This window comes from Polyodon spathula, chromosome 2 (assembly GCF_017654505.1).
Source record: "Polyodon spathula isolate WHYD16114869_AA chromosome 2, ASM1765450v1, whole genome shotgun sequence".
NCBI classification, from domain to species: domain Eukaryota; kingdom Metazoa; phylum Chordata; class Actinopteri; order Acipenseriformes; family Polyodontidae; genus Polyodon; species Polyodon spathula.
In genome coordinates this window covers 84,270,540-84,329,914 of record NC_054535.1, presented here as the reverse complement: position 1 = coordinate 84,329,914, position 59,375 = coordinate 84,270,540, and the positions used below count along the sequence as shown (strand labels likewise).

Here is a 59,375-nt window from a genome sequence, read left to right as displayed (position 1 = left end):
CTGACAACCTGAAAGCATCATGATGTAGGAATTTTTTGCATGTACCTACTGTACATATGTACAGTATGTGACGATTGCAATGATATATTTTTTCTATGAATATATTTATGAATTCAGCTATGAATGTAGTTATATTGTGAATATTGTATTCAGTTATTAACTTCAACCTCCATCTCGATCTGCTGCCTGTCACGGAGCAATGAATGCACGCTACTGAATGCAGTAGGCTGGGGAATCTGCTATCCAATCAGGGCCAGGCAACAACCCTTTAAGAGACAGTCAATGCAAGGCTCCATTTTCAGTGTAGAAGTGGCGATCATGTCGAGCGGCAGTAGCACAGAGCAAGAAAAAAAAAAAAAAAAAAAAAAACAGCGCCAGTCAGAACAGCAAGTGGTCGGTCACTAGCCGAGAGAATACTAAACCATGCTTCACGACACAGGAGATTGCTATATTAATAGAAGAGGTAGCCGCACGTAGGGCAGTCATTTATGATTTATAATAATAATTATACAAGGTATAGTTTTTCATTGCACTGACATCACTTCATGTAAAGTGTAAATATTACTCTACCTGATCTGTCTACCAGTAGCAGCAGCTGATTCATTTTCTAGCGAGACCTGAGGTGCCGCATCACGTGGCCTCTGAGCTTGTAATTTTTAAAAATATAATCAGGGCTTTAATTCTCATGGAATATTTCCCGGAGCTTTTAAAAATGACACAAAAAAAGGTCCCGCATTCACACAACTTGAACATGTGGCCTAACTTTAAGCTATGCCTTATTTTTGGTTGGTTTGTTTGCTTTTATGATGAATAACGTTTTGTTCACTAAATTGTTCCGTGGCACAACATCAGTGACAAGAAGAATGTCTGTACCTATGCATAAAGAGACCAAACAAGCAATAATATTATCGAGGTCCTACGGTGTAAAACAAAGTCAGCAACACGTTTGTATTCTATGTGACACACCCCAACATTACCAAGCTCATAGTTTGATTATGAGCCATATCTGTTCACCGGACTGTATTAAAAGGAAAAACTAAATACAAGTCTTGCGTCTTGCCAAGGCACACAACCTTGTTCCGTGTATGATTATTCATAAGTAATTTAGTCAGAGTCGGCTCAAACACTCACCCATGATCTGATGCATCACAATCTTCAGTAGCGTTAAATGATAAAGTAGAAAAACAGATTTGCAGAATGGCATCGCTAGTAATACAAGGTAAGTGGTGACTTGCTAATAATAATAATAATAATAATAATAATAATAATAATATAATAATAATAATAATGTTGCAATTTAAAATACTTAAAGAAGTTAGTAAAAATGATCAATGAAGGAATTTTAAAGAAATACAATTGAGATTGCAATAAGTTGTGTATAAATATATAACAGTAAAAAAATGTTGAAAATATCAATTACTACTAATATATGATAACAATAAAACTGTTGGATATATAGGGATGTGCATAACTCTGATCTATAGATTTTACAAGCCCGATCTTTATTTTACAACAGAGTTGCTGGAGGTCAGGGTGGTAACCTTTTATCAAAACAAGACCTGTTTTGTGATGGGACAGGCCATCTCTAGTATGTCCAATAGGAATGCATGGGCAGGGTCGTGTATTTATTTCCAGTCTTTTGGATTGTTTCTAAGTCTCGTCTGGTGTGGATTGACATTCGGCGACTTCGCTCGCTCGATCGCGTCCAGTGTGTACGCAGCTTTAATCCTGATCGTGCTGTTTGTTCAGTTGTTCACAGTGTGTGTTCATAAAGTCAAAGCCTCCTTCTCCTGGCTTTAGAAGAGATGCCTGTGTTGTTACTGTGATGTGCTTAAATAAAGCTGCTGAAACGAATCAGACTGCATGCAGTTGTTTGATTTTAACTCGTCATTCAAAACAGAGATTAGTTGCTATAGTATTGTTAATGCAAGCAGGCACATCACACGGGCCGAGGCAATCCACATACAGACGAAGGGTGGTGCGCAAACCCGGAACCTCTCGCACTCCAGCATAGCGCTGATACCGCTGTACAAAAGAGCCGGCTCCTTTGTAAGGAGTGTATATCGGGTTTATGTCTTCGTGTGTGATTACATCACCTACCAGCCCCACTGCTGCCTTCCCCCGTCCATGCTACACTGGCCCCTGCCAGCCTCAAGCCCGCCCCGGACTTGTTCACCAGGCTGCAGTCTGGCAAGTGCATGCCGGGGTACCTGCATCCACTTCTGACACCAATGTAGCAATCTCAGTTAACACAGGCAGGCGCATCACACAGGGCGAGGCAGTCCACACGCAGGTAGAGGGCGGGCGCGAACCTGGGACCTCTCGCACTAAAGCATAGCTCCGCTGTGCAAAAGAGCCAGCCCTGCCTGATGCATCTGCCTTTGTTAACTGAGATCGCTACAATACTATTCTAATAATAGTGTATTTGTGTGAAGAAACCATTGCAGAACAAGCACAGCAAACCACAATATTATCTGCAATGGCAAAACAATAGATTTGGTACAGTACTGTTGCACCATTCTACAGTATTAATGTCCACTATCAGTTATATTGTTGTAATATTATTTTCATTTGTAACAGTGCTTGGCAACAATATGCTTTGCTTTGAGACAACAGAATTTACTGTATTGACCAATACAACAGCAGATTACTGGACACTGTGGTGTTTTAAGCTATTATTATTATTATTATTATTATTATTATTATTATTATTATTATTATTATTATAATTACTATTTACACGTTTATCTTCTTGGACACAATTCTTCTACCAGCCTGCCTCCACATTTCATATTAAATGTCTGTCAAAGGGCATTCCAGAATACTCCAGTACATTCTATCCAATATTTTGCCTGGAGCTTGTCCATAGACCCTCATTATAAAATACAAATGTCTCTTACTTGATGATTGCACAATTAGCTAAGTAGATTCCATTTACAAGCCTATTATATAGTGATTGTGTTTTGCTTTGCTGTTATTACCTCTTCTTTGGAGAGGTGCATAATGTCTACCATATTCCGTGCAACCATTAGATGCACAGTTTTCATAGGTGCTTACTCTATTAATTTGATTGAGGAAACCACTGTTTTTGCACAACTTGTCTGCTTTAAGTATCTTTTCCTCAAAACTGTTACAGACTGTACCTTGAACTTTAGAAAATTGTCCTGTCACTTTTTTTTGTTGCCATGAACAAGTGTTCACTATGTAATCATAATCTCATACCAATGAAATTGCCAGCCTTTGAGTGATTTGAATAAATTATTCTCAAGGGAATTAAACATATTTGTAAAACAAATATAGTTAAAATGGTAAGACATCAATCTCATGTTGCTATACCATGGGAACAAGAGACCTGTAAAACATAATTTTACTCTGAGGCCTAACAAATGATCACATTCAAATGTATGTTTTTATCTTTACATGTGAATGTGGCCCAGAGGTTGAAAACTGTATTTTGCTTTTCATGGAATTTCCTGTTCAGGAAAATATTAGACTGAAAAGGACACACTTTCAAAAACAATTAGAGAGAGAGAGAGAAACATTTTTTTCATCTTTGTAAAGGAGTAATTGAAAACATACAATGCAGAAAAAGTCTCAGAGAAATATAAATATTTCTTTAACCTTGCTGAATCAAGCTTCATTAAATCTATCAGTAATGATAAACTTATATCTGCTTTACACGGATAAGGAACTCTGAAAGAAACATGCACCACTACACCCTGAAAAAAAACAGAAACAGGCTAATAAAGTCATTGATAGATACTGTAGATTAACGCAGATCCAGTATTTGTTAATTGCATTCCGAAGACACTAATCTGTATAAATGGGACAACAAATGTGAAATATTGCATGAGTGACAAAAGCAACAAATATAAACACTGCCTGCATAATTGTGCCTCATTAAGTTTCCTATCTATGGATCTAGTTTTTTTTTTTGTTTTTTTGGTTACACAAACTGTTTTAAAATTTCTAAAAATTAATATATAAAAAAGTGAGGTAAGGGGATATATACATGACTAAAAATATATATGATCATGTCATTAGTCTCACTTACTTAATGTTACTGCAGTTACCACATTAAAAATTACACACAGTAAGCGACTTCAACAGAAACAGATTACCTGTACTAATTATCAGGATGAAAATATGCTCTTGCCCTTTTAAAATGCACAAACAAGACCAGCTGGATGCTGCTACTGTGTTTCTGTAGTGCACTACATTTCCCATAAATCACAGAGAAGCAATCGATATTGCCTGCAGGTTTACATAAGACTGGAACACAAGCAGAAACGTTTTCTTCCAAGTGATGGATGTCGGGAGTCATTTGCTTTGGAATGGAGTTGGCATCCATTTGTGTATACAGTAAGATTTTGGAGCATTTGGATCAGTTTCAAAGTGGTTTGTGCATTTGTTTAAGACTAATTTGACACAGGTTTAGTAAAGGTCAATTCTGCAGTAAGAAATTGAAATCATTTATTTTTCTAGTTAATTGAACTTAGCGCAGTGAAATTTTAAACTCCACAATAAATTTGGTCAGGTATTAATCCACAAAATTGTCTGGTATTTACAAAGCATATGTTTGTAATATTGGTAATGCTTTATATTGCATGGCATAAATTAATATTCAATAAATATGCAATTGCATATTAATGTTAAATTAATATTTAATAGATATGCAATTGATATTAAATTTACGTTCAATTATTTCTTGTTACTTTTCGTTAACATTTAAGTCAAATTAACTGTATTTTCAATAAAAAACGTAAACAATGGGAAATTATCACATATTTAAAGGTAACAAAACGTAATACTAATGGACATGATATGCAATTACATTTTTAATCGTGTTTGATTAATATTTGCATATTTATTAAATATTAATTTAACATTAATATGCAATTGCACATATATTTAATATTAGTGTATGCCACACATTGTACAGCATTACCAAAACATTATGCAAATATTTACTCTTATAAAACAAGTATTTCATTAAAATGCATCCTCTGCCACAGTGCTCAGTTCAAAATAAGAGCTATCAGTAGAGTAAAAAATTTGATGAAAAGAAAAAGAATTAGCAATGAAATGTTTCATCACAAAGTGATTCTCTAGGTTCATGCAAAGCAGACAGACATCCTCTATGTATCCAGAATATAATACTCTCAATTACTTACACCATATAACAGTATTACGAAGTTTCGTGACAATTTGATAAGCATTTATCCATATATATGCAAACGTGTTAAAAGCACACAGGTGGATTTGCGGATAGACAACCCCCTACATCCCCAGAACCTAATATTATCAATAACATGCTGTGAGAGCGATTGAATCCTAGTCAACAATCTCCCTCCCGACCTGTGAGGGCGCTGTATAACAGGAACAGTGTGATAGGTAATTGCACTCACTACCAAGGGGGGTGTGACTGAAGGTATATCGGGGTGTGGCCATGCAATCTATAAAAATACAGTGAGTGTTTTGTCAGTCTAGTAATTGTATTGTCTTTCATTGATATATGGTTAAACTGTGCTGGAGCTGTCGTTTGGAGCCAGCAGCAACCCGGACTACACTTCACCACTGTGCATGAGTAACTGTATTTCACCACTAACACTAAGAGCACTCACTGTGGACTTGTGATCATGTTTGTTAAGTGTATTCGTGGTTTTTTTGGGACTGAACCCTGTGGTTTTTAACTGAGCAGTACACATTGGTGTCATTGTGTCGAGCCAGTTACTATTATTTATAGTTGCCACCAGCGATGCAGCTGAATGAATAGCTGTTTGGATCGTGAACTGTGTTGTGTCTTGTTATTACTATGCATTTCATCACCTCTGCCACGCATGCTAAATAATGTTAATATCAAGTTGTAGGACTTGGATAAGCAGTTAAGTACTAATGGACTATTGCCTCCACTATATAGGCTGACATTTCAATAATGCATTAAACATTTCTGTAAAGAAACCAAAAAACAGTCTAGAACAGTTTCACAAATATCAAGTTGCATTTAATTTATCAAAACACTCTTGAAATGGCTTACAGTCAGATTAGTACAGCGCCTGGTTATTGAAACAGATATTTAGATGATTATTATTTTCATTGCAAACTGTTATATCAAAAATGTTAATCATTAATCAGCTATGAATTCCATCTGCCATGACATAAGTGTATTAGGAACAGCCACACAATTGTTAAAATCAAGCTTTTCCTTCACCTATTGCTTTCTGGATTGTGGGAAACAGGTATATGGATTTATTTTCTAGACGAATGTATCCAGGGATTGTTTTAACTGAATTGTTGTAGAAGGGCTAGATGAAATGAATGGTTTGTGCTGCGGATGACTGCTAAAGTCCATTGGGACACCAACTATTTATTTAGACTTATGGGGCCAAATGCAAGAGAACTTCCTGCAACCTCGCTAGTTTTATAGGGTGCATTTATTTTTTCTCACAAAATGTACTTTGCTTCAAAATACCCACAGTGAATTTGCACAATAATGTTTCAGTTTTACCATGATTATGATGTACATTTAGCACAGTTTGCCATAATTTACCCTACTTCTCGCTTGCTTTATCATACTTTCGCTAGGCTTTATAACACTTTGTTATACTTTTGTTATTGTAAACTTTTATAAGGAGAGCCCATAGTCTCTTATTAATTAGTCACATATTTTTAGGGGTCAATTTTTCATCTTATTAACTGTTAACAACTAGCTTACCTTCATGTTAACAAAATAATGTATAGTTAGTAAATATTAACTTGTTTATGTTAACTAATAAAAAGGTATAATAAAAATAAAACTACTGTATCTTTGAAAGTGCCTTTGAACAAAGTTACCCCCATTTTGTGATGTTATCAGTCTGGAGTTAATAATCCCAAACTTGGGATACGGTACTTTCTTACAGGAAATACATCTTTGCTCTTATCTAAATGTGTTAATCTTTACTATTGATCGATTAAAATGGTATACTGAGTGTTTTATTGTAAACAGCAATATCCAATTCTCAGTAATTTTTTAAAACATGTTTTCTTGTTCAAAACTTCTGGTATGACCCACAAGCACAATGTGTTATCTGCCTCGATTACAAAGCATGTTATCCACATAAAGTGTCTCTAGTGCTGGAGGTTGGCTCTACTTATCAAATCACTGAAACTTATAAATCAAACCTTTCGGCCAAAGCATGTGTGGGACTCTAGATGTTAGGATAACGCCTGTATATATCAGCTGCACAAGCTGTCTGTGACGAGCTGTTCTTTTAAGTGCTAAGGATTCAACCGCGTAGCTTTGTACTGTCTAAACAAGCACTGTGTCTCTTTCTTGTTGCTTGTCCAGATTTGAAGGATACCACAGCTCATATAAAACCAGTTCTCATGACTGGATTTTGTTTTGTCTTTGACACACTCATTCATACTGCGTCTTGGTTTTTAAAGCACCTAATAGCCACTAATACAGTATTTTATAAGTAAACCATTTCAGCCAGAAGCTTCATTTTGTCAGCATTGTGGAAACTCATCTTGGACCTAAGATGGCTGCCATTTTTGGAGCAGGGATAGAAATATTCCATGCAAAAGGTATTGATGACGTTTAGCCTAAACCTAATCCTAACCTTAAAGAGTAAGTAGTGGGGTTCCCAAAATTGTGTTTTATGTTTTAATTTAATTGTTCTTTTCATTGTTAACATCCTGACAACTTTTTACACTTATAGCTTTATAAACTCTGGCTTTTCTTTTCCATACCACATCACTGCTGTGTTACCTGTTTGACAACATGGGCAATAATCCTTACACAATTAGTGCGCTAGAGCTGTCAGTTTGAAAACAGCTTTGAAACATGCTTTAAAGGTACAAGTGTAAATAGTTGTCAGGATGTTAACAATGAAAAGAAAAATGACAGGTACATTCATTTTAAACAGTGTAGCAACACGTGGGGCTGTGTAAAGCTATATTTTTCGAAACCCCATCACGTGCAGTACTTCTGTAAAGGATGGAAATGTAAAGCCTCATTCTTCGAGTAAGAGCTGTATCTGAAGAAGAAAGCAGGTACAAAGAATGTATAAAATGGATGTTGACGAAGCCTTTGGATTCTTTTCATCCTGTTCTCATGGTTTTTCCAAATCATTCATTTGTCTCGTTCCATACAGTGTTCTTTCCAGAGCCTTATCTCTCAATTGCTATGAAATATGAACAATATCAGTGCTACATATGTAACTATTTGCTAATGTTTGCTTTAGAGTTTGTGGGAATTAGATGGTAGATTGTGTACCTCTGTTAGTTGCCAGAATGGTACCAAATTACACGATTTCTGGCAATACTGTTTTTTACAGAATAACAAAAAATAAATGTAGTTATGCATTATAACAAATGTTTGATGAGTGCTTAGCCAACAATACTTGTCTACTTGGCTTTGTTTTTATAGTTTTTACCTTACATTATTGGATCGAGTGATTTGAAGTTATGGATGAAATCAATTAGATAAACGTTGTCTGATATCTGTTAATGTGTAGTTAGTTTTTTTTTTTTTTTTTTTAACTAAGCATATAAAATGACTAAAAGCCTCTGCTGGGTTCTTTCCACACCGAGTTTCATGCTTCGGGCTAAAAAGATATATGTCTGCAGTAACACCCCCAGGTGTTTTGACTACGTCCTGTGTTTCATCGTATCTGATACTCCTCATGGATTTGAATCTGAATCCCAGTGGGACTCTACTGTACTGTAAGCAAAATGCGTTATCTCACAGGGGCTATCCTCACTAAACAATCTGATTAGAGAGCACATTACAAAGGCATCTGTTAGAAAGGGTATTGAGTTCAAGTGGTTTGCATATCACTCTAATGTGGAATGCAATTAAGAAACAAAGGCAGTTCCTCTCTCTTAGGGCTCAGTTCAATTAACTAGAAAAGAATATATAATTTAATGCAACAAATGACGAGAATGCCAAGCAACATTGTGTTAGCTGAGTTACAATAAATATTCACACTTGCTTTGTTTATTCCATGAACTTAAAATTTCCTAGCTTGAAAGTTAATTGAAATGGGCTCTTAGTGCAATGTTGTCCTGGTACATGGTGATGTATGATTCTGTAACTTTCTTTTCTCCCTCTGCAATATTTATAGTGATAGTTTAATTCCAAGGCATGCCAGCATGCTCTTGACTGTTTACTGCTTGTTAATCCTTGGTTCTTCGGAATACTTTCCAGTTCTTAGCTGAATGTATATCTTGTTTGTTTTAAAACTTTGTGGGAAAGAAGACAAGCAGCACAAATAGAGCTTGATAGTCGTTGAAAACTGAAAGATTTGAGTTTTCAGTTTAAAGGAGCTAACTCTGGGTAGGTAGGTAGCAGCTCCCAAGGCATACAGGCAGTGGCATTCCTCCTAATATCAGAATGATGGGTTTATGATTGAACGTTTCAAAAGATTTGAGAATAGTATTGTAACTCATTTCTAGACCTTGCTGATACAGTACAAACCTTTTGCACAACATCATACATTATTGTTTGTAAGAGCTGCTCTGATACAGTTTATCTTTGGTGTTAGACACATGGAGGGATCCAAAATAGAAATCAGAAGTAAAGGATGGTCAAAGGACAATTTAATCAAAATTCAAACTAAAACTGTGCTGTAGTATAGTGGACACTGTAGTATGATGACACAGTCCTTTCTCACGATGGTGTCAATATAACTATCTAGATGCTTTCTAGCTAGTAACTTACCTGTTGTCATGCAAAATAATAATAATAAAAAAGACAATAAAAGACTAAATGTAAATAACAATTCTGGTACGTTTTCTGGCTTTTGTAATTTGCAAACAATTCTGTAATAAAATGTTCCCTTCTTTAAAGCTGAGGTTTTTAATTTGTGACTGTCAGACAATGTTATTGACTTGTGCTAACAGATGCACTGCATTAAAGTACCAGTGCCCAAGAACAGTCTGCTTAGCTTTGCTTTCAGTTATTTAAATGCAGTAACTAGTCAACTGCAAGCTTTTTGATGTACAGTACTAGAAAGTGAAGGTATTAAGTTGTGTTTTAATGTGACTGGGTGAATGTCCCTGAAATGACTGTAGTTTCTCCCTGACACATACATATGTGTGAGGGCTGTGTAAATAAATGCTTTTTTATTTTTGTATTGGTACCTTTTGTTTACACAGTCAATCCCTACAGTCTAAATGTGCATAACTGTTCCAACTATATCAAATAACTTTATATATATATATTTTTTCTTATTCAGTGTGTGTGTGTAATATTTATGTATGCATATCCTTGTAAATATTCCTCTTTGTAAGTTTCCTTGAATATTTGTTTTTGTAAAAAGGGATATGGCACGTGTGAACACATGATCAGTGTGAAACAAATGGAAAAGGGCTTAACAGCATTTTTGTTTCTGATTTACTTCTATATGGTAAATAGAAAAAGCATGGTCTCCATAAATGGAAAAAGAAACACTTAAAATGTTTATTTTAAATCCTAAGAGGCTGTGTATAAAAAAAAAAAAAAAACAGCAGTTACAGAAGTAGCAGCAAACTTTGTCACTACTGGTATTGTCATTTTGAATGCTGTTTTTCCTTTAAGTTAAAAGGTGTTTTCTTTTAAGCTCATCTATGTGCAAGAGGGGAAGAAATGGGACCAGTTATCACAAAAACTTAACAAAGCCTATTTAATAATGTTGACTGGGCCTCACTGTGGTCTCTGATTTCTTTCAAGCAAGGCCCTGATGTGGTTCAATTGTTTACCAAGTAGCACTGAAAGACACATAAAGCCTATTTTGTTTGTTACACAGCAGAGCTAAATACAGAGTTTATATAACAAACATTGCTTATGAAAACCTTTGGAGACACATTACTTTGGGATCAATTTATTGCAGCAGTTGCAAAAACAAAGGGTGTATCAGGAAGGGTGTTGAGTTTAATAGATGTTTTAAATGTTGTTGGCAAGTCATTTGTAAGTGTTCTTGTCATTTTTAACTTTTGTTCATTTTCTTGTTTACTTAACACCAGCAATGTGAAAGATGACTTCTAGAGCAAATATCTTTGGAAATCAGTTCCTGAACTGTAAGAAAGCTCACTGGGTTCCTATACGTCCAAGACTTGTTAAGCAAATGAATTTGTAACTCAGGCAATGGCCATTTCTTTCCACTTTTAAAATCAGGGGGCCTTTACTTTATCTTATGTTTTCAATAGGTATGTTTCATTACTAGAACATTTAATCCATCTGCCTTTCAAAAACAATTATATTAAAATGGAAATATACATCTGTTATAATTAGCAGAAAATACACTAGATTACACTAGTAATAATGGAGCACTTACAGTTTTATGTACAAACTCACAAAAAGTGCTTTGAGTAATTCTAGCATTTAATTAAAAAAAAAAAAAAAAAAAAAAGATATTGGCTGTTTATTGCTACCTTAATCTTTAAACACAATTTGTGGTAAAGAAAGAAAAATCAACTAATATAACAACTATTTCCCCAAATACTTAGTGCCTCTATTGACTTTGATCTGATAAATCAATGAGCCATACACTAGGAAGGCAAACCACTGAGCTGATTGAATTCATTTCCTGGAAAGTTGCCCGCGACCAGCACGTATTCTTGTAACACTGTTTGTAGTATAGTGTGAAAGCGATAGCATGATTAAAAACCTGCATTAATGCACTGAAAACATTATTGTTGATGCCATTTGTGTTTATTTACTTCTCAACATTGGGGTCACTGTGCACAGACTATTGTTCAATAATGAAATACTTTTTATTTCTGTAAAATAAATCGAAAGAACAATGAACAGTAACTTTTTTTTTTTGACTTTGTATGCCAAACCCCTCACAGCTTCTGCACTGACCGGGCTTTGTGTCTGCTTAGCAAACATCTGTCTAAATATTTCTAAAGAAAACCTTTTATATATAGCTAACAAAAAGGGAAATAAATGATGTGTTATAATAATTAAAAAAGAAAAGCTACTTAGCATCAAAGAATTTCAATTTAATTTATGTGAAGAGAACACATAGCTTGGTTTACAATAGAAAACGTGTTCAGGCAGAAGTGTTCCAAAATGTATGATAATTTATTTTGTATAAATATAAAACAGACTGAAATAAAACAAACATACTAGAGATATTATACTGTAATATCAAGCTTAATTTCAGGAAAAACTGCCCTTCAGAAATATGTTTATTTCCTAAAGTGCTTTGAGCATGATTGTAAGAAAAAAATAACAAATCTAAGTCTTCTGGCATTAGTTTCTTTAGTTTTATGGTTTTTAATGTTTTTTGGAAGCTCAAACTGAATCATTGTGCCAATTTAAACATCGCACATATATACTCCTTGGAATAAAAGTCAGTATTAAAAGAAATGTGATTAAATTTTGGTTAATTGCAACCCCCCCCCCCCCCCCCCCCCCCCCCCAAAAAAAAAAAAAACAAACAAACAAACAAACAAAAAAACACCTTGAACAGCATTGTACCTTTAGTTCTTGATTAATATAAACGTTTATTAGTCCAACTAGAAAAAAGCAATTAAATACAGTGTAAGGGCAGCTGTTTTGTACACTGTCAAAACATGTTGCTACTTAAAGCATCTAAACTGTCCTAAACAGGTACATTTACAAAATAATATACTTCAAACAACACTCAAATCTTATTTAATACAGTTTCAGAATACAATACAACAACAAATAAATACATTAATCCTGAAAAGTATGGTATTCTGTAAAAGCCTTTTTTTTATTCTTTACATTAGGGCCCCTTCTTCTGTTCACAAACAGAATAAAGACACTAAATCACCACCTGGAGTTCCGGTTTAAAAAAAAAAAAAAAAAAAAAAAAAAGGCTCTTTTGATACACACTGTATATTGTGTAGAGAAAAATGACAAAATCACAGGTCTACAGATAAGCAGCTGTTACAGGGTTTATTTTTAAAGACAACACCATTTCCATTGTAATACTTCTTAGTCTGCCAATTCAATTTGTGGAGTATTTTAAAATATATATTTTTTTCCATTTTGCAAAATATAAATGCTTTTTGAAAATACTTTCAGAATTAAAAATAACATTATTAAATGTGTTAAATAGACACTGTTTAAATGACCACAATTTTTAGGGTGGGAAACCATTGTCCCTCATGTATATACAATGTATAATAGATATATAACATTTACTGCTGCAGGATGTTTGCAGGATAATTAGAGATTCAAATAGTCAAAAAAAAAAAAAAAACAAAAAAAAAAAAAAAACAGCATTTAATTTATTTATTTGGTGCTTCGATTTGCAATAGCTGCACGTATTTGCCTATCCAGCTCACTGATAATACGGTCTTCGTGAGTATACACCCCTGTCCTTAGAAGGGTGTCCCTTTCCTCTATTAGCCTGCTTAGATAGTCATCCAGGCTTTCGTTCAGAAGCTGGATGTGGTGTCCATCTGTTCTCCCTGTTGCAGTATCTCTCTCATCCCGTGACTGTTTTTTGTCTTCCTGCTGCTTTAACCTGACAAACAAAGCAGCAGCAATTTACCACCCAGAAGTTTGGCCAACATGAGCTTGATGCACTCTTTGTCATGAAACTTACAGTTTACAACTAGGAATAAGCTTTTATTATGGCACGGTCATCTGTGTGATGAACAAATACTTAATGTAATGTTTTATTACTGCCTAGTGTTTGTTAAGTATAATATTAATGAATGATATTTGTAGATATTAGTAGATTATTCATTATTAACTGTTCTTTCACCAACTTTGGACACCATGAGTCATAAGATGTGTGCATTGCACTAAAAGAATTGAAGACAATTCTGCTGAAACATATGTACCTACATTTTCTCTCTCAAAAAAAAATAAAAAATTATAATATATGACTGTATGATTGATGTTATGGAATAAAAATTAATTATTCTTGGTATAGTAGATTACATAGTATAGCACGCTTCTGAATGATAAACACATAAATATGATGACTGGTACCAGTCGATTGTATTAAACTAAACTTGTTGCTCTGCATGTTGCAAGTTACAGGCTCAGGACAGGCTCAAGAAGTCATGGTGTCTAAATCACCAGTACATGCTGCCTTAATTTATTTTTAAAAAGCCTTATAACTGTAGGGAAGATTAATACTTTTCACTTTTAAATCATTTATTATATGAACATCACAGCCAGAAAAAATATTTAGCCTTTCTCATTTATAATATATAACACTACACACACAGTAATCCATTGCGTATCCGACTGCGGTGGGACCAGAGCAAGGGCGGATGTGTAAAGGCAGATGAATGAATCCTGTTTTAAATACCATTATACACAGCTGTAACAATTACCACATTCACACAATCACTGTTTTGAGATTCAGCTTTTATTAAGGAGCTCCCCTTAATCCCTTGTTTAGAAAGATACAGGGTATTAATGCTTGTGACAGGGTAGCTGCCTGCCGTGTGGGTGCGTGCATTCATTGCTCAGTGACAGGCAGGAGATCGAGATGGAGGTTGAAGTTGATACGCCCCGCAGGCAAACAGGATTTATTTACATAAACACACTGAACAGCTCCCGTGACACTAGCAGCAATGGTAGCGCACAGAGCACTTACAACACAGTGTACGAAATATTTGGTAGGATCTACAATCTCTGAACTAACCTTCTCTGTTCAATAATAAACTAACATAGCTGAAGAAACTGATCATGGCTTATGTGCAACGGATTACTGTAAATATAAACATTTTTACTGACTGCCATTCATAGATTGTACCTGTTCAGTTCATTTCTGATCTCTTCTAGCTCCTGCCTCTCTGTTTTAACAACGTCCTTCTCTTCAGCTGCCAGGTACCGAAGTCTCATGTGCTCAAGCTCCTGCTGCTGCTTCTTCAGGCGAGCCATGGCATTTTCCTGCTCTCTCTGGGACACAAAAAAAGTCAAAAGACCAACTATGAAAATTACATTAAAAAAAAGTTTAGTGGGAATATAGCACAGATTTGGCTTCATTCTGAAAATGTTAACTGTAGACTATTGTTATATCAGTTACATCTATTACTGCAAATTGCCATTGCTGAAATATAATTACTGTAAGGCGTAAGCAAGAATTACATAGACCATTAAATTGCCAGGCAAAATTTGGCAGACAGTTATTTCAGAAAAAAAAAAATGAAACGGGAGGAATTTAGCATTTGTATTTAGCATTGTCTTCAGAAACTTTCACAGTGCTTAATAATATGTTGTACATTCTAGGGAATGTCTGTTTTTATAAAGTATTTGAAAATATACATTTAGGATTTTTTAAACCCTTCTTCAAAATGCCCATGTACTATACACTGGTGCTGTAGTTACAGTTCTGTTTTGCATTAGGGCTGCTACGATTAAATTGGAAATTGATTTTTCGATCAATTCCATTCCACATTATATACATCAATATAAATACTGGATAATCGATTCAATAATTACATTTTTGTAACACACATTACTAATGACATTGTTTAAGTATACCAACAAAAACACCGAACGTCCTGCCTTGTAATTTACAGTTTTTCTGCCAGCGAAGCAGTGGGAGTGCTCTTCTTTTCCTGCTCGTGTTAAGCATCTGATTTGCTGGTCCCATCCTACCAGCGAATCAGTTTTGAAAATGCTTTGTAAGTACGCCCCTCTGTATATTCGATGTTTTAAGTAAAAAAAAAAAAATACCGTCCTGAATCCAGAGCAGGATGACAGGCTTGTATTCCTGGCAAACAGCCTGTAAATAAACTGTGCACACTGAAGAAAACTGAGATATAGACTGAGATATAAACTGAGATATAGTTTGTGCTTCTTTGGCGTTTCAAAATGAACTGTTATGTAATTAATTTTTTTACAATATTCAGTAACGATCAGCTTGACCTATAGCGGTATAGCATGTTGTTTTGTAGGTAAATCCATTTATTTGTATTATCGTTATTATTAGGCAGGGATTTCCACATTGTGTGTTTCACAGATAGTGACGGTTAGGTGGTACAGTATTAACAAGATGCAATGCGTGATGCTGCAGCTGTCACTGAAGAAAAAAAAAAAAAAAAAACTGTTCACATAAACTCATGTCTAGTCTATATAGATTATATTCCAAAGTACTGTAATCCGTTTAGAATAAATATTTTAGTAACACTGCTGTAGCATGTTAAACTTGCTTTAGGCTTGTTGCGAATGTTGTTGTGTGTGTTTTTTTTTTTCTTCCTCTCCTGACGCTACCAAGGCCTAATTACCCCTCAAATTAAATTGTTGTGTACAAGCTTTTATTTAACTGAAATTATATTAAAATCATCATGTTGGGGGGAGAGGAATTGAGTGAAATGTATGTGGGGGGTAAAATCATCAATACTACTGCTATTTTGAGGCTTAACTGAAAGCCCTATTTTGCATTAAGTAAGAAATAGTCTTCCTTGTATAATGCAATAAAACAGAACATTAACTCCACAGGGGAAACAACCAAGATAGCACTCTGTTAAGTGAATAAGTGTCTGTTAGTGATTGCAGTCTTTAAATTGAAAGGAGAGCTGTAAACACACACATTAGACTAAACATTAACCACAAACACACTCTCCCACTCTCACTGAACTGTGGGAAGAACTAGAGACTGAACTCGGATACAGTTTTCTGAAAAGAACTGAAGACTGACAGGTCAGCAGCAGGGTCTGGAAGATTTCAAGACACACTTTTCACCCAGGAGAAAAAAACAACAAAACAAACCAAAAAAAAAAAAAAAAAAAAAAAAAAAAAAAACACACCACATCCTTATAGGCCAAATTAGCTGCAAATTAATCAGTTTAATTATGTCTAGTGGTTTAAAAGCAGGCCTGACAAGACAGCATGGCTGTTAGCCAAGAACGTCTGCATCATTTAGAATGTAGTGAAGCAATCTCTATAGTCTTCATTGGAATGGTACTGTACAAAGTTATGGTTTATGTACCGATATCTTGTACTGCATCCCCTCCTGCACCTGCCACATGCCATAAAAGTGGTGTATCACTTTAACCAGAAAATGTTTGTTAGTAATACACATACCCACAAAGAATATAAATAAATTAGCAAGCCTGGACTATTTTCTGTAGTATCATCTGCATATATAATCATATGTTATCTGTGAATTTTTTTTATAAAAACTCACAACATAACCTTAAAAGCCAAAAACCATGCAGAAGTAGGTCACCAATTTTTAAAACTTAAATAATTTGCAGTAAAGACTTGGGATATAAAGTACTATCACAAGCCAGAACTTGTGAATAAGTATGCCACCTAGATTTGCAGTAGATTAGAGTACTTGAATGTCCATACTGTAATAAAACTTGCATATTAAAATTACTGGACCTTGCCATCTCTACCAAATATACAGCACAAAAGTGATTTTAAATGTTGCATCTGACATCCTTTACATTTTTTACAGAAACTCAGGAGGGACCAATCCATCCTGGGCGATTCTTGAGATCCCACAGACCAGGATACCCTTCACTTAAGCATGTTGTGCATAATTCATAATTGTGCATAATTCAACAATAAAATAGAAGAGTATTTTGCTACTGTTATACGGTGGGTTTTCTTCCAGGTAATACTGCAACAATAAAAGATAGACAATTAACTATTAAGTGCGTTTCCAGAAAAAAAAACAGACAAACAAACAAACAAAAACAGTTATCCTGTATGAAACCAAGAATGCTTTGCATTAAAACAAACTACTGCATCTGTCCATCACCTCTGACTTTGATACTAATGTGAATTTATTAGTAGAGACTGACTATGTATCTTGGGGTATGGATTGATTCTTGTTAGAATGAAAACATTGATCTATTAGTACAAAAGGTTAATTGTAGGTTACAAGTTCTTTTTAAAACTGGGGCTCGTCTATGTAAGGCAATCAAAATGAGGACAGAGCAACAAGTCTTCCGTCAGGATTATGGAGATACATACTCTACTGCTTATTGAGCATAAAAAAATAAAAAACATAATTAACAAAGCACACTCTGAAGTAAGAGTTAATGTCACCCAAGACCCTCAGATTGTCATACTACATCAATGATATGTGCTACTGTATATCCTTAGTATGCTTCATCACATTTGAATAAGTAGAATATGAGTGTGACATATGTACATACAGTGATCCCCCTTTATACTGTGAAACAGGTCATAGGGTGGTATGGTCATGGCTCCCATTTGCCACATAATGCCATTACACTAGTATCCTCGTTATAAGGCGGAACACACACAGCACGGTCTCTTAACTATGGCTCCCGACAACATCGTTATAAAGGGGGAGTACTGTAAATCCAGACATTGTGTCACTAAAATTACAAATGAGGTCTCATTGTTTTTATCAGACAGCATCCGTAAACATTATAAGTCTCGACCATGCTGGACTATATGGCATCCATTTGAACCAGTACTTGCATCAGCTTGTACTTGCACTGAACTGCTCCATACCTTGCTGCATTCAAATACTGCTCCTACCTATAATGACTTACTATATATTGTATCTTGTATTTGAACTGTACTCACATTTTCTGTAATTGCTCCTATTTGAAATCATTATCACCCATTTATCGTACTTACTACGTGTTCTTACCTGACATTGAATTTATTGTATGTGATTTATTTTCGTAACTAACTACATGAGGTTAATTGCTCCCTGATACACATAATGTCAGTCCCATACGTAGCTTAAAAAGTAACAATATATGTCAACTTCGCGTAGTTGCATGTTGTTGTATTTTACTGAATGCTGTTACCATTGTCTATGCATAAATTCTCCTACTTAATTACTTACTGGTATTGTATTGCTCCATACCTTGCTGCATTCAAATACTGCTCCTACCTATAATGACTTACTATATATTGTATTTGATTTATAAGTAACTGTACTCACATTTTCTGTAATTGCTCCTATTTGAAATCATTATCACCCATTTATCGTACTTACTACGTGTTCTTACTGGACTTTACACATATAATCAGATACTTACTATAAAGTTTAACTGTAGTCAAATTCGCTCTTAAGTTACTGTATGCCTTATTTTGCTTTTACTTGAATTGATGTTATTGTACTTTATTTACTGTTCTTATCTACAGTGGCTCTCAAAAGTATTCACCCCCCTTGGACTTTTCCACATTTTGTTGTGTTACAACATGGAATCAAAATGGATTTAAAATTAGGAGCTTTTGCCACTCCAACACAAAAAGTCCATAATGTCAAAATGAAAAATAAAATCTGCAAAATTAATTAAATTACAAATACAAAACAGAAAATAATTGATTGCATAAGTATTCACCCCCTTGAGTTAATATTTGGTAGAGGCACATTGGCAGCAATTACAGCCATAAGTCTATTTGGATAAGTCTCTACCAGCTTTGCACATCTAGACACTGCAATTTTTGCCCATTCTTCTTTGCAAAATTGCTCAAGCTCCGTCAAGTTGGATGGGGACCTTTGGTGAACAGCAATTTTCAACTCTTTCCACATATTCTCAATTGGATTGAGATCCGGGCTTTGACCGGGCCACTCCAGGACATTGACCTTTTTGTTTTTAAGCCACTCCATTGTGCCTTTGGCTGTATTTGGGGTCATTGTCCTGCTGGAAAATGAATCTTCTCCCAAGTCCCAGGTCTCTTGCAGACTTCAGCAGGTTTTCTTCCAGGATTTCTCTGTATTTTTGCCCTCTATCTTCACGAACTTTCCAGGCCCTGACACAGAGAAGCATCCCCATAGCATGATGCTGCCACCACCATGCTTCACAGTAGGGAGGGTGTTCTCAGGATCATGTGCAGTTAGGCTTGCCAAAATGCTCTATTTTGGTCTCAAACCATAGAATCTTCTTCCACTTGGTCTCAGAGTCTCCCACATGCCTTCTGGCAAACTTTAGCCAAGATTTGATGTGAGTTTTTCAACAATGGCTTTCTTTTTGTCACTCTCCTATAAAAGTCCACTTTTGTGAAGCACCCGGGCTATTGTTACCGTATGCACATTGTCTCCCAGCTCAGCCGTGGAAGACTGTAACTCCTTTAGAGTTGCCATAGGCCTCTTGGTGGCCTCCCTGACTAGTGCCCTTCTTGCCCGGATACTCAGTTTTTGAGGACGGCCTGTTCTAGACAGATTCACAGTTGTGCCATATTCTCTCCATTTCTTAATAATGGACTTCACGGTGCTCCAGGGGATATTCAATGCCTTGGAAATGTTCTTATATCCTACTCCTGATAAGTGCTTTTGAAGAACCTTATTCCGGATTTGCTTTGAATGTTCCTTCGTCTTCATGATGTAGTTTTTGTTAGGAAATGTACTAACCAACTGTGGGACCTCCCAGAAACAGGTGTATTTAACCTGAAATCATGTGAAACACCTTAATTGCACACAGGTGAATACTAAATACTTTTGAGAGCCACTGCATATTACAATATTCTGTAATGTGATGTTTTATAATGTGATAACATGTAATGTGATATTTTATAATGCAACACATTGCACTGTGATAACTTATAACAATTGTAAATTGCCCTGGATAAGGGCACCTGCTAAGAAATAAATAAATTAAATAAATATAAATAAATAAATAAATAAATAAATAATAGATTTGCAAAGTAACTACTACTATTCCTGAAATGCATTAATGTTCCCATTCAATGTATCTGTACCAGACACAAAGAGTGAGAGTGGAATGTACAAAGCAGGCAATAAAAATGCACCAACGGGTCACATGCTTTGGTGCAGAATGTATTTTCCACAAGAAAAAGCTCCTATGCAGTAAAAACCCATTCTGGAGCTGAACTGAAAACACTTATGTTCATGTCTACTCCTGGAGATGTGTTGTATAAAATGTTACAGATTTATAATCCTACTTCACCTTTAGTTATGGACACCACTGTTTAACAAAAAAAAAATGACTTTGGCACATACGCTAAAACAATAGGTTCTTAGGCTTTCCAGCTGGATTTTGTCATTAACAGTTATTAACAATCTTTGATAAAGCTTTCAGCGTTTAATCCTCACTACACAAATGTTGCCAGTCGTCCAGTAGGATTTAAAGTGACAAATTGCTAGAAGAGATTACAGACCTACAGCTATTAAACTAAATCAGCTCATACCCACACCCTGTTAATCAAGGAATATGCATCAAAATGTACTTTAAACAAAATACATTGTTGCTTGTGTGTAACCTAAAACAAATGACTATTTACAAAGAAGCTTATCCTAAGAATGTTCTACAATGTTTTTTTTTTTTTTTTTTTTTTTTAAACAGTTCAGTACTTTAAAATCACCGATCACCTTATAGCTGTGTGTGTATGTGTGTGTGTGTACCAACTCCAAAGTTGGTAGGGAAAACAAAAAAAAAAAAAGAGAATAAATTTATCCAAACTAAACAAAATGTTCCGCCACAATACTTGAACTAGAATCACATTGGTTTTACTCATTTTAATACATGGTTTTAATCAAGTAAAATATGTCAACTCTCCTTATGTTGCACTTCTAGGGGGCCCGAAAATAGTTTGTTTAAAAAAAAAAAAGGTATGTAAACTTTTAATTCCAGTACATATTGTTAAGGCAAACTAAGTAAAGAAGCCAGAAAGAGAAGTACCTTGCAAAATAAAGGATTGAAATTTAGGTACAAAAGCTCAGACATTTTTTCTTCACTAATTGCTACAAAAAAAACTAAATACAATTTGAAAAAACAAATGCATGTTTACCAAATTGTGTGCGTCTTTCATTTTGAAAAATTAGACCTATGACGACAGGACAACAAGTATTATTGTAGGTAAAATTTGCTGTAATTATTTTAAGTCATTTTTTTGCTTTGTGTCAAAACAATATGCACATTATAGTTTACAATACCTGTTTCAGTCGTGCAAGTTCCTTCAACGCTCGTCCCCACTGTTGCTTATAATGCAGTTTAGACTTTGTTGAAGATTCCAACTTTCTTTCCAGTTCCACCTTAAAAAGCAAATACATCAAATAAATGAAAAGTAGTAACAGCATCTCAGTGCTCAGTTATTGAAAGATGATATATACAAAAAGTCTGGCACAGACAACGTTTATCTGTTCTAAAGCACAATATGGTTTCAAGCTGTTATGTCACTCCATGTAAATATTATGGCAGATGAACATTTTCTTTCTTAAAATATGACCTTATTTTTTATTACCTAGAAGTCTACCCACAGGCAAGTCTTAAACTTTGGACATTCAAATTAAATTATTTTCCTCCAAAAATCTTCATTCTTTCAAACTCTAATTTGTCAATGACATTACAGTAAATGCTTTTTAAAGTCTGTTTAAATATAAATTAGTCTTAATAAAAGCCAGCCTCAGCTATTTTAAGAATGAAGGGTGATGGCAACAATGAAACAGTTTTTGTTCTCTGGTTGGGATTCAGCAACTTGCAAATATTAGTAATTATAAACATATAAGGCTTTCAGGTTTTTTGTTTTCGTACACCACCTCCATCAGGGAAGATTGGTACTATACTATACTTATTATGAGATTTGAACCATTAAAAAGTAAATAAGAGACTGGGATAAAAATGAACTGTAGCCTCAAGACCACATGGGTGGCTGGGGGTTGCCCTCTCCAGTCAGTCAGAATGGTGTCCTCCTTGAAGAGTAACTGACAATAAGACTATTGACCATGCAGCCAGCTGTTGGAGCAGCCATCCAACAGCAACACAAACCTGACATAGGAGGAGAGGATGGTGATGGGAAATCTATAAGCCTAAGTGGTTTACAGGGTTAAACAAAATCCTGAAGCCCTATCACTGCACAAAACCATACACCGCGCAAAACCCAATTCTCATTAATAACACGATCTACATATGTTGGTACAGTTGGTATCTTGCTTGGTTTGGGCTGGTTGGAAAAACTTTTTTTTGTGAAAAGATTCATATTTCTCTGTCAATAATACATTTTAATAGAATCGACTATGAAATCAAAGAAAATAGTCTACTTTTTCCAGATTGAGCAGATTAATTTCAGATTGAAGTCGGATTTCTGGTTTGGTACTCTGCTGGTCCTTGAACTGAAGGAAGTCCTTCTCCAACAGCTTGTACTTGTGTTCTGCATCTTGAAGCTAGATGACAAAAAAAATAAATAAAAAAAAAGAATACAAATTATACAATGATGAAAAACAAATAACATGAAAATGCATTTTAAAATGACCATCAAGTTATAAAAATCGAATTCCCAGTGTCTTGTGGTAGGTTACTAGAGTATCCTATGTTCAGCATGTGGTGCATTTAAAATAAATAAATAACTAAATAAATAAAAGGGGGATTAACTAGATCAGTAAAAACACAACAACCACACCACCAGACTTAAATACAGTAAACAGGGCTACCAGTATACCAATAAATATATGTTCTATTCACTACAGAAATAAGTGCTGCAGTCAAATTTATAAGCAGCATTACATATCTTTTTGGCAATCCCTATAGATAAACAATGCTGTAAATCTCCCTTGACAGTGACAGAAAGATAAATACAATAGATAGGTAAGAAACACAACCTTTTTTTTTTTTTTTTTTTTTTTTTTTTAATAGGAAACTGCTTAATGTGGCCACTGCTATACACTGGCATGTCGATAAGAAAGGTTTTTCAGGCTATTATCTGACATTAAGCAGATGCTGCAAAAATCTTGCAAACAAGAAATGGAAATCTAGGGCATGGGGGGAGTGCACAGAGTCCATCATTGAGAGTACAGATAGTTTGAGCTCTGGTTAGCAAATGGAAGAAAAATGTCTTTGTTTACAAGTTCTTGACACAAGGAGTAACAACATAAAGCAGTATAGCATCTTGTCTCTAGTTTTCCTCAGCGCTGTCCATTATTTAACCTTCTCAAGACTTGTCCAAATACGACAAGAACGATTTATATTGTGCACTAATTCAGATTAAAAAAAACAAAAAAAAAAGGTTTAACATGATATCCATTAAGGATCTATTAGTAAGTGTATTGTAAACATGTGGCCTTTCTTCTGTATTGTCTAGTTATTTTATACTGTGGGCTGTGGCAATTCTGAAATTCCCTACGGTCACTATGGTCAGAGAATCATTCACTGATGAACCAGAGAACAAACACCAAAACAACCTTGGCGCTTTGTGGTGGTGTTCCACTATGAAAGGCGCTAAATAAAATAAAGATTGATTGATTGATTGATTGATGTGAACCTTGTGTAAATTTATCATTTATCAGTAACATACTAAAAATGCCTTCTCCACATTTTAATGATCTGAAGGTTTTTACATATCAAGATCTGGAAAAACAAAAACTCTAAAACTTGTTTGACTGTCAAACCCACTTAGTCAAACTTACAGCACACATCCATTTCACTGTTTTACAACAGGGTTACAAGTTCAATGTGTACTGTAAACCAGGTGTTAACATTAGCTTCCATAAAAGCTTAACTCCAAAAAATTCTACTCTGAAGCATGTTTTAGTAGAACTGTCAGCTGATCAATGAAAAGTTAACGCATGCAAATGATGAAAGCAGAAGGACATAATTAAATATTGATGTGAAGAGAATCGTCTGATCCCTGGCATGGGATAAATACAAATGGTGTGTGTGTGTGTGTGTGGGGGGGGGGGGGGGGGGTAAATACAGATAATTTTTACTGATTTATACTAGTGTTAGTATAAATGAAGATGATATTTGAACTGTTTTAAAACAGCAATACAGTAGTATATTTGGTGGAATGGTGTACATATTAATCATAATAGAATTATTATTTTTTGCATAATGACTTTGTCATAAGCTTTTCTTTCCTATTCTGTGTGTTTTTTTAAATGGGCAGTTTAACGTAAATTACTTTAAACTTACATCGAAGATTCCTGACTGAAGGCTACTTTTCAATAAAATGTCCCTTTAAGTTCAAAACTATTAACTTTGTCAAACAAAGCCTTTGATTGATCAATTGCTATATTAAAAAAAAAAAAGAATATGAAGTACTGAAACACTGATAATTAACCCATTGAAAACAACTCAAAGTCACGACTCACCCCCTCAAAATGAATCTGATGCTGTCCTAACCCCAGAGACACTTTCACATATTGACCCAGTGCGGAGGCAATGCAAAACCATCATCACCTACCTGCTGTTGTAGGCGGTGCCTGTCCTCTTCCAGCTGTTTGACCTTTAACCTCTCAAGCTCCACTTGGTGGACACAGTCTTCTCGGACACGGCGGCTGCTGTCCTGCAGCTCTCGCAGGCTACGCTCATGGTCAGCCTGCATCTCCTTTCTCAGTCTCTGTAGCTTCAGTCACAAACAAGGAGTTTTCAATGGTCACTCTACTGCATAAACCACACACCAAGCAGAGTATACCACACCAGTTCCAACACAGATTTACACTACATCTATTTACACTACATCTATTTTTTTCTATTTCTTTCCTCCGCTAAAAACACTAAACAGATAACATTAACTTAAATATAAATTTTAAAAAGAAACATGTTAAACCTATATATTCCGGTAATACATTTCAAATATATTTAGGTAGTATAAGTATTTGACTTTCTTTTGTTTCTAAAAGGCTTTTTAAACATATTTAGATGGATACACACTGCAATGCATGTCAAGTATGGTAAAAGGAAACTGTTAGTTTCTGTCTACTTAAAACACTCCACCTAACCCTTTGCAAAAATATATTTAAAAATAGTAAACAGACCAACAATTTTGTTATATATATAAATCACAACAATCCCAGATTAGTTACTGAATAATTCACTCTTGTTTATTTCAGAATAATCTAAATATTAAGAAACGCATTCAGCCTTTTCAACCCTGTAAACAATGAGGCCCCCATATTCAGGTCAGATCTACAACATATGATGACATATTACTGCAGGCAGAGCCAGTTGCTGGATAGGAAAGGAGTCACTCCCTTTAAAAAAACAGAAATGAAATCAAGCTCACCTCCATCTCAGAAAAGGCCAGTTGCTTTTCTCTCTTTTCCAGATCTGCCAGGGTTTTCTGAAGCTGCTCCTCCAGTATAGAATACTCAGATACCTGCCACAAACAACAGTGGTTAAACTCACCTTTAAGATTAGTAGAGTTAGATAAGCAAAATAAAGAGTCAGTGGTAATACGCAATGTTTAAGATTTAAAAAAAATTCTCACTTAATACAAAAGAATATATTAAAAAAGTTATTCACAACAAATACTTGAACCATGGTGAAAATGACTATATTAGCTTCAGAACACAAAACTGGAGCTTACACTTTACAAACGTTTTTAAGATACTAGTAATTGAAAACATTTTTATAAGATTGACTGGGTGGGTATATATATATTATTTATATATATATATATCTATATATTACCAGTCTTCACAGTTTTGCCAGTACTTACTTTTTTCTTCACAAGGGCTTCCCTTCCTTATCCCTTTTCTTCCACTCAATCTGCCAGGGCTTGCATGTGTGCTAGTTCCTTCTGTTTTAAACTGTTAAAGAATGCAACCACTTATACTTAGCTGTACCATAAAAGTCTTGTGACAGATGTTGTACTGCAATACCGAATTTACAAGTCCACTAACATGAATCAGAATACCTGTATTCTAATAAGCCAATATATATATTATTCGGTTAAATAATATAAATTATATATATATATATATATATATATATATATATATATATATATATATATATATATATATAGAGAGAGAGAGAGAGAGAGAGAGAGAGAGAGAGAGAGAGAGAGAAGAGAGAGAGAGAGAGAGCACAAGATTGATATATATATTATATATATATATATATATATATATATATATATATATATATATATATATATATATATATATATATATATATATATATATATATATAAGCAATATGTATAAAAATCCCTAAATTGTCAGTTTAGGAATTATGCTTTTTATGAAACAACAATGTAACACAAAATAAATAGCCCAAATTACCAGTATAAAAGTATGAAAGTACTTCATATACTCGTCGTTACCAGTATAAAAGTAACTTCATATATACCTCGTAGAACGGGGGCATGTGTGTGAACGTGATTCACATGTAGTAATTGATGGACGGTATAAAACTCCCACACAATAACCTGACATTCAACATGTCTCCCAATCACCAGTACAGTAATCAAAACAAACAAGCATAACAAAGCAGACAAAAATAGATTTTTTAAAAAAAGACATTGAGTGACAAACTTGGTGACATTTTCAAGTTTGGCCCCATTGCCATAGTAACCAAATGTACGGCTCTGATAAAAGTGTGACTTTACAGTGTAAAATATTGTAAGGAAACTAAAATGCATACCTTTCACGGTTAATTGCAAGGAGCTGAAAACAACTTTTCGTTTTTGCTTACGAAATCAGTTCTTGGCTCGCCAGCAGCCGATACACATCCCAAACACACACACTAATTTTTCAGTTCCCAAAATATTTTTAATATGGAAAATTGCCTATAAAACGGAACACTCCCACCCCTGTAAAACCTATGAACGTAATAAAAAGTACAGCAATCCGTCACGTATCCCACTGCGGTGGGGCCAGAGTAAGGGTGGATATGTAAAAAGGTGGATAAATGAATCCTGTTTTAAATACCATTATACACAGCTGTAACAATTACTGTACTATATTATTATTGTTTTGAGATAATAATAATAAGTTATTTTTATATAGCACCTTTCATAGTGGACCACCATCACAAAGCGCTTTACAAGATACGTAGGACGTCTGACCTATGCATCAGCTGCAGAATCACTTACAACAATGCCTCACTTGAAAGATGAAACACAAGGAGGTTAAGTGACTTGCTCAGGGTCAAACAGTGACTGAGTGGCTGAGCTGGGATTTGAACTGGGGACCTCCTGGTTATAAGACCGTTCTTTGTTTTTTTTTTTAACCACTGGACCACACAGCCTCCTCAGATTCAGCCTTGTTTAGGGAGCTCCCCTAAATCCCTTGTTAGAAAGATACAGGGTACTAATGCTTGTGACAGAGTAGCTGTCGCTGCTGATTGAGACGGAGGTTGAAGTTGATACGCCCCGCATGCGAACAGGATTTATTTACATATTGTAGTGCTGGGCTACAGGGTTTCCAGGATATAACGAGACAGTTGCCGTTCAAAGCAGTAGGAGACCGCTGTATTTATTTATTTTTTTTAGCTTTTAGTGAACAATGGCTCTCAATCCTAATTCAACCTCACCAACTCTCTCAATTCTCCCGCTGCGAAATCCCGCTTCTTTTTTAAACTGTCATCTCCTCTCCACACACACAAGTCCCTCCCCCTTCCTCACTCATTGGTTCAACACTCCCCCTCTCTGACTGGCCATGTTAGACCTGCTCCCACCCCCTCAGTGATGCACTCACACACAGGCAGTCTTTCAGCTCTAGTCACACAAGCACCAAAACACACAGAGAATGCTAACAGACCTGGACAAAAATAACACAGTTTACAAACACACATTATGTACAGAGTACTCCAATCCCCTTTCCCAGTCCATAATCAGGTCCATTCCCACATTGTCTTGCAAATCAGCCGTCTACACACTACAATATCAACACACTGAACAGCTCACGTGACACTACCATCTCTGGTGTTGTCAGTTTCAGTTGTATTTTCATCAGCACTTTCATCCTCAGCTACAGAAACCCCAGCTTTTTGAAGCAGCGTTACATTTTTTGCTGACTGACAGTTCCAAGCCAAGGTACAGTACAGGGGTAGTCGCTCAGTAATGGAGGTGCAAACAGCTGTATTGAAACCTATATGAATGGCAAGGCAACGAGGTGAAAACAGCTAATTGGTGGATTAGTGAGAGCCATTACTACAGTAGAAGCAGAGCGTTTGTTAATTAAATCTGTGAATGGCACATAATGAGATCCAAACAGCTGATTTTGCCCGAAATATACTGCGTGCTTAACACGGTATAAACAATGTTACTGAAATCAATGGGAATGGCAAATGGGAAACTAATTTCCTTCAGGAAATAATCATGTATGGTGTGTGCGTGTATCATATATATATATATATATATATATATATATATATATATATATATATATATATATATATATATATTATATATATATATATATATATGAGAGAGAGAGAGGAGAGAGAGAGAGATAGATAGATAGATAGATAGATAGATAGATAGATAGATATAGATAGACACACACACACACAATTTATATATATAAATTGGCCTAAATATGTAGATATGGTCAAACCTGGTTCTCAAACAAGTCTTCTTGCATTTCCTTCCACATCTCCAGCTCCAGGGCTGCCTTATACTCCAGTGTCTCCCTTGGCTCAGGCTCCAGTTGTGGTACATGGTCCTGGGGTAGCTGAGATGGTGGCACTGGTTTTGGATGACCAGCACTGGCACTCTACATTTGGGAAATAATCATGCAAATTATAGGCTTGTATAAATAACTTGGCACACACGTGAAAGTGCTCAGTAAGTCTGAGCTTGCCCAGCAAGTCTGTCCATTTCAAAGTAGTTAAATGGCATATCATTTTATTCTGATTTTATTTATTTTTTTAACAGTGAACTACATTTACCACTTCACTGGTGCCTATAGACATACCAAATACTGTCAATTACTTCAACTCTTTACTTTAAACAATGCACCATCTTATCTTTTACTAAAATGAATGCAACAAAAAAGAAAATATTACCTGAGAAGAGTCAGATATGAAGATCTCCTGGGTTTTCACCAGACCAAAGTTCTCCAGGGTCATGAAGTAGCACAATTCAGAGACTTTGTCACTTGGTCTGCAGAGGGAGACAGATATAACAAGTTGTTAAGGTCCTTAGAAATCTTAGGCAGTACATTTTGTTTGAATAACAAATGGTCACTGCCTGCAGTATATGTATATATTATACAAAATGTGTAGTGAATAAATGTACCGATAAATTGTAGGTACTGTAATATGTTTGCAGTTGATTTAAAAAGAAGTCAAAACACAAATTGCTTCTGACTTGTTGAAATGTGGATTCAACAAGGTATATCAGATTAGCTCCACAACAGATATTAATGTGAAATCTGACAAACTGTTCTCCATTTATATTTTGTTAGAAATAATGCATAGTTTGATGTTTTAGTAACTTTAGTATTTACTACAGTATTAATCAAATCTCAGGCTTCAAATCCCCAGCTTTTTGGAAAATATTAGCACTACACTACTGCCATCTAGTGGACATTCCCAACAAGCTTATTTTGGCATTTGTCTAGAACAGTGGTTCCCAAACCAATCCTGATGTCTCGCTATGTCTGTTGGTTTTCACTCCAACTGAGCTCTCAATTACTTAACTAGACCCTTAACTGAATTGACAATTTGCTGAATTATACTTTAATTGTTTTTAGCTCTTAACAGCTGCATATTTCCAGTTAGCTATACCATTTTATAAGTAACTTGAACTCTGCAACTGTTCAAGAGCTGAAATCAATTAAAAAAGGTCTAATTAGCAAATTATCAGTTAAATTAAGGGTCTAGTTAATTAACTGAGAGTTCAGTTGGAATGAAAACCTGCAGACACAGTGGGTCCCCAGGACCAGAGTTGGGAACCACCGATCTAGAACAAACTGTAATTATCAATGCAGAATACTACTGGTCACAACTCTCTCCACTCCAGCTGGAATCAAGAAGTCTAGTGGTCAGCATGGCGATTGTTCTCATGGCAGGTTTATTCAACATCAGTACAGAACGTACAGGTAACAACACAACCCAAGTGGCTCATTTTAGAGCAGGGCTTCTCAAACTCGGTCCTGGGGACCCCCTGAGGCTGCTGGTTTTCATTTCAACCCAGCTCTCAATTACTTAATTATATCCTTAATTGAACTGATAATTTGCTTAATTAGACCTTTTTACTTGTTTTCAGCTCTTGACCAGTTGAATATTTCAAGTAAGCTATAACATTTGATAAGTAACTTGAACTCTGCAACTGTTTAAGAGCTGAAAACAAGTAAAAAGGTCTAATTAAGCAAATTATCAGTTCAATTAAGGATACAGTTAAGTAATTGAGAGATGGGTTGGAACAAAAACCAGCAGCCACAGGGGGTCCCCAGGACCGAGTTTGAGAAGCCCTGTTTTAAAGCATATCCACCGTTTAGTCGAAAACGCAAAAGCTCCTGAACAGGCAACTAAGTTAACCACACTCAAATATGAGGGCTCATGAATGCTACTCGTTAAGCAATGACTGCTATTTACCCTTTGGCTGCTGTAACTGTGACTCTCTCACTGTACGTCTGCCTCCAGCACTGCTCGCCCGAATGGCCTAAAAACCTTGTTTTCTCAGACGTCAGGACGTTTGATAGCTGCAGTCTCGCTACTCCCAAGAGAATGTCTTTGGCTGTTTTATCTCTGTGCCACACCTCCACTAACAGAGGTAACCTGAAATAAGGTGAATCAAAGACTGTTCAAATCAACAGTTAATTGCAAAATAATACATGTTATGCTACAGATGGAAAGAGGACAGCAAGCAGCTATAATTCCTGCATTTATACTTTTAGAAAAAGCATGTCAGCATATAGCAATCTTCTCTATGATTACTTACATTTTTGGTAATGTAACAAAATCTTCTTAGCAGACAAATACAGATTAGAAACATTTGATATCTAGCCTGCTTTGAAAAGGGTATGGGTTGAGCATTAGACTTATTGGCATGCAATTTTATTACAGTTTATACTATCTTTGACATCTTTCAAACCACAAGGGAAAGGTATCTGCGAGGATCACTCGCCTAGGTTGTTCAACTTGGAAGACGTAGGTAATTAAGCACACTTTTAGACATGACAGTAGTAGAAGATTCAGAACCTAAAGAAAGTGTCCTGTAGCTGATGAGGCACAGCAGCAAAATCAAATGCGCAGTATGACTGAGGCAGGAAAACTTCCATATTCTTTCGAATTTCCACAGGAGGGTTGGTCATGATGGGTGCTGCACTGCCAAAGAATGGGTATGAATACCTAGAAAGTATTAAAAAAAAAAAAAAAAAAAAAAAAATTATATATATAGTGAATACAAGATACCAGATCTTGCACTTTACCACAATAGTATGGGAATCCATCATTTGAAATACACCAATACAGGGATGATGCCATTCAGCAATATATAGGTTTATTACCTTAGCATGCAATTTACAGGAAAGCCTACATCCATGTCTTTAATGCTTCTTAAATCCAGTGCAAAACAGAAATGGTGTGCCGATGCTGGGATTGCAATCTTTGGTGCAGAGGTAGACATTGAGGAACTTGAGACCGCTTCAGACTGGCGCCTTTGCTCGGTAGCATTGGAGGGTCCTGAGCATGCAAAAGAAAGACATTATCTGAACTAAATACCCAGAAGCAACCATAAAACATGCAACTGTTAATGTTTGGCAATATTTCTTATGTTTGTTGGCAACTGGTAAATGTAAATAAATAGGTAATTGCAGATATCCCTGGCAACTGGAAAAGAGTTGGAAAACAAAAACAAACAAAACAAATGTACTGCAAACAGACTTGCAATATTTTTCTGTGTGAACAGGAAAAAAAAACCCCACAATCTTCCTGTGTAGCATATTGCTACAAAAACAGAGGTTAAATTCATTTGAGAGGACCGAGTCACTACTTTTGTTCCTTCTCCCACTACCCCTCTACATTATCGAAAGGCAGTAATATGTGTGATCTAACTTCAGCTTACCTGATCTGCTTAAAAAGAGTCATTGAACGCAGATAATATGAATGCAGATCAGAATTAAAACATATTGATATACATAAGTGTTGATATAGATTTCCTGCGATGTACAAACACAAGCTTTCAAGACCTCAAAAGTCTCTTCTTCAGGTATAAGTGAAAGTTTAAAGAAAAATGGAGACTTGAATTCTTGAAAGCATTTGTAGATCATAAAAGTATCAAGTCTTTTTTTCTAATTTCATTATTACCTGTTGATTAACACAGCACACACTGTAACAATATACAGTAGACTGAATAAAGCCACATAAAATCAGTATAGATTTATATGTAATGTTCTTGCATAATAAAAAAAAAAAAATTGTCATAACAACTATGCTATAGAAAATGGTCACACAATCTATGCATCACCACTACAGCACTACGAAAGAGAGAGAATAAAAATGGGTTACGCTGCTCTGAAGGATTTGAAAGCAGAGGAGACTCTGGACTGCTGTGAGATTTTGAAGCAGTTTGTTCAGGGTGGTTACTAACCCCATCAGATGCTGCCAAACCAGAAAGACAATAACCAATTACACTACATAGCACTGCACCCTGGTGCACCAACTGTTTAAAATGTTAAGAATGGCCTCTTTCAACCAGGAAGACCATGGTATTAAAGGAATTACTGCCAATTTACAGTATGGACTAAAATAAATACACAATATGCTCCAATCAAAAGTAAAAAAAGTTAGGGATGAAACTCTTGCAATCCTCTCAGATCTGTTACTGCTGTAGCCCTTCCAACAATTTCAGACCAAAGTAAATTCAGATGTACTGTATTACTGGCCCAACTTAAATTGTCCACGACCAGTGCATAACTTGTTCCACACAAAGTGGACTACTGCATTTTATGTAGGTGGTGTTATCTCTTGAGTGAACTTCGCTGTCAATGTCATCTTGCGGCATTATTAAATATAATAGCATTCCCTGTAAATTACATTTGCAATTTACTAACGGTTGATAAACGGATACATTGTCACTGTGTTTGTAGTTTGATACAATTGTCAAAATTCAGAGAGTGCCGGTTTAATTGCTATCAGACTACAGACACAAAGTCTTGACTCTCAAAAGTGAAAGTGACTAACAAGTACCTATTGAATGCCTTGTGGATGTTTCTTCATCTCAAACCAGCGTGGCAACACATAAATAAAACTTGTCTCAGAGCCTTTTTTAAAAATGAACTTGTCTGCTCATGACTGTCGACTTCAAGCTGATTCTAAGCTACAGCACAATGGACAATTTAACTTGAGACGATAATATTTGTCTCATTCATTGCAATAGTCCTCTCCCCACTCCACGCATTAAAAACAAACAAAAAACACACACACAAAAAAAAAACCCAAAAACAAAACAAAAAAACATTACGCTGAACAGAAGGGGACTTTGCTCTGCTTTGTGATTTTGATACAGGTGGTTCTTCAGGGGGTTCACTAGCCTTCCCATTAGACTCTGCCAAATCAGAAAACAAGACATTTAACCAATGTAACTCATACTTGTTTTAATAAAAATATAGATTTGAATATGTATTTATACATCACAGATGCAGACAATTCAGGTGACTGGTTACAAAATTAACAAATTCCAATGGAAATTACTTTCTCTGTATGCTGCTGATTAAGTTTGAACCAGACATATTTTTATTGTGTTTGTACGTTGTGATTATTATTTTTTTTATTATTATTATTGTTTTCTAGCCCCCCTTGTAAATTAGGCCTCAGTCTCAATGGGTAAATTTCCTGGTTAAATAAATAAATAAATAAATAAATAAACAAACAAACACATAAATAAAACTTTGTTTGATGTCAAGAGATTAAATTCAAGGGGCATCTGCTGAATAATAACAGACTATAGAATTACACCATGTACTGCATTTTAATTAAAGGAACCCCTGCTCAAAGCCTACATGTTATAACTAAAGATTAAGCAGCATGAAAGTGACATTTTAATCTGGTAACTGTACATCATTTTGTAATAATGTTTGCCGCCTCTGGTTTTGTTTATTCACGTATTTAAGAAGAAAAAGAAAACAGGAGTTTGTTCAATTAAGTTAAGGTGCACAGGGTTAGTTAATGCAAGTCTTGATGGATATTCTCTCAGCCCCCTACCTTCTTCCTGGCTGTCCCTCAATAGGTGCTTTTCCCACTTACCATGCGGGAACTGCCTGGCCTGCTTGTGGTCCTCCTGCAGACTATCCACTTCACTCTCAGTTGCTGGGTCATTGTTGAGAGGGGATGGTGGGCTCTCAGGGGAGGGGCTGTTGGGAGAGGGAGCCCTACTGGGTCTCAGAACTGGAGCTGGGGACTTGGGTAAAGTAGGAGACACAACTCTCTTCTTCACAGGACTCTGAGCTACAGCTTGGCCTTTGTCAGGGCTGGAAGACTAAACAAAAGGAAGTACATAGAAACCTTACATAAAATCCATATCGCAAGTAATAAACAGGACGTCAAGATAAATCCCACCTCACTAATATTTAATACCTAAATATGCAGTCGATATATGTCAATGTTTAAATGTTGTTTTTCTATTTTAAAGTGTTAACAGTACCTGTGAATTAACTCCCTCTTTTCTTAATGTCACCGACACCCCGACAGTTGGCTGCAGCTCAAGAGGAACAGATGGCAGCTTTTGTTTAGCTCTGTTTGGTGGTATCAGGGTGAAGGCCCCTTCTATTGCAACAGGCTGCTTTTCAATATCAACGTTGGCTTTCTTCAACAGACCTGCTATTGAAATATCTGTACTGCCAAGGGATTGGTCTCCACAGCAAAGGTGTATCTGTAAAAATAAAACAAAAGCAAGCATGAAAATCTAAAACTGTTAGATATTTCATGATATGCAGGTAAAATTTGAAATACAATATGCAATGTAAACATGCTATGACTAAATATTATTGGATTTCCGTATTACATGAAACAACAACTAGCTCCTCATTCTTCTCACATCAGGCCTAGGTAGGAGGCTGTGTGGTCCGGTGGTTAAAGACAAGGACTCGTAACCAGGAGGTCCCGGGTTCAAATCCCAGCTCACTCACTGACTCACTGTGTGGCCCTGAGCAAGTCACTTAACCTCCTTTTGCTCAGTCTTTCGGATGAGACGTTGTTGTAAGTGACTCTGCAGCTGATGCATAGTTCACACACCCTAGTATTTGTAAGCCGCCTTGGATAAAGGCGTCTGCTAAACAAACAAATAATAATACAAAATTTGTCTCTGGTCACAAGTGGACAATGGACATTAGTCCACATCACAAAACCACAACACAATTTGTCACAATCGTCAAAGTTTTAAAATTAATTAAATGGCAGACATTGCTCAACTGCTGACTGAAGTGCAATAGCAGATCTAAAATGGGAATATTCACGGCACCAGATAACACTGTTTCTTAAAATATCTGACACGTGCTTAAAACATTATCTGACAGACACATAGACATAGCTTGTAGTTACAATTGTATACCGGCCTGTAAGGCTACCGCAGAAGCTCAAGTACACATTTGAACCTCTGAATGGGAGCTATCATACAATTAAGGTAATGAATTATATATTTTCATACTTGTAAGTTTGGCTGTGCAGCGAGGAACACTCGGAGGACGTCAATACTACTGCGGACTTTCACAGATGCTCTTTCTGGTTCAAAGTTCGGGTTGATCAGGTCAGTGAAAGGCTCATTGGTCACATCATTCCCCAGCAATGTATAGTAGAAGAAAAACTCTGGCCTTTCCTCTGGAAGCTTCGTTGTACAAGGAATCAACTACAAATGATCAAATAACAAACAGTGGTTGTTTATGTGGATCAGTGGATTAAAAACACAAAAAAGCAACCATTTTATTAGCCAGTGCATTTAAACAAGGTGCATTGTTAGGGCAGAAGTAAAGCTGCTGCGTAGTAATTTCACAGCAATACACACCTTGTTTTATCACGATTATAAATACCTGCTCCAGAAGAAAAAACCTGACTACTGTAATAAAACAAAAGCTCTTTCAATATGATTCTTTGTTAAGTGAAAGATTGAAAAATACCCATTTTCTCTGAAGGGCGCAGGAAAAAAAGGGTCCAATTGCAGTGTCTTATTTTAACCTTCATAAAAAATCTTTGGAAAATAAGGTTCAGATCATCTGGGTAGTAAGGACATGACTGACTGGCACTACACTTCTTATACCTGCACTGTGGATTCAAAATAGGATTTTAGTCTCCAGTAATATTACACTTGTTATTTTTTAATTTTTTTTTTGCGGGAAAAAAAAAAAAAAAGTATTTACCCAGTTTAACCCTTCATCATCAGCAAGGGGTGCAAATGCTCCCCAGCATGTTCAAGGATTTATATTGCATAACAGTTCCACCCATTCCAGGTGTTACTACAAGCTTGATTAGCCACAGTGTATAGGTAACTGTGTCTTATTAAACTCATAGTAAAACCAGGAGTGAATGAAACTGCTATGCAATGAGAGCCTGATTTCCATCCGTGGTGTTTAAGATTAACATATCTCATAACTCTTTAAATATCGCGGGATATCTTTATGTGGGATTACATTTTTGGCAAGTGCATTTGCAACCCTTTCCTCCTGCCGAGGGTTACAAAATATATACATTTCACACATGCCACAAATCACAGCTCCTACTTGTTAGCAGAACAGAGTTGTGGGAGAGTGGAGGGAGATGGTATCACTTCTAAAATGACTGATTTATCCCCAACTATTTATTTGTTTAGCCAGTAGTCATTTATATGAACCTATGCATCTATCTATCTATGTGTGTGTGTGTGTGTATATATATATATATATATATATATATATATATACACACACACACACACACACACACACACACACATATATATTATATATATATATATATATATATATATATATATATATATATATATATACACACATACATATATATATATATATATATACACACACACACATATATATATATATATATATATATATATATATATATATATATATATATATATATATATATATATATATATATTCTATATATATATATATACTATATACATATATACTACATATGATGTAGAATTCTGTAGATGTAGTAATTTGAAATATGTGAATTCTTTACAGAAATGTCATGCTTATAATAGACTATATAAAAAAAATATGATTTTTTTTTTTTTTTTTTTTTTTTTTGATTTTCAGGGTGCAAAAAAGGCATGTCTTCCATATATTGTATAGGCTACCATGCTTTCCTCCTGTTTACTTGCAGGATAGCATGCTGAGAGTTGCAAGGGGGCTGCGATAGATGTAGAAAAGATGTACCGCTTCTGCAATTATTGATTTAGCCCTGCATATGATTTTTTCAGTAGTATGTATTCAATTTTCTATATTAGAATGAGCGTCTGTGTGTATAAGTAGAGCTTCTGATTTTCAGTTTTAACCGATAAAAAAAACAATAAATTCTCCCTCCAATACAAACAAAATTAAATTGGTGTTTATCTAATAAACACTGCAAATGGTTACTCCCTTTCCCCATGAAAAAATAGGGCAATGTCCCTTCTTCCTGACTTGTATTTTGCATTGATTTGTTTTGAATACTTTAAACCAACCCCAACTACTGAGTGGCAGCAAATTCTTACATTTCTATTGGAGGATTGTAACACACTTGCAAAATTTGAAATAAGATGTTCTTGCTCGTGAGACTTAAAGCTATATTACAGTATGCTAAGGAGTATTTACACTGTGGAATTGCTATACAGAGGACTTTGAAACTCTGATTGTAGACTGGCATTCTTTTTTATGCATGCAAGTTCTCTTTGTACATGTTTTTATTTTTATAAGAAAAGACTGAAGTTGCTTTTTTATACACAAATGCGACTTCATATTGAAGCACAGGTATGTGTTGACAAATTGTTTATATACTAGATTTTGTTAACTTTGCAATATAATATTTATTTTTGTAGTTATTAAATGTTTGTCAATTTTTAAAAGGCATGTACTGTTAATACAATGGTTTTGTTTTTTGAAATAGATATATCAATTATTTATAAAATGCTTAGAACTGTTAGAATAATAATTTTTAGGTAATTATTTTGCTTTAAATAATAAGTTAACCGTGTCTATGTAAGTGAGGTGCATTTGCACCCCTTTCCGCCTTCCATGTAGAGCTCAATTATTGCTGCTTACAAAGGGTTAAATGTGGATTAAGAACAAAATATACCTGAAAGGGCACCCTTTTGAAGATCATGTCAGATAAGTATTGATTGATCATTACAGAAATGACAGTACAATGTTTCAGATTGGTGCTACCTACACATTTCTAAAACTTAAGGTAGCACAATGTGAAAGAAATACAAAAATGTACCTGCTCCAACTGACTTGCAAAAGCTACTGTAACGGACAAGACAAAAAGCTCATTGCAGTATTCCGGTGGTCCAATTTGGTGATATCCTTCCTCTTCATTCAGGACTGCAGTGATGTTTTTAGGATCCAGACTAGAGAACGCAGGAGTTACTTAAAAAAGATAAACACTTGGTTAGCCAAACATGAGACTCGATACAGCCCTATTCTTGCAGAACATTTGCAGGAAGAAACTATTAACTATGTTACTCTAACCTCAGCTACTCCTCAAACAAAATTACTTAATTTAAAAGGCAATATCTACATCTAGAAAAGGAAATGGACAACAGAAAGGAAAACACAGTAGTACACATTGTCTTAACCTAATCTACAGCTGCTACTGCATTTTTTAATGTGTGTAGGGGTGCTGTGTTAATTTAGCTTGACAGTTATTTAATTAACATTTGTTTGTCTGTTACTTTATTATTATAGTTTATTAACATACAATTGCCTATTGCTTATTTCTTACTTATTCTATTAATTTCATATGTTGATGCACAAGTATTTGTACAAGTAATAAATATTTCTTTATTGATGCATATTGTGTCTGGTGGTCAACATCTTAAAAGAACATCTTGGGTAAAAGAACACTTTGCTTGCTTCCCGAGGGGTGCCCTCATAGCCGGAGACTACTGTAGTATGGATTTTAAGATCTATATGTGGTGTTAGCATAAGCAGATAAGCAGACAACTGAAAAGCAAGATGAGAAATACTCACCTAAATCTGAAAGCCATTTAGGTTGCTTTTTTTTGGTCTTGGTAAAATATTTACTTTTGGCTTTTTGACAGAAAAAGCAGAAGAAAGGAACACGCAAGAAAAGAGTAAAGGTGAAATTAAACAAAAGACCCCATCACCTGCCAAAATGGACCACTTCCATAGTATTACCCCAGCACAAAACAGATGAAACAAACAGAATGTTGAGCTTATTATGACAAATAGTTAAAACGCATCTAGCATGCAAGGAGATAACTGTCTTGAGATTGAGAAGTTCAGGTTTTAATACTGGTGAGTGAGACAGTTGTCTCCAATTACACTTGGCGCATCTTCTAGTTATGTCATGTGCTGCTTCCACCATGTCTGGCTGTCACGTGTCGCTTCAGCCAAACCAATCATTCATCAAGCGACAGGCTGCTTTCAATACAAGACCCTCTGAATTTGTTTTGTAAAAAGTACTGTGTTGTGTTAAATTGTCAGAAAACAAATTCTGGAATCCCATTGTAAGTTCATCGCAGAGAGATTCCACTCTAAACCTAAATTACTACAAAACACTTCCCAAACAGAATTGCACAGTATAGTAGTGGGTATCCAGCTTTCATTTACCCTTACCTTCCCTCGGTGGTGCTTCTTTAGCTTTAAATCCATCAGTTAAAGGTTTGGCATCACTTTCAAGTGCCATACCAATCAGAATCTCAGGCTTCACTTTCGTGTACTTGCTGCTTAACAACGGATACCATTTAGGAGTCTATAAAAAGAAAGAAAGTTTGAATGTGTAATAAAATCCAAATTCAAATTTAAAAGGTATATATTTTTAAAGTCATCTTGTCTTCCTAACTGCATGGTGGCATGTATCCCGTAATCTCCTTACATCCCTTTGTGTCCTGTAGCAATCCAAAAAAACAAATTTAACTTTTTGTTTTTACCCTTAGTTTGTCCTACCGCCCCCCCCGCCCCCCCAAAAAAAACTATAAACAATTTTTTTAAGATTTTGGCAATACAGGTGCACTCCACTTATAATAAACTCCAAGGGACAAAGGAAATCAGTACTTTATAAACGAAGTACGTAGTAAAATTCAAAATGCTGCATGTAACTGCGAACAGAAGTACCTTAAATATAAACAATACAAGAAAGCTTAACTGCTAAAGAACGGGAGTTTGTTATTTGGACAAAACAAGCAATTTTTTTCCTGCCTGACGTCACAAATGCTACCTGTGGAAGAGGAAAACTAAATATTAAATGCTATTGTATGTATTAAACTATACATATTACCAGTAAATGCAAAATACCTGTAAGGATTGATTAAACAGTATGTATGTCATATAACAAGTCAGTAATTCCCCATTAAAGACCAGGTTGTTTGACAGGGACATGCCTCCTCAACACGTTGTAAACGGAACCCTGTTCTAACAGGATCTGTTATAAGTGGAGTGCACCTGTATAAGAACTTATAGCATATATTTCATAAACATACTCTATTATTCTAGAAGGTCAGATTAATAGATGTAGGTAAAAAGAGGCTTACATAAGAATGTTACTTTATTTTCCTTACTGTTTTTTGTTTACTGTTCTTTGAAAATACAAGGTTACAATATCAAAATGCTGAAACAGATTAGACAAGGTAAGACTCACCTGTTTCTTTTCCTGAACAGGTCTTAGGTCAAGAACAATATAGCCCACTGATTCCTTTGCAGATGATAACACATCTACTGCAAAACACTGTAGCTTAATGGGTGTCCTCTGTAATCTGAAAATAAACTTTTTTTATTTTTTTATTTCATAAGCCATATAATCTGCTAACAGGACCACGTGTCATTTTCAGGAAAATACTGTCAAATTGTAAGTTTTACCCAAAAACAAGCAAATCAAGGATGCAATACAGGCATGCACACCAAAATCAATGGCTTGATGCATTAGGTGCTTATTTTTTTGTCAAGCACCACACTGCGAAAAAGGACAGTTTACACTTTTTGCACTTCACTTCTCCCTGGGAGTGAGCATGAGCCATACAAAGAACAAAACTATCTTCAGCACAAAGGTAAGGGTCTGGAGACAGCGATTACATTGCTAATGCTAAAGAGGTCAAAATATAATGTTATGGCCTTGACTATCGTCTATTGATCTGATCAAGGTACTGGCAAACACACACATTGCTCCATTAAGTTGCACAAGTAAGTATAGGGTTGTATTCTTTAAAGATAAAACCCATAAGCTTACAGCCCCTTTGAGTTGCAAGTTAAAGAATTTCAATTCTTTACAAGACTGGTTTGAGGTGCACAGTAAATACTCGTCTTTCTGCTTACCTGTGCTGATGGAGAGCCTTCCGGTCCAGCTCCCATGCCAGCTCTGTAGAGAACTGTGGTTGATCCTTGTGGTCTACAGGGTCTGTAGCTAACTGTTCTCCATCAAACTTGGTTTCCACCACAAGTAGGTGTCGAGGGCGTCTGGGGAAGTGCCGGCCTGAAAGGGGATAAGTATGTGTATGTGTGTGTGTGTGTGTGTATATATATATATATTAGTAAACTGCTAAGGCAAATGTCTAATTGTCTGAGATCTGATGTCAACTAATGTTAAGCATGACATAATACTGTTTGAATGTGTAAAACATATTTTCTACATAACGAAAACTTTTTATAAGAAAACATTTTCATCCGAGTCAAACTGTCGTTCATATTGCTAAATAAGAAAAATACAAACTTTATGCTGTTGATTAATGATTAATTACCATTGCTATGATAAATTAGTTTTGACACTGCGTTCTTCCTGAGTTTCAGGTAACTATATTTAACTGTGTGTCTTGTACACGGTTAAACTTCACTGTGATTATTAGTGTATTGCTAATATTGAATGATATCTCATTCAAACAACTCAACTGTGCTCAGAAAATTGTATTGTATTACTGCAATAAGAATAAAATAAAACATTGTTGCATTATATTCTGGACGCCCCCCCATTCCCATTTCTGTTGTAAAATGTGAAAAGAAAAAAGATAATATTACAATGCGATTCTGATTGAAGCGCAAACCCGTTAAAACAACACTCTACACATACGGTATCGTCATCCCTCAATATTTTGTTTATTAATAATATGTACAATATTTACCGAAAAAAGAAGAGCAACAGTGAGATTCATTTTCTATCAAATAAACAACTGCAAATTGAAGAGACTAATGTGACACTCGAAACACAGGGCTGACTAGTAGTCGTACGTACAATGCCGGTAGCCAGAACTGATTCACATGAATGCCGTGTCCGATTATAACATGCACAAAACCAGAGGCATACACTATATATTACAGATTTATATTTGTACATTACCTTCTAGTATGGAGACAACAATCAGCAACTGATCCGATTTGGATCCCATGTTTTCTAATTCTTCCACGGTTATGTTTGTTTTTTTATTTTACTTTATTTTTTTAAATACTGTCCAATTTACGCTTCAGTACCAGCCTCTCTTCTTTCTGTCACGCCCCTCTGAACCAGGCTACCTGTTGCACTACCTCGTCAATTCAGTTAAGAAACACATAATTAACCGTTTTCTACCCGCTCCACAATACACATTTACCGCCTCCCTTTTAAACAACATCAACTTCCGCCTGGTTACCTGAGAGAAAAAAAAGAAAACAATCCGGGATTTAAGGGTGAAAGGTCACAAAACAACAACAACAACAGTGGTAAAGAAAGCCTATGGCGTCCTAAAAACGGAGAGCAGATTTGCACCGCTCCATCTATCGACGAGGAGGAATATATTTTATGGAAAATATCTTAATATGCACCCAGGTGCATTTTTACTTTTAGGATTGTAACTATGTTTACTTATTTAAATAATAATAATAATAATAATAATAATAATAATAATAATAATAATAATAATAATAATAATAATAATGTACACATGCTTATTTATGTAATATTGCACTGCTTTGTTAAATAACAGTATATCAATAATTTATATTTATAATTATTTGTTGTTGTGTTATGAAACCTCCACATGCAGTGAGCCACTGACTAGGAGAGAAAATTAGATTAAAAAAAAAAAAAAAAACATCTACTGGATTTAACTGTTTGCTAAGACTAAGCCTGCCACATCTGAATAATGCATATGGTGTATATACACCATTGTCAGTGCTGCTATATGAAATATCTGTCAAAACCCTTTCTATTCACATTACCAGGGTTTCAACTGTGACCTTCATGTGTTTGTACTTACTACCTGTACATACATTTCACTTTAAATATTGATGTGGTTAGTGTCAATGACAATATTGCATCATTCAGAGTGCCTATAGTGAATACTTGCATCAACGTTATTTAAAAACAAAGCTTAGGGTAGACATCTGCTTTTACTTTTCAAAAACATGCAGTATCTCTCCTTGTGAACTTTTATATTTGCGCACTTTAACAAGCCTTGAAAGCTTGTTCACGTGTAGTTTTACACTGGTTTTCCATGTTGTTTGTGCATATTACTGCATGTAAACAAACCGAATCATGATTTACCATACAACATTTAACTATATTTTACCATGTGTTTTCAAATTGTATTAAAAATAATGATAGCCCATTAAATTAATGTTACAATGTCACAAGCAAAGTATGCACATAAATAAATAATTATTTAAAAATACACTGTATTAGGTTGTCTTAATCTGAATATAAACTTTACTGTATACTTATTGCATTCTGGGGTATAAAAGACACAATATTGCAAAAAGAAAATGGACAGCTGGGGGAAAGGTTACATTGACAATGGTGATGGACATGCTCTGGCAATATAAGGTACCTGTTGATTCAGGCATTCAGTTGAAATCAGTCCAAAAAAACATTTTCTATTAATGGCAAGACATTTCAGAGATGAAAACTTTTTGAAAAAATAAACCCACTTGGGCTCAAATTATGAACAAAAGCCTTAATGTACTTTTATTTCAAAATCATCCAAACAACAAATTTACCTCTTATCGAGTATCTACTGTAAGTGCTTTTGTCTCTAATAGCTTTTCTTTGGACAATCAGAGTGGACCCTTTCCTAGACTGCATGAGCCAAGATTTGCAGACTCTCTAACTATGTAAGTACTTCAGTATCTAACTTTTGATGTGCAGTGATGACAGCACTTCCAATCCCTGCAGTAGAAGAGAGTCATTCCATGCCAAATCAATTTACTCAAATCTAACTCAGATCATTAAAGGGGTGGTAGCAAAGAAAATAATAAATTGTTCACATTATGCAAATCCATTCACTACATGTTCCTCAAATGTAGTTTTGAAAGAAACCTTGCATTCAGATAGTTGCTCATTCCTAGTCATTTCACCTGGAGTGACATTGTACCCACCCATTCAGGGTCTTCTTTATTGTCAGAATCCAGCCAGCTGCTTACATCCTAATAAATGACTTGCTTTGCAGCCAGTAATATGCTCAGACCCAAAAGACACTGCATAGGTAAAATGACCTAGGAAGGAAACTGCCAAATATTTCTGGAAGCAAGGCAAGTAAACAGAGAAATAATGTATCTGTGCATTACCAGCTGTCCTTTTTTAAAAATGCATGCAATTATTTAAAGAAGTGAACACTGCACATTTGAGACCAAAATAGTGAATAGAAATTCTCGACAAATTAGATTTAGGAAATTATTTTTAAAGCTATAACCACTTTAATGAAAGTGATGGAAGAATATACATTTTAACTTACCATTCCTTTTCAGAGGAATAATAATAATAATAATAATAATAATAATAATAATAATAATAATAATAATAATAATATCTTTATATAGCGCCCTTCATAGTGGACCACCATCACAAAGCGCCTTACAAGGTACGAGACTAGGGTGTGTTAACTATGCATCATTTGCAGAATCACAGCAACAACGTCTCACCCAAAAGATGGAGCACAAGCCGGTTAAGTGACTTAGACTTCTTTTAGAGAGACGGCATCAATTATTTTGGTCACTTGTGATTGATGTGAAAGCCATGGGTAAAGTATCAAAGCATTCAGTCTGAAGAAGGCACAAGCTGAAACGTATGTTTCTTATATGTTGTACTTTAGACTTACTGACAACTGTGATCATTTAACATATTTTAGGAACTAGTCACAAATATTGAGAAAAGGTACTCAAGTGTTTTGGCCAGGGTCTATCAATTGATCCAAATGGCAGCAGACTTACTGTATGTCTAAATACTAAAAGTCTATGTAAGTTTATTTTAGTCAAATCCCTTCGACAATTATTTTAACGTTCTGTCGATATTTAGTTTAACAGAGCCAAACAAATCTGATCATATTTTCTGGCCCACTTTAAATGAGACCCAGTCGTGAAAACCAAAAAATGGAATCAGGATAATAGAAGTTACTAAAGCAATGTTATTATTTTTTACGCCTTGCAGTGGGTAAAAGTCCCAGTGGCTAGGATATAGTGGAGGTGGTCATACCTACATCTCTAATCTTTACATTGTTCCCTATATCTGGAAAACCACGTATCCAATTATGATGAATCCCTGGTACATGGATCAACACTATTTAGCATAAATTATTGAGATTATTAGATTCTGGGGGTCTATTGGTGGGCCTGTTTGTCCGTACATTTGACCAATCAAATACTGCGTACGTTCGGCCAGAATAAATGAAGCCTCTGAAGTATACTTTACAAACCCCCTAAAACTCAGAAGCTATACCAAACAGTGATCTGAAATGAGTCCTGTTTGCTTCCATAGGCAAAAGGTCAAGATTAAACCAATTTAAATTCAGACTCTGTCTGGCCCAAATGAGAGATGAAATAGGCCACAGGCCTACAAGTCTAGAAGAGTTCATGTCAGTAAGGCAGTCATGTGCTCTCAGGCAAGCCAGTCAGTGTTCTCACACACAATCCCTATAACTGTTGAGATCATTCTACTTGTGTAGCCTTACTTATCTATTTCATATCTGCTTCAGTTGATTACAGTGTAGGTTAAATGACAAAAATGTAATCAGTTTGATTAACGAAAAAATTAGAAGCATTTTAATTATTTATGCATTTATTTATGTATTGATAGATTTTATTTCTGTAATAAAAAATGTGACAGCTGTATAAGGTGTGATGTTATCCTGGCATATTAATACAGACAAATAACCAAACCTGGAGTTCACACAGTTGGTAGTCTCTATCTATAATTCGCATGCTGAATCAACTGTAAATGTGTATCCTTGTATTAATTGAGTTTTAACAATCCCTTCTGAATATACCGATAGACTGTTTTATTTTTTCCCAATATAATTGGGAATATCTGGTTTACTAAGGTTGAAAGCATTATGAAGTTAGCTGTTTCGTGACTTAAGAGGTTTTTTAAATGTACAATGGGGATTACAGAATGGCCAAAAATGGTACCTGAGATCTGAATATATTGTTGAATCATGTCTGATTGAAAAGAACCACTTTTCCTTTTAACATAGTCACAGTATTCTATATCAGGGGCTTATAAAAATGTACAATTATGAAGATTTATTCAGTGAAAACAAGTGGAAACAAAAGAATAGCAATCTCTTAACTTATTTGTTGCCTGTGAATGTCATATGTGTAAATTGTAACTAATAGGGTATTCTTCTACAGCCCGGAAGGTGCCAGAGTTATAGATCGCAGGGATCACAGTAGTGGACATAGAAAGAAACACTCAAAATCAAACACATTGGTCTAGAGAAGGCTACCCACTTTGAGTCAATTATAATGAACAAGCAACATAAGTCTTGTATCCTTACAGGACAAAAGGGAGAAAGGATGGAACACATTGGATCAACAGTTGGAATCTGGAATCTACCTCCTATGGGATTGATTGATCTGAAACTGAAACAGCTTTAAGGGCAATGGTTTCATGTATACATCATGTTTTTTGTAGCACAGTATTTATGTTGCGTTTCTATGTTGCTTTATGTTGCAACATGCTGACCCTTTTCCCTGGCTCTCCGTCACTTGCATTCATTGGGTACATGGCCAAAAAATAAAACCCGTCATTGTCATAGCATGGACTTCTGGCTTAACAGTAGTATGACAACATTTAGGAACGCTAAGAAAATACAAAATATTGCAGTGTTCAGAATGTCACCTGACTTCAGTGCAAATGTCATCTACCAAAAGAAAATTCAAATGTAAAAAAAAGAGTAAGTAAAGGATTTAAACAAAATGTAAGTGGGCATATGCTATCTGTATTTTGGAAAAATAATCTTAAACTTAAAGTCTTATCACAATCAGTTTGTTTATATTTGTAGCTAACAATATTATTTTATAAATCTTAACCATTTTGCACTTCTATAGCTACATAGGTTTCAAATGTGCTTTTTTTTAAAGGAACATGTTATAGCAAACATGTATTTTCATTTTAAAACATATCTTGTACTAGTTTGTTTTCAGGAAATCTGTTACACCTGCCACTTGCAGTGTCTTCTAGGTCAAAATATGTTTATAATACAAAAAAGAAAATATAATAAATTCAGTGACAAATGTTTTGACTAGTTTTTTTTTTTTTTTTTTTGTCTTTAAAGCATGTTACTGGCTTAAAGCATGTCATTCAATATTAGAAGCAACTGATTGGTTAATAACAGCAAATAAGACATTGAATGGGTGGGGACAGTTTCTTTAATGTAATACCAGATATCATGTGTTTCTCAAAACTGGAGACTTGAGACCTATATACTGTATAACGACTGAAACTGCACAGCAGGTAATGATGAGATACAGACCATCGGGAGCAGACAGCACAGACTGGAACCTACTACAGTGACTAAGGGCCTTTCGCCAACGAGAGCCTGTCACCAATAAGGGTCTGTCGCCAATGAGGGGTTAGCAGGCCACAGAGATGCAGGTCGTGGGGAAGATTGTGAGCCATAACGTCGAGGTTGCAGCCTTCCAGAATACCTGAATATTGGGTCAAGAAAGGGGTCTTCCAGTTCCATGGGGGCCCGGGTCTGGCTCTGACTTTCCCAGGACAACCAGTCAACCCCCCCGGGGGGGCTCAACTCAGCCTCCCAGTGCTACTGCCAGCTACCAACAGACCGACCTGCAAACCCCCTGGGGCGACACCACAGAGGCTTACGAGCTCTACCACCAGCCATCCTTGGCCTATGGTCAGGCCGACATGGACTAACAACTTGCCAGCCTACCAGCCACGACGTCACTCGAACAGCAGTAAATGCAGTTTGATGCTACAGCTGTGAGGGGCTTTGCAGAAGCAGTAGAGCCATCTGCGGGAGCTGTTGTTGGAGTTCCAGCACTGTATCATGACCCAGCTGGAGGGAGTGGGCCAGACCCATTTGGTGCAGCGCAACATCAAGACAGGGGACGCATCATCAGTTAAGGTCCGACAAGAAGCAGCGGAGAGGGTTCTGGGGGAAATGCGGATGACAAACCTGATTGAGCCTTCTGACAGTCCATGGGCTGCGTCTGTTGTCAAGGTCCTAAGGAACGACAGCTGAACCAAGTCACCTGCATAGACTCCAACCACTTTCCCCTGCATTGACGAGTCCCTGGACTTGGTAGCTGGCTTATCATGTTTCAGCTTGCTGGATTTGAAAAGCTGGTACTGGCAGGTGGAACTAGTACCTGCTTGTACCCATCAAATTATGGTACCGTCAATAAAGAGAATTACCTAGGTATGACATTTGACTGTCAAAATGGCAGCCATACACTTTTGGCACATGCATACACAGAACTGACAGCATGGACATTTTGACAGCTGATCTGCACCCATCACATTTCGGTACATTCAACAAATAATTGCCAAGGTATGACATTTTGACAATTCACAAGTAGACATCAAATTTGATGCCTTCATACATAGAACTGTCAAGGTATATTTGACAGCTGATCTGCATCACACCAGTTTTGGTACCTTTAACAGAAAATTGCTAAGGTATAACATTTGGACAGCAGATCAGATCAGCACCCATCAAATGTTTGTACCTTTACTAAACGAAAGATTTTTTTTTTTTTTTGTGAAGAAATATGGATTTAGAATATATAAAATTACATATATACAACGTGTTCTGATTTTGTTTTTTTTTAAAGAAAAATGTATTTGGTATTTAATGGGTGAATAAAAAAACAAGCAGCCGACGTTCACACGGGTAGTATGTGAGAAAGTTTCCTGTTTGTTTTCTGTTTCTTTGATGAGAGGTTTTAAGCCATGTGATTTTTTTTTTTTTTTTTTTTTAATAAAAAAGAGTTTTCTCTTCTGAATATTGATGTACCAAACTAAGCGTTACAGTTAACAGCCCTTACTGAAGTTTCAGGGCAAAAATGTGGAACAACAACGTTCCCACGGTTCGAATAGTGCAAGTCATTTACAGCTATGGCCAAAAGTTTTGCATCACACTATACTATAGAATTAACAAACGTTACATTATAAAGTCAAATGAAACCTGCTGATTAATGCTATGTTAATATATTGCATTACATATGGCTTTGTAGTTTTCCAAGTACTTAATGAAAAACTGACAACAATTTAAAAAATCTAAAATCTAATTGAAATCTAACATGAGATACTATTATGGCTTCTAAACTTATCATTCTTTGATGCCATAACGTTAAACAAAAGATTATGTTCAGATAGTTGTTCCTAAAATTTTAGGTGATGCCAAACTTTTGGCCATAGCTGTAGATTTAAATAAATAAATACATAAATAAATAAATGTTGTAATGCCACACCCTACCATTGTGAACAACCGGAACGCTGGTATTAAGTTTACAGCAGCAGTGAGCAGCAATTATCCCATTATATCTTCCTGTCATTTACAGAGAACGTTTTGCGCTCATATTTGCACACTCATTTACATTGGAAATGTATGGTTATATATATATATATATATATATATATATATATATATATATATATATATATATATATATATATATATATATATTGTTATTGTTAATATTTTCACTTTGGTCTACTCTCTGTCATCTCCAAATAGACTAGCATTCCCCAGATCCTACTAATGCTTTGTATCTGTTGCATTGTCAAAGGTCCCCCTTGAAGCAAATCTATACACTGCATCCGCCCATGACTTCCTGGATGTGGAGGCAGGACGAGGTGGCGAGATGTTTTGTAGTTGCTGACATCATATCACTTCCTGGAGATCCTAGACACAAGGGAGAGGAGGTCTCTGGAAGAAGCGTTTTTAAATGTGTTATTCATTTAATCTCACAAAACGGAGCAGAACAGTAACAAGGTCGCACGGTTCAACATCTTAAAACGCGAATTGCAAAGCATTTGAAGAAAAATCCCAGGACGTAAACGGTAAGACTAAAGACACCCATATTCCTACTTGTGAAAGCGTGTTTGCTTTTTTTATTCAGTCTGATCGAGTATGGGAAAGTGGATCCCTTGCGCAGATGTCATCCAATGCAAGGCGATTAGCCTTATATGTACGTGTTATAATGTACTAATATGTAGCCTGCTGTACTGTATGTGTATTTTATGTGCTAATGGTGAGTTTTCAGAGGTTTGATCACAGTGTCACATTCACAGTAAGTTACAGTATGTAGAATATATAGATGTTAATTATGTGATGCGATCAGTATCGTATTAAACTGTTTGATAGGTATCCTGGATTTGTGCTATACCATTAGATATAATATAAGACATTATGACATAACCTGGGGGCTGTGTTGTCTCCGTGCAAAGAAAAGTGTACAAGACAGGTGGTGGATTACTGTATTATATGTGGCATGCGAATCAAGGGTATTATCCCTGCTCAGTGTTCTGTGTTTAATAATAAAGCAGCGAAACGAGTTATCGTTACATTGTCATTGGTGCAGCAGTGACGTCTTTGATAGGACTGCTGAGGGATGGGATGTTGCCCCCCCCCGTACATGTTCTGTATGTCCATGGTATTTTCTTGCATCGTGTATTGTATTACCGTTATCATCTACTTTAAAGGAAATATAAAAGGGTGGTAGGCTAGGGCAGACAACCTTACCCAGAACAGGACAGATATTACAGTAGAGCACAGTGGTACGTTGGACACCGTTTATTGCTGTATTCGGGCTGTGGTTTCCTATAACGTCAGCTGAAGCAAGTTGTTTTTTTTTTTTTTTTTTTACACTCCACTTCCTAAACAAATCATTAGAAACCCGTTAGACTGGAAATCACCAGTGCAACACTAACATTGTCATGTGGTTAGAATACAGTTTGCAGTTTGCTTATTCCTTATTCTTGAATTGGTTTTGCTTTAGTTTAAGTATGTCTAGTCTATGTACTGTATCTGTTTGCTGTTTTCTTTTAAGAGCCCCATTGGTGAAGTGATCTCAGAGGGCCAAAAAAAAAAAAAAAAAAAATATTAAATAACAAACAAGATATGTTGTTGAAAATTGCATTTCTTTTTCAAAGACCACGGCTTTAGTGCTTTAAAAGTCAGTAAAGCAGAAAATCCTTAACCTAAGAAAGACCTTCCAAACAATAGCACAATAGTACTATGATGACACAAAATGCCTTACATTATCACCCCCGTTAAAAACACAATTCAGTGGCTAATTGGTTACTCAAAACATTTTTCCGAATGATAAAATCTTTTGTAAAGTGGTATTTAATTGGCAAACGTGTACTTTGAAGATTTTACCATCTTGTTTTCCTTTTAGGGTTTTTAGTGTATTGCTTTCCATAGAGTAATTCTACTGTAGTTTAATAAGTGAGCTTTGAGAAGGTGAGATTAGTTTAACAGAAATTGGACCCTTTTGTCAATAAATTCTCAGGGAAAAACAAAATCCAGGCTTTCTGTGGAAAACTGCTGAAGGAACTGTACTTTTCCTAGGTAATGTGGGTAAGTGTTTATTTTGTCAGTACATCAAAAGGTTAAATATATAAAGCTCCTATGGAATTTTCACAGGGCCTTTCCAGTGGATTAGTGTGTATTTGTTGCTCCTCGGGGTTGGTCCTTGATTTCTTCTACAGATTTAGGAGAGGTTTCCCACTGTCGGCCAAAGACAGCCTATATTGTTCTCCGAGTTTAAAAACAATTGGGTGGAGGAGACACCCAATACAGTAAATGACATGGAAATAGTGCAGCACACAGTACACAAGGGAGCAAAACAAAGGAGTAACTTCATCATAAGCATTGTCATATTTCGGTTCTAACTCACTCAGAGCAGCAGTATTATAAGTGGTGGTCCTGTCTAAACCATTTTTTTTTTTTTTTCCTTCAGATTTTGACATTATATTTTCATATAGTACAGTAGTGTACAATGGCTCATCATAATAAATGAATAGAACCCTATTTAAAGGGCATTATGGCAGCTGACTGGATTGTGAAGGTAAGAGTCCAAGCCACAGCTGAGGTCAGCTGCCATGGTAATGCCTGATCATCACGGTTGTATTGCTGTTAGACCGTTACTTTATTGTTATTGTAAACATCCTAAATATTGAATGTATAGATATTGTCTTTAATGTTTTTTTCACCTTCTGTTTCTTTCTTTTTTTTTTTAAAGATAATATTCTGTGGTAATCTCTGGTGTAGTTGTGCCCCGAAATTGAAATTCCTTATGAGTGGATAACAGTTCTGTGAATTTCTAATGTATCATTATACAGTCTGCATCACAGTGCTACAGTAGCTCCTGTCATTTTAAGAGTAGTTTTGTTCCTTCTTTGCATGTTTGGCCTGCAATGCTGAAGGCCCCTACGGCAAACTGACCATCCTCCTAAATTCATGATACTAACTTTAAACAGTGATGGGGCTAGAAATTGTTTGACAGTATTTTTTAGCTGCTGAGTTGTTGTTTGTTTTCAAATGACTGTTTTTGATCTCCGTTGCTTAGTGTTGGTTGCCTTTGTCAGCAAGAAATCACACCCTCTTGACCCAGCTCTACTCCTGCCCACACACCAGCTTTCTTAACTGTCCTTTCCAGTGGTCAGTTTTTATAAGCTTGCTGTGCAGTACGTTCGTTGAGATGTTCATCTTTGCCTTCTTCATTTACCCTTCCATAGACACTGTGGTGTAAACAAACAGAACATGGTTTGATCTGTACAGTGCACTGTTCTCTGTGCTTTCTCCTGGGGCACTGCAATACTAATTAGTGTGCTGCCATTATGTTTTGTGTGTACAGTAGAACCCCCCCCCCCCAATTTGAAATGATAAAGATTTAACACCTATAAATATTGGTTTTATACTCAGCACACCACTGTATTCTGTAATTATCGAGGTTAAGTTTGATTATAAGACAAAATTAACTCACTTGTGGTACTATTTTTGCCAGAGCCTCTTATATCTGCCAAACCATTTGATGTTGTGGCTTCATATTTTTGAGGCTATAAAGCCTCCATGTTAAACATGTTGGATTTGACTGCTTAACTAATATGACTACAATATTGAGGTAATGGCCTTTTTAAGTGTTTTGGGTTCAGATACAGTAAACTTATCCTGTAACTTATCCGGCTTGAGTAATTAATGGGTGTGGATCAGGTTTCTGCAGTGTGGAGTGTGTGTGTGTTTTTATAATTTATATTTGTGTCACTTTTTTTCCTGTATGAGGAAGAAACTGGTCTGGAGTGCTTCTTAAGTAAGTCCTTTGTTATGGGAATGCCCTTCTGTCACAAATATGGCTGGAGTGGGTGACGTCAGACCAGAAACAGGAAATAAACAACAAGAGAGGAGGAGTTTGATGGAGCTGAGTGAATCCCCGTGGTCCCCCTGCCTGGGCGCTGGACTCTCGCGGTCCCCCCGCCTGGGCGCTGGACTCTCGCGGTCCCCCCGCCTGGGCGCTGGACTCTCGCGGTCCCCCCGCCTGGGCGCTGGACTCTCGCAGGCCCCCCGCCTGGGCGCTGGATTCTCGCGGTCCCCCCGCCTGGGCGCTGGACACTCGCGGTCCCCCCGCCTGGGCTCTGGACTCTTGCTGTCCCCCCGCCTGGGCGCTGGATTCTTGTGGTTCTCCCGCCTGGGTGCTGGAGACCCTGCTACCTGGGCTGCTGTTCTATTTATAGCTGCCTCCAGGTAGCAGAGGACCAATTCCACACCTTCCTCCGGGGAGTTTGGTGTGTGTTCCCTCTCGTATGCCTCCCATCGCTCCCTGTCCATCAGCCACAGGACCCGGATGGCTATGGGCATAGACTGTGCCTCCAGCCCAGCATTGTCCCGGATCCAGTCTCTCACCCTGATGGCGTCTTCTGACTTTTTTTTTTTAAACAAGAAATTGCTGTTCCTGCTCTGGTCTGCGTCTAGCGGGCGCTGGTAATCCTGGTTCTGACACCATGTGTCACAAAGACGGCTGGAGTGGGTGACGTCAGACCAGAAACAGGAAATAAACAACGAAAGAGGTGGAGTTTGGTGGAGCTGAGCAAATGGCTTTGCTCAGCATTTAATGAGTGAACAGAAACACAGAACACAGCACATTCGCCAAAACAAAAGAGACAAACAAAACACGGTGAGCTTCTATTTAACGATTATTATTTTTATTATTCTTAATACCTCTGTCTCCAATCCTGTTCTTCACTCACTGAACACACAACCACGAATGAGTGAAAACATGCAGCTTTTATGCAGCTGTACCGTGACTTGATTGCTAATCAATCATTCAGTTGGCGTCGCGGTACAACTGCATGTGAATTAATAAAGTGCAATTCCCCGTGCTAACATAATATTACGTTTTACTTGCACGTGAAGTGCTGTGCAATCCTCGTGCCTAAATACACATATACATTTTAAACACTTGTATTACACAGACCCGTTTATATCCCGTGTACCAATGACTATACACCAACATTAACACACAACAGATAACACAAAATACACACAGGGGCGGGCACTTTGCCACACTTTCCCATTTAAAACTGCTTCTTGTAGGTCAAAATGCAGGGGTATATAGGCCTACAACATGTATGCTGTAACTAACATAATGATCGTTTTAAATTGTGCAGAAGCATGTTTTTAACAGTCATTCCTGTTTAATATGAAAACGAATAGGCAGACGCACCAACCTCTTGCTTCTGGATGCCTGATTTTGGTTTTGATTTGTGAAGATTCCCTCCTCCAGAGCAAGTCATTTATTGTACATGATGTAAGCACACCACTATCACGCTAATAGTTGAATTCATGAAATATTCTTCAATAATACTTTAAAAAGAATACATCTAACAGTAATTTAAAGCACCCATATATAGAATACTATGGTTTTAAGTTGGAGTGAGAGGGAAGGTATCCTGGTTTTGAACCCCTTCACTTGACACCTACTGTATTGTGGATTCAAAACAGGGCATAGGGAAAAATAAACCATACATTGCAACATGATGTACCTGTTGAAGGTCATAGTAAAGCAGCTTTAACAAATGGATGAATCTCTCTTTGGAGTGGGGGGGGGGGGGGGGGGAGTCACATGGTACTGAAGCAAGTTTACGCCAGCCAAGGCTTCAGGTCTCCCTAGGTATTATGCTCAGACACCGTGAAGGCAGTGCTGACATCCCTCAAGCAATTTCCCTTACCTTTGATGTTTATTCAGGAAAAAAATTACTTTCATAAATATTAAGAAAGTAAACAAACCAAGATCTGATTACTTCACAAAGTTTAGATTTGAGGGTCAGAAAAATCCAGTATGTGTCATCAATCATCTCTGTTTTTTGTGAAAAAATGTGCATCACAGTACTGCAGCCTGCTTCTATAGTGACAGAACAAATATGGGTTGTTTAGCCCACAGTAGATGATGCCTGGCATGACACTTGAATCCTATTGAAATGTGTCATTGCTCACACTTGTGGTGTTGTTGAGGAGTGCATAAGCACATCAAGGAGAAATGTCACAGGTGACATGCATGAGGTGTCATTCTTTTGTTTTGGCAGTGGTAAAGAGACTACACATTGATTTTTCAGTGATAAGCTATATTGAGCAGCATTATTAAAAATGTATATAGCTTCCTGAATTCTAATAATAATAGATGAGATAGAAAACAATGTTACATTATTAAATTGCAACCCTTCTTTTATAGTGCAGGGTTGTTTCCCATCTTCCCCATGCTTCCTGGCAAATGCCATTCTCACTCTTTTATAAGGCCCACTGTGCTGTATGTGTGTCCTCTTTTATTTCAATTACAACTATTTTAACTGTATTAAATGCAGTATTTATGCATTTGTGGTATGAAGTGATGCTTTACATATGCAAACTATTAGGTAGCTTGAAAGAGAAGAATGTGTGATGCAAATGCTTTAAGCAGATATCTTTAATATCCTTCTTTATTGTTTAACCTAGTAAAGCAAACATCTAAAAGGACATCAACACTAACAGGACTGTGGAAATAGAATAGTGATCAGGACTTGTCTGTTTTCAAGAGCTGAAGTGAATTGTTACAGCAGATCAGTAGCTTCATTTGTGAGGATTGCCATTGTTGCACAAAGAAATGGAACACTCCCTTCCAGTGTTGCTAGCAGAAGATACATGCAGTAAGCGCTGCTTAGTGCCCGATGCAAGACTTTGACCATTTAAAGGATTTACAGTGTACTATTCCTTATACTGTAGTATACTGTGTACTATTCATTATACTGTAGTATACTGTGTACTATTCATTATACTATAGCAGAGGTGGCCAACCTTTCACAGACCAAGAGCCAAGAAAATAAAATGTACAGTGACAAAGAGCCACAAACTTTAAAAAGTGCTTAGTTTAGCATTTCACTGATATAATTTTTTACTACAGTTACTACCACACACAGTATTAAATGAAGCTGACCTTTATTTTTTCCAGTACATAAGTAATATTGATATCCAAACAAATACATTTTCACTATATATAAAAGCATAATTTTGTTTTTGTTTCTAATTTGAGTGAGTAGCTAACTATCATTTACTTTCTGTACTCCGTGTGACTTTTGGCATTCTTTACTACGCACATTGTTCTGAATGCAGCTGTAGTTCAATGTCACTATTTAGATCTGAGATGGATACATTTTACCGTGTGATGTGAGAGCTGCAGGTCTGAAATTTGCTTTTGCTGTTGATTGTTGTTTGGACATAGGATAGCAATAACACCCCTAAGGCAAGTTTTCACAAACTCACCGTCGGACCAGGGTTTTTTTTGCACTGGCAATGTTCCAGGCCACTTGTTAGGAGTAGGCTAGAGTCGCAGTCTCAGATTGTTTGGCAAATTTGGTCAGCATTTGCGTCTGTTTATCCTTTTGCTTTTTACCGGCAACAGTCATTTTGATGGGTACATTTTAATCAGCTGTGATAGGAAAATGAAATACAAACTTTCAGATAAAACTCAAAAGATGTATTCATGAACAAACATTTGCATAGCAGAAACACCATATTGACCACGGGGACGATGACGACAACTCGGATTACACACCTCAATACACAATAAAAAAAAATAAATAAATAAATAACTTATTCATTGTGTAATGAAATATATGGGAAGTTTGAAGAGCCGCATTTTGACCACAAAAGAGCTGCATGTGGCTCGGGAGACGCCGGATGGCCACCCCTGTACTATAGTATATTGTGTACTATTCCTTATACTATGGCATACTGTGTACTATTCATTATACTATGGTATACTGTGTACTATTCATTATACTATGGTATACTGTGTACTATTCATATACTATAGTATACTGTGCACTATTCTGATACTGTTGATGACCATGATATATGTCATTAACATTTTCCTCATACTGTAACAAACGCAAATAAAAGTATACACACATTTTAATTTATCTAGGCCTTACCATTCAGTAATATAGATAGACTTCATACATACATTTACACATATCCATCTGTGGACGCAGACCACGGCGATTTGCTTTTTCAAGATACTGATAGCCCTTATTTTATGTCGGGAGGCTTGCTCAGTATTTCAGTTACTTACTGTATAACATTGGGACTTTTATGTTATTTTATGATTTAATGAGATTCTATGAAACACATCAGAGGGTTTTATCTCCAAAACATGAAAACCCTGCTTATTGAATTTAAGCATCAGATACGTTTCTGCCTTGTTCTATACTGTAACTGCTTTCAAGCTGCCCATACCTCTATTTAGACCAGCTCTCTTTAAGACCATTTTCTTTAATGGTGTTATTTGATTGTACAGTAGATATCTGGAGTTGATTCTTCGCTGTAATATTTGCTCAAAAACGTATTTGTTAGCGGACACAACTATGGAAGAATGTAGAAAACACTGAGCAAGTCAGTTTAAAGAAGTAGTTGGGGAGCAGTCCGGCGCTGTTGATTCCTAAAAATATGTTGAATGTTTTGTGCAGTCATTAATAAAACAGGGCATGAAATTAAAATAATGAAGGACAAGGCAATGTTGCCTTCGTTGGGCAGGAAGATTCAGGCACACCAAAGCAGTTCTAGGGGGCAGAAAGGCAAAACATAAATCCAAGCCAAGGGCACCAAGGTGTTTTCATACTCATTCATAAAACCACAAAAAAAGAATACAGTGAACAGTGATGGAATTTGAATTCAAACAAACACAAATCAATGTTTTCTGAGTGATTCACACATGGCTGGAGCTAAGATCCACGGGGCCCTTGTGCAATAGTGTGAAGTAGAACCCCCCCCCCCTACAAAGTACAAATCCTGTGATTTTTGGGGAATTTAATGTCAGTTTATTTAGCTGTACAGGTTTATGTTTCATGATTTCAGCTCTTAGCTCTTTGGTACAAAAGTCAGACCAAGTAGCTGAATCATAAAAATCACATAAAAGGTGCCTGACTGGGTACCGGGTTTACAGTAC

The 59,375-nt window shown here is 36.1% G+C and overlaps 1 protein-coding gene across 1 annotated transcript; it reads right to left on the bottom strand.

The window, feature by feature from the left end:
* Window positions 1-12,458: 12,458 nt before the first annotated feature.
* LOC121302476 (centrosomal protein of 120 kDa) lies at window positions 12,459-43,318 on the bottom strand. The gene is given in 21 exon segments (XM_041232483.1): window positions 12,459-13,469; window positions 14,718-14,863; window positions 21,801-21,899; window positions 22,905-23,027; window positions 25,043-25,204; window positions 25,865-25,957; window positions 26,300-26,389; window positions 29,145-29,303; window positions 29,596-29,692; window positions 31,129-31,311; window positions 31,735-31,884; window positions 32,043-32,217; window positions 33,998-34,081; window positions 34,780-35,011; window positions 35,177-35,404; window positions 36,179-36,376; window positions 38,953-39,101; window positions 40,314-40,449; window positions 41,335-41,449; window positions 42,006-42,162; window positions 43,021-43,318. Coding segments are annotated over 21 exon segments (3,060 nt in total). The 5' UTR covers window positions 43,070-43,318; the 3' UTR covers window positions 12,459-13,234.
* Window positions 43,319-59,375: the final 16,057 nt, after the last annotated feature.